The sequence below is a fragment of the Solanum verrucosum genome, unplaced genomic scaffold, assembly GCF_900185275.1.
Source record: "Solanum verrucosum unplaced genomic scaffold, falcon-dt-bn FXZP01000040.1, whole genome shotgun sequence".
Lineage (NCBI taxonomy): Eukaryota > Viridiplantae > Streptophyta > Magnoliopsida > Solanales > Solanaceae > Solanum > Solanum verrucosum.
In genome coordinates, this window is record NW_026020323.1 from 217,518 (window position 1) to 278,158 (window position 60,641).

Genomic DNA, 60,641 nt, shown 5'->3' on the forward strand with positions numbered 1-60,641 from the left:
GAGGTTTATTAGTTTGGTTTGATTCATAAATTTAAAAATTCGACACAATGGTTTGGTTTGGTATTTGAAAAATCCGAACCAATCTGAGGTTGAAAAATCCGAAAAAATCCGAATTTTATTAGTTTGGTTTGGTTTATAAATTTAAAAATTTTACACAAATAGTTTCATCCAATCATTTTCACTTTTCCAGATGTGGGCATATTTTGATAAATTTCGCGTTGTTTGGCATTCTTATTGTAAAACTCTGTTGTATTGGCAGGACGCTTTCTTGTTTCTTGAGGATTCATTGATACTGTAATCACTTTACTAATCTATAATGCAGCACCAACATCGTCAAGAATCACAACAATGGTAAATTGAATATATACAAACATTCTATTTTAGAGAGAATTTAACAAAATAATTGGGATCGTAAAGAATCACAACGCCGATAAATTGAATATATACAATAATTCAAAGATTCTAAATTAGAAAGAATTTAACAAATAATTTAGAGCATAATTTTTTTTAAAGCATGACTATGATTTAAGGTAGGAATGTTAATTTGGAGGCAGACGAAGGGAAAACAGGAATTCGTTATTTCTATTTTATTGAAGTGATAATTGTAACGTTAGAGTGAGTGGAAATGCCCAATTTTTCAATGTAGCAAACTGATTAGTAACAATGTTCTTAATTCCCATTCCATTTTTCCATTCGGTCGTTTCATTTTGCATTTCCATCAGACACCAAAATGAAAATTCAGGGAAAAAAATTGCGTGGGTGGGCATAGAAAAGATTGGAAATGCTAAAGAGGGATCAAATGTTTACATATCGGCTGCAGCCGGAGGAGTTGGAATCATAGCTGGACAACTAGCCAAAGTTAAAGGTTGTCGAGTTGTCGGAAGTGTAGGCTCTGATCATAAGGTATAACTCTGTCGATCTCTTCACTTTTACTTGTTCACTGTACTAAAAATAAATATTCAAATTATCGTATATTGATATTTTGATCTTTTTGTAGGTGAAGTTGTTGAAAGAAGAATATGGGTACGATGAAGCTTTTAATTACCGTATAGAGACAGATTATGATGCTGCATTAACCAAGTAAACTATTTTGATTTTTGTAGCCTTTTTTCCCCCTTATTTTGGATTAATAATACTTTCTATAACTTAAAATTTACCTTATTTTCTTATAGATATTTTCCGGATGGAATTGATGTATATTTTGACAATGTTGGTGGTAAAATGCTTGAGGCTGTCCTTAATCACGTCAACCATGGAGCTCGTATTGCACTTTGTGGAATGATATCCGAGTATAATAAGGTATTTTTTGTTCTAGTATTCAGAACTTACTGACTCGACATATCTATAAAAAAAAATCCGTGGACTTTGTAGGTTTGGACAGAAAGAGAAGGAGTACGTTAGGAATTTATTGAACATGGTGGGTAAAGAAGTTATGATGAAAGGGTTTATGGTGCCTTCCTATTTTAATCACTTTGAGGAATTTATAAAGGAGATGGAAGTTCACTTGAAAGAAGGCAAAATAAAGTCCAAGCACAAAATCTATAATGGTATTGAGAGCTTTTTGGAGAGTTTAACATCTCTATTTACTAGCTCCAATGTTGGAAAAGTAATTCTTCAAGTTACTCCTTAAAAGTAATTCTCAGAATGATTAAACAAGCAAAAATAGATTATATATTATGCTTGTTAACCATGCTAATTTTTTATATAAAAATGTTGCATTAATTATTACTTGTATAAGAGGATATATATATATATATTTGTGATGGATTAAAAGAAAAAATTGGTGTTTGTGATATATGTTGAGTATCTAATCTCTCCTTAGAATATCTGTTTGGATATGATTTCAAATAATAATTGCATTCAAGTCATATGTATACTTACTTATCAAATAAACATGTGTTAGGCAAGTCACAAACTCAACAGACAACAAACAATAAATGTATATTTTATGTGTATAATATCAAATATGTGTAAAGCAAGTCACAAACTCGCTTTAACTCGTTTTACTTATCACTCACTCTTGTTTTTTTATTTGCTAACTTGCTTTTTTTCTTTTTTACTTGGCTACAACTCAAATTATCACCTCTATTTTTAGATGGTATTGAAAGAATCTAACTAATGATATTTTATACTCTATTTTAGAATGTTCCTTTAACTATCTAATTTTAAAACTACTCCATTCTAAAATATTTCTAGGTTTTTCTCTCTACGACACTCATTCTAAAGATCTTCCTTTAATTCTCTACAACACTAAAATATTCTAGATTCTTATTCTTGAAATGTCTTAGGTATTAATTAAGTTAGTAATGAATTTTTAACAATATCCATAAAAATGGTAAAGTCAGCATCATGACCAGCTAGCGGAATAATAATGCTCAATTTATTACTACACGCATATGAAGTCTTCACTCATGGTTCTTGGTTCTATGGAGGCATCCAACAAATAATAATAAAAAAATAATAATAATAAATGGAGTCAGTACGATTCTGTTAGAGTTTAAAGCAAATTTTGGTGCGTTACGTTATGCTTTTTGTTTTTTTTGGACTGATCGAACACAAATTATGACCTTCCGTCAACAAATAGCTTATAATAAGTTAGCATCAATCAGTACTATATAGAATTTGATATCATTGGTGTAGTAATAGAGTACCTGGGGATGAGCATTATATGTTGACCACAGTTCATACAGTGAATTTGCATGATGATCGGATAACGAACGTCCTGTCCACAATTGTAACATACTAAAACATAGTATTGTTATGGAATGGAAGAAACTAGAAAGATAAATTAAAGAGAGAATAAATGATAACTCTTTGTATTGATTCTTGCATTGATTCAAATAGAAGAGTACATCCCTATTTATAAATAATTAAGGAGAATCCTTCTTAAAGGAGAGTCCTTCTTAAAGGAGAATCATTCTTAAAGGACAATCCTTCTTAAAGGAGAATCCTTCTAGATACTAGACTAAAATAAAACTAAATATTTTGCAATTAATGTAAACCCTAGACTTGAAAGGAAACTAAATACTATAAAATATTTTTAGACTAAAATAAAATAAAATAAAAAGATTCTACCAAATTCCAACAAGTATTTCTTTTGGTCAGCTGGGAAGGATATCTTTGCTTTGATTGAAAATGTTTGTCCCTGTGTTAGGAAAAGAGTGAATGCAGGTGTTTGTAGTGAGTCTTAAGATTAATTAATGAATCATTTTTTTACTAACATCTTCTTGGAATTTGGTGTTTGCAATTAGGATGACTTCTTTATCTACTGGAATAGAGATGAGAGATCCAGATTTTGATGTGCTCCTGAAAGTAAATGAAGTAAGTGTTGCTTTGTTCTCTGTGATCCTGCAGAGAATTTCCAAGAAGGTTAATTGTTGACAGTGTTTAATTTATATATGTAGAATAACACAGTGAGAATATATGAAGGAGTACAATAATACCATGCTCGTAGTTGCTGGCTTTGTGCATAAGGGGGATCAATTTGAATTGTTGTGTTGAATTTGATCGTCAATGATATCCCTGTGTGAGTTAAATTAGCTAGTAATAAGTCTGAACTCAGATGATTTATAGTATGCCAATCGAGATCATTTAAAGCTAGTATGGTAAGACTAATCAATCATTAGTGAAATGGTAGGTAAACCCAGCATCACAAACAAAGAGGATGTTATTATATATATATATATATTTATCATTATGACAGCGGACAAATAAAACTGAAATGGAAAAACGGTAGATTTCTCCTAGTATACATTCAGTTGCACACACATGTGTAGGTAAGCTCACCTACGTGTGTTACACCAGTTATCCAACACAAATGTAGAATTTTCCTACGAATAGAAGATGTTTTCTACAAATAGAAGACTGATGTAGGTGAAACCAACAATATTAAAGCCTATAATATTGGTAAGTCATTAGGCTAAACATAAGCAAAAAAAAATTTGTAGCTTACCGTTGTATCTTGATCCTCCAATACGACGTGCTAGTATTATAGGATATTCATGGAGCTGCTGCAACAGTTTGCTGCCTTCATTATCCATAATGGTTTGATTCCATATAGTGAAGGTGAAAGTGTGTTTACTGTAGAGTGCAACAAATTTATGTGCATATTTATTGTTTAAAAGTTTACTAAAAGAAACAATCAAATTCCTTTTAGGTTAAGCAAATATACTTACAATATATCCATAACAATAAGTTCCTGCAACCATTTGTTCATACTCATAAGATATTTCGGTGGAAAACAATTGACAACAATTGCTAGTATCTGTTGAGGACGACATTTAAAATGAACATATGTACATTTGAAGTAGTAAGTTCGCAATTCTTATTAAAGGGTAAAACAGACTTACCAAACTCTTTCTTGTTTAGATCAGTCGTTGCCTGGAGGACCTGCAGCTTAATAGCTGTAAAAGATGTAACAGTAAGTTTTGTCGGAAGCGGCAATGCATCCATATCATTTTCCTCAACTTCGACCAGTACGCTTTTCTTATCAAAAACCAATTCAAAAGCATGCAATGGTTTTTCATATTTGGAACTTGACGGTTGCATGCATGTTCCTGCAATGTAGTAGGTGTGGTAGAGCTTGATCCGACCTTGATAACAGGGAATGTCATCAGCGTAAACAATGCCCTTTATTTGATCTTCCTGTGGTTGAACATGAAATTTAGCTATGCGTAGAAGCAGAGTTGACACAAACATAGACAATTTACATGAACATCTGTAAGTATTTATTAAGTTGTCTAATAGTTCAAGTTTTGTGCTATTGTCAATAGCATGATGTATAGAATGGTTGGGAAAAAGGTAATGGGAAATGATGTAGCAGGTCCATTCTCATTAAGCTAAATGAGTTATTGAACTTTTAAAGTATTCAAACTTTTGGCAAATAGCAGTTGGGGTCGTTACAACCTGGGAATTCAGATTAGTTAACAGAATGTTGAAGAATACAAAAATCTAGGAAAGTAAGCAAAAAATGCAGAGCTGAAAAAAGATTTCCAAATCTAAATAATAACACTTCGGATTGAAAGAGAAGTCCTAATCATTATGTTATTCTGGTTTTTAGTTTTAGATACCTTTGAGTTTACTCAAGAGTGACATTGGTCCTTTTAGTCTCAGTTGATGTTTAAGAGCACATTAGTAGTTGTAGCATAAAAATGGAGAGGTGGGAGAGGGAATCATTGTCCTATACTGTATCATTATTTTAGTTATAATAATACCCGAAGGCAAAAATTTACAATCAAAGATAGTATAAAACATACCAACAATGCATGATTAAACCAGCATGAGATAAAGCATTGACAACAGAAGAAGGAGAATGTATTTCTCCCATTGGTCAGACAAATAAGAATTCCTTTTATTTTCACAGTTTGAAGGTCCAGGTATAAGTAATTGTTCTTTTCTAAACAATTGTTTTTACCAAAGTTTCCAGTTTACCAAAATTTACAAGCCAGGACAACAGGAAATCTCATATGGGATTCAGCAACCTGTTGTATGTTCAACATTGAAGACGTAGAGAGAAAAGAGGAAGATGACATTGGAAAAGTTGCCTAGACTGTTAGAAATATATAAATGTTGAGGATTGATTTGCTGATATCTGAGAAAAATATTTGAAACAGCACAACACACATGTTTAATTGAAACATTAAAAACAGTGATGTAAAATGAAAAGTCAGAGGTAGTAAAAAGGAGACAGTGATAAAGAGTAATGTAGTACCTATTTATCTTGAAGGATCATATTTAGATATTTCACCCTTTTTTCCTTGCTTTCTGCTGGGCCACATATATCTACAATTTGTATCTTACAGATCCAGTTTGAGCTTTGTGGAGTTAATTCACATATACGAATATTTTGTTCCATCTTCTGATGAGATGACGAGCACAAACACACTATAAGTTTAATGCTTCGCTAGTCAAAGATAGTATAGTATAAAGATCGTTTCCACAGGGATTGATACAAATAATAATTCAATTAAATCTTGCTAATTATTATTCAGGTGATCAAAATAAAGGAGTTGATTGTGGTTATGAACCACTTTTATAGACTAAATGATAATTTAAAATCAATTGGTAAATATGAAGATTAATATCAATACTAAAAGATAGGGTACAAGACTAACAAGTGCATAATGATAGTTAGGATTTGACTCATTCATTTACCACATCTAAAGTTCTATCAATTCTCTCGAATTCGATAGCTTAGTAAAGTATCCTTTAAGCCTTAGATTTTTCTTCCGAGTAAATCTCAAGTTAAAGAATAAACCAATTATACTCAAGTGATTTTAATATGCAAAAACATGTTAATGATTGTTCTTAAGGAAGTAACGTCCTTCGACTATTTTTCCTTTAGATTTAATCAATAATTATCAAGAAGCTCCTTTGATTACTTTAGAGAAAATATATTGATTCAATCCAACAAAACTATGCAACAATATTCACCAAGATATTCCTCTTTCGATTAAATAAAATAATGAACAAGGTTGCAATTTAATTCCAATTCCCATAACAAGTTCAAGCATAAGAATGAAAATCAAAATCCCAACAAATTCATCAATACAACATGTTTGTCAAATACCCTCTAAGAATCTACTCCATGGATGGAAATAAGTTTACTAAGAACAAAAGAGAAGGAAAACATAGCCATCAAACTTTGAATCCCAACTTCCGTTTTGGATTCGAGTAGTGTACCGCGTCCTCCTCTTCCTCTCGCTAGTCGTCGCCTTTTCTGCTCCTTTTTCTCCCTTCTTCACTTGGGGAAAGCTCCAACATCATATAGCATAGGATTTCTTCTTCCTCAAATTCCAAAAACACCCTTACTTTTATGTTTTCACGCTACAACTCCACGCAGGTGCACTGCGCAGGCACTTGGTTAATATCTTCATATTTATTTACCACCTAATTTGCGTGTATTTCGATTCTTAGTACAATTTTGTTGAATTACTAAAAATATTTTATGTAAAAAGGTATAAGTAGAAGTTCTTGTAATAAATTAAATATAATCATTAAGTTAATGACTTGACAATTTAAGCTCAATCTAATATATTATCGAACCTGAACCTGCAAATGTAAGGAATCAAATAGTTAGTAGTTAACATCAACTCTAATTACGTAACTTTTGATTTATTAAGAATATAACGTATCCGACCCATTACTTCCATCAAATTTGCTAAAACCAAACTCATTATTTGCATTATATATTATTAGTGTCGTTGTCGTTGCTGCTGCTATTTATGGCTTGATTACAAACTTTGCCTAATTTCTCACCACAAAGCTCGGAATTCCCCTTGAACACGAACTCTCATTGAATCATGATAACGAAACAGGGATTTCCCCTTTCAAGTTGTTATTAGAAAGATGGAGTAATTCTAATGTCAGACTTCTTCGAGGCTGGCGGTATTGGACCTGAGAATTCAATGAGATATTGCAGCTCCATTAATGACGACGAAATTTCATCCGAAAATTTGTTGCCATAACTTCTTCAACGACAACATTTTTTCAAAGTAATCTGAAGGAATTTCACCAGAAAATTGATTTTTCGACAAATAAAAACTTTTTAAAGCACCCATTCGATTGAATTCCGGAATTGGTCAAGAAAATAAATTGCTTAGAAAACTAAGTGTCCGCAGACCAGGCATTTGTGATAATGCCTCAAACGTCTATAATTCCACTCTCCAGATAAATTCGTTTCTGCAAGAACAAGTCCAGTAACCATTTTTTTCTGACAAAAAACACCCAACCAACGTATATTTTTGTCACACGGATCCGTTCCGAGTATTGGAATCGGGTTAATGGATCTTTATTTTACTAAATGGGTCGGATAGAATACTAAATAGAAAGTAAAATTTTACTCCAATTATAATAAAAATATGTACACATGGAGCCTCGTAGACTAATAAAAATGGTGAAACAATACTTAACTGTACAAGGTGCATATGTGCCCAAAGTTGGATAGTAAGGACAAATATACCAAAAAAGTATGACGAAGGGGAAATATGACCATTTTCTAAGAATACAAGGGCAAATATGACCCTTTTCCGATGCAGTTTTAATGGTTTTGAGAGTACTTTTGTTTGGAATGTGAGAACTTGCCTCTTTTTTATTTCAAGTGAATTTGTGAGATTATTTTTCTGGTATTTTGAACTCTCATTTATATAGAGGAGTGCTTATCTCCCTCTTGTGAATTATGTCGCTTAATCGAACCATGTTAAATTATTGTGTTTTTTAATAAATATTTCTCATTTATCTTCTTTTTTAGTGTCTTCAAGGTTTGCTTGTTAGCTTCCACAAGATATCTAAATATTTCGACCCTACCATATATTGATTTCGATATATACGTACCCTACCAAATGATCCCTTCTTGTCTTATAGCTTAATTTGGTGGTTGATCCATTGTCATATAATCCACTTATTACGTTCACTCTCTTAAGTGATTGTGCCACTATATAAATATAGAGATTAACTTTTCTCCACTGATGGTGGACAACAAAATTACACTGTTGGTTTATTTTTAGAAATATTTATTTTCTTTAATATGTTCACATATTATAAATATTTACATAAAAATAATTTAAAAAGTATTATATGGTAACTTAAACTCTAAATTAATTATAGGAGTTTGTTTAGGATTCTTATTTGGTTGTCAAAAATAAGAAGGATTCTTTCACCACTTTCTTGTCCTCGTTATTTTCACCTCGTTCTTCATCAACACCATAGAAGCAATTTGAGACAATCATCAAATAACTTTCTACTCCTTTTTTTCTTTTAAAAAAATTTGGACTAATTAATCTTATAAAATAATTATTCATATCTTATTAAGTGTTCTTTTCAACATCAAAAACTTTTTGGATTGATGCTTCTATTGCTTCAGACTATATCTTCTCTTCTTAGTTCATTCAATCAACAATACAAAAATTAATTTAAAACAAACTTTGATTCATATACTATCATATGTACTCCAATTTATTTAAATAATTCTGAAAGTTGATAGTATCAAAAATATTTGAACGTTCTTTCAAAAAAAAACTTGTTTTAAAAAATAAAAAATGTAAAGAAAAAGAGAAGCTGAAATATCATAAATCTTTAAATGTAAAAATATAATAATTAAATTAAAAGAAATTAGTATTTCTAAAAAGGAACGGACAGTGTAATTTTATTGTCCACTGTTAGTGGAGAGAAGTTAATCTCATAAATATATAGCATCTAAGTATTCTATATAGTACTGATTGATGCTAACTTATTATAAGCAATTTGTTGACGGAAGGTCATAATTTGTGTTCGATCAGTCCAAAAAAAACAAAAAACATAACGTAACGCACCAAAATTTGCTTTAAACTCTTACAGAATCATACTGACTCCATTTATTATTTTTATTATTATTATTATTTGTTGGATGCCTCCATAGAACCAAGAACCATGAGTGAAGACTTCATATGCGTGTAGTAATAAATTGAGCATTATTATTCTGCTAGCTGGTCATGATGCTGACATTACCATTTTTATGGATATTGTTAAAAATTCATTACCAACTTAATTAATATCTAAGACATTTCAAGAATAAGAATCTAAAATATTTCAGTGTTGTAGAGAATTGAAGGAAGATCTTTAGAATGAATGTCGTAGAGAGAAAAGCCTAGAAATAGTTTTAGAATTAGATAGTTAAAAGAACATTATTCTAAAATAGAGTAGAAAATATCATTAGTTAGATTCTTTCAATACCATCTATAAATAGAGGTGATTATTTGAGCTGTAGCCAAGTAAAAAAGAAAAAAAAGCAAGTTAGCAAATAAAAAAACAAGAGTGAGTCATAAGTAAAACGAGTTAAAGCGAGTTTGTGACTTGCTTTACACATGTTTGATATTATACACATAAAATATACATTTATTGTTTGTTGTTTGTTGAGTTTGTGACTTGCCTAACACATGTTTGTTTGATAAGTATACATATGACTTGAATGCAATTATTATTTGAAATCATATCCAAACAGATATTCTAAGGAGAGATTAGATACTCAACATATATCACAAACACCAATTTTTTCTTTTAATCCATCACAAATATATATATATATATATATATCCTCTTATACAAGTAATAATTAATGCAACATTTTTATATAAAAAATTAGCATGGTTAACAAGCATAATATATAATCTATTTTTGCTTGTTTAATCATTCTGAGAATTACTTTTAAGGAGTAACTTGAAGAATTACTTTTCCAACATTGGAGCTAGTAAATAGAGATGTTAAACTCTCCAAAAAGCTCTCAATACCATTATAGATTTTGTGCTTGGACTTTATTTTGCCTTCTTTCAAGTGAACTTCCATCTCCTTTATAAATTCCTCAAAGTGATTAAAATAGGAAGGCACCATAAACCCTTTCATCATAACTTCTTTACCCACCATGTTCAATAAATTCCTAACTCCTTCTCTTTCTGTCCAAACCTACAAAGTCCACGGATTTTTTTTTATAAATATGTCGAGTCAGTAAGTTCTGAATACTAGAACAAAAAATACCTTATTATACTCGGATATCATTCCACAAAGTGCAATACGAGCTCCATGGTTGACGTGATTAAGGACAGCCTCAAGCATTTTACCACCAACATTGTCAAAATATACATCAATTCCATCCGGAAAATATCTATAAGAAAATAAGGTAAATTTTAAGTTATAGAAAGTATTATTAATCCAAAATAAGGTGAAAAAAAGGCTACAAAAATCAAAATAGTTTACTTGGTTAATGCAGCATCATAATCTGTCTCTATACGGTAATTAAAAGCTTCATCGTACCCATATTCTTCTTTCAACAACTTCACCTACAAAAAGATCAAAATATCAATATACGATAATTTGAATATTTATTTTCAGTACAATGGACAAGTAAAAGTGAACAGATCGACAGAGTTATACCTTATGATCAGAGCCTACACTTCCGACAACTCGACAACCTTTAACTTTAGCTAGCTGTCCAGCTATGATTCCAACTCCTCCGGCTGCGGCCGATATGTAAACATTTGATCCCTCTTTAGCATTTCCAATCTTTTCTATGCCCACCCATGCTGTCATTCCAGGCATTCCTATGTAATATACATGTATACCGAGGTAAATTTAAAAGATAATCATTGTCGGTGTTTTAAAAAGCTTTGTTGGGACTCGTCACGGGATGGGGCTCTAGCGAAACACTCTGAGACTCAAGTGTGAGACTTAGTTCTGTAAAACTTACATCCTAACCCGATTGTACGTCCTAAGCATGCACAACGTCCAATAGATCTTATACAAATTATGTTTTAAATTCTTTAGTTAACATTATTGACCCTCATAATTCTTGAATAAATGAATGATAATTAATAGTTTTTTTTAATTTATAGAAATAAGAAGATTAAGAGTAACTCAAATAACAAGTTGCAGTATCACATATTTACTATTTCGAAAAACTGTGAAGGTGACATAACATTTCTTTTAAAAGTACATAGCTAAATTTTACTTTTTCACTTATCATTGATCTTCATGTTTTTGTCTTTGTCATATGCAGTGTTTTCAAAAACATTTTTGGAACGAGTTTCAGGGTAGGGCGTACCAAAAACGCTCCAGGGCGCAAATTGAAGACGTAAATCCATAGGACGTAAGTTCTAGAATTTGGGGCGTAAGCTTCGAAGATAAAAACGTAAGCTCTGGTCGTAAAAAGTACGCTATGGGCGTTAATTATATTTTTGTTTTTCGACCTTCTTTTTTCTTTAAATTGTATTTTTATTATTGGTGTAATGATATTTTTCTCAAATAGTAATTATAATACTTTTTGTCTTCATTATTAGTTATTAATACCTTTTTCAAATAAAAATCATAATATCTTTTCTATATATTATAAGTTATTTATTAAAAAACTATTTATAGAATTATTGGAAGTTTTACTTTTTGTTTTCTTAGTAATAAATTATAAATATAAATATGCATGAAATTACGCTCCGTATATCCATGAGACTTACGCCCTGTGTATCGGAGCTTACGCCTCACCCCATACTGCATAAAATGTCTCGCCTCACGCCTCCACCTTTTAAAACATTGGTCATATGCCTTAAAATTTTCATATTTTATTTAGTTATTTAAGTAATTTTATTTTTATTCATGATGTAGTGATGTTTTTATTATTAATTGGGGGTGTAAATTGTATAGTAGATAATAATATAATTTTAGAAATAATGATTCTTTTATTATTAGAAAATTAAGATATTAAATTATTTATACTGGTATAATAACGTTAAAAATTTTATTTTCTATGAGTTTCCTTGAGATCATGTTTGCAATTATTTCAAACTATTGATGTATTTTTTATAATTTTGTGTTATTATATTACTATACTATAGATCGCAAATTAAAAATTTAAAAATTCATAGAGCTTACACCCCATGTCTCGAGGCTTACACTTCACCCTATGCCAAGTAAAACGAAAAGTTCAAAAAGGATGAGATGAGATATATACCTAAGGAACTAAGATAATCCGGCAAGGCAACTCCATCGCCAGGCTTAATTTTCTGAAGCAAATTAGAAGGCAGAACACCAAATTCAGAAACAGGGCAAAAACGGCTCGTTACTATTTCTCCCTCTGAAAATTTGGCGTCCTTAGATCGAACCACCTTCCCTATTCCAAATGCTCTTATCACCTGCAATTTTTCATATATAATAAAAAAGTTTGTATTCGATCAAACTAAGATACATAAATTGAAACAGAGTGAGTACGTAGTACACCTGACCGAGTGGGATTTGAGGAAGAGAGAGGCCATCATCGAGGCCACTCAATTGAGTGCGCATGTATGGATCAATAGAGACATAGAGGATTTGGAATGCTACATGATTATCGGGAATACATTCCGCTCGTAGCGATAGAGTGACAGTGCGTAGCTTAATATGGTCAGAATTGGGAACACCAGTTGATGCATAACTAGCAACATACCACTCTCTGTTCTCCACTTCTGCCGTAGCCATTTTGTTGGGTAACAATAAAATATCACAATAACGATAATAGTACTGAAAATTAGATAAATATTACTACGATAAGTACACAAAGGCCAGAGGGAATGGAAGAGTAAGTGGAGACAAAGAAAGTATTATTTTCCGTTCTTAATTTCACATATGAATGGGAAGCAATTTATAGGAGGAGGACACTCATCAAAGGGAAGACACTTGTCTTCACAAAAACTTTCAAATGTCACCACTTTTCTTTCAATTACTACATCCTTCTCCAATACTTATCTCAATTATACCGTACGTATGAAATTTTGAGAGTTTATTGAATTTTTAATATTTTTAGTTGATTTTTAGTACTATTTCTATTATGTTTTAGTACTATTTACGTAATTTTCAAATAATATATGTTACACTCAATTTTAATTATGCGATACATGTGAAGTTTCGAGAGCTAATTAAATTTTTAATATTTTAAATAGATTTTATTACTGTTTTATAGTAATTAGAGGAAGTTAAAGGAGACAAAATATTGTAATTTTAGTATTATTGTAATTTAAAAAGTAATTTTTTTCGTAACTAAAGTATATAATAACTAAATATGAAAGTAAGACAAATAAATTGAAACAAAACTACTCATTATACAAATAGTGAAAATGATTGGATAGTTTATTATATACAAACATTCCACAAAATAATTACTTTGTGAGGAGCTTGGGAAATGACTAAGCAGCTAGCTTGACCCCAAGCTCCTCACACTCTCATTTATATTATAGAGTAATATACTAGTTAAGAACACTCGTGCTAAGCACCCGCAGTGGCGGAGTTATAGCCATTCCAGGATATCTAATTTGATATCCTTCGTTTGAAAATTACGATATATATATCAAATTTTACATTTAAAGGATATATATTTAAAGTTTGATATATTTGACAAAAATTTCTAATACCCATACTAATATACAATTACATGTAACAAACATCTATTTTCAACCACGCATTACGCATATGTGGTTGAGATATAGGGTGTGTTGGTATGGAGGAAAACATTTTTCAGAAAATATTTTTCAAATCAACTCATTTTCCTCAAATTTAAGGAAAATGACTTTCCTTCCAAAATCAAGGAAAATATTTTTCAAAACTCTACTTCATCCTTTATTTTTTTTCTTACCCTACCCATACCCCGTATCCGACCCTCCCTATTTTTTAAAAAAAATATTAAATCAAATTTTCAAATATATTTTTCTACCCCCAAACCACCCCTCCCCCCCCCCCCCACCCTCAAACAAAACAATAAAAAATTTAAAAATTATTTTTCAAAATTTAAGATTTTTTTACCTCACCCTCTACCACCCCTACACCTACCCCCACCCCCCCCCCCCCCAAAAAAAAATTGCTTTTGAAAAAAAATTCAAACTTATCCTTTTAAATTTTTTTATGCCACTCCCTCCGGCTCCCCCCCTCCCCAAACAAGGCCACCCCCACTCCCCCGCAACCCCATCAAATTTATTTATTTTTTAAAAAATTATTTCTGGGAAGTATTTTATATTTTTTTTTAAATCAATTTTTACGTCATCCCTATGCACCCCCGCCCCCGCCCCCGGCCACCTCGTCAATTTTATTTTTTTAAGAAAAAAATGTTTTTGGTATTTCAAATTTAAATTTTTCCATTTTTACGCCATCTCTATCCAGGCCATTTCCGTAAAAAAAAGTTTTAAGAAAAAACTATTTTTAGGAAATATTTCAAATTTTAAAAAAAATCATTTTACGCCACCCCCCCCCCCCCCCCCGTCATTTTTTTTTAAAATAAAAATATTTCAAATTCAATTTTTTTTCATTTTTACGCCACCTCTACCCCCGCCACCCCTATCCAGAGGCGGAGCTAGGTGGGGGTTCATGGGTTCGGACGAACCCATTAGCTTTTTCGTAGACCCTATATTTGTATTAGAAAATTAAATAAATATATGTATGTTAACTTGTGAGCTTCCAAACAAAATTGATTTATAATCCCCAAACTCCTAACCTTAGCTCCGCCTCAGCCCCTAACCCACCCCTCACCCAGGCCATTTCACTCAAAAAAAAAAAACTAAGAAGAAAAATTACTTTTAAAAAATATTTCAAATTTTTAAAAAAATCATTTTTACGCCATCCCTACCCCCACCCCACCCCAATCGACCCTGTAAAAAAAAATCTTAAAAATATTGTTTTTGAATTTTTTTTCTTGGGTCGGATTTTGGAATGGTCATCGGGGTCTTGTCCTATTTTGGATGTTGGGCTCGGGTCCTTGATCAATTATCGGAGTTGATTTTCGAATCAGAAATTATTTTCCTAAGAGTATTTTTTAGTCTGAAGCCAAAAAAAGAAGAAGATATTTTCTGAAAAATATTTTTCATTCACCAACTAAACAATAAAAAATATTTTCTACTTTTCAACCAAACATGAGAAAATAAGTTAGAAATACACTTATTTTCCTTGAAAACATTTTCCTTCCTACCAAACGCACCCATAATGTAAAATGTGACAATAAATTGTATGAAAGAGTAGAAAAAACTAAATGAAGCAAAAAAGAACAAACTTTTAAAGGGATGGGCACGAAGAAAGGAAAGAATGAGAGCAAACTACAAATACATATAATAAGAAAATTGCAGATACAGATAGCAAAACAAAACTAATCAGAATGAAAACACTCAACAGGAAAAAGATGAGAATTGTAGTCAAAAGATACAGATATGTTAGGGAAAGGCCACATGTGAGTTAGTTGCGGTTAGTTCCAGGGTCGTGTTGATCATAAGGTCACTAAAGCAATCACACATTTTAAAACCCTACAGTAATAAGGAGATTGTTTTTGTCAGTTAATCGACTTATTTTTTTCATTGTTTTGTTACTATCGATTTTTATTTAATCGTAGCAACTAAGTATTCTATATAGTGATTGATGGTAACTTATTATGAAAAATTTAATTTGTTGACGTTAGATCATAAATCGTGTTCAGTCCAAAAAAAAAGAAAAAAAAGAAACATAACTTAACAAATTGGCTTCAAACTCCATTTGTTTGGCAAGTTTTTGGGGACTAAGAGTTGATGTGAAAGGAGCAAGCTATTCTTAATTTGTTCACATAGTGGCCACTTGACAAAGTGATTCTATTGGAAGTTCCCAATGGATAGCTCCTTGCACAAAAATATTTTTCAAAAAAATGACGTCATTCTTTTCTTTTTAGTTTGTTTAAAAAAATTAATCTTTTTTTTTTTGGTAACATTTTACTTTCAGTTCTCCACATGGCATGTTTAAAACCCCAAGATTAAAGGACAATTTTATACATTTGACATAACTTTAATTTAAAACTACAAGATTCAAAAGTTTTCTTTATTTTCTTAAGCTCAGTGTCAAGTCAAACTAGGTCACTCTTTTTGAAACAGAGAGAATAGTATTTAGAAGCCTTAAGCAAACGGCACTTGCATTTTGCAATCAGATAGTCTTCTCTTAAACGGCAATTGCATTTTGCAATCATATAGTTTTATTTATAATATACAGTTACATGTAGCAAGCATCTATTTTCAACTATGCATATGTGGATAAGATCGAATATAAAAATGTAGTAATAAATTGTATGAAAGAGTAGAAAAACTTAAATGAAGCCAAAATGAACAAAGTTTTAAAAGGATGGGCAGGAAGAAAGGAAAGAATGGGAGCAAACTACAAATACAGAACAAGATAGAAGCTAAAAATATTTTTTGGTGTATTCTTTAAATTTCAAGTATTATAACAAATCAATATTATTTTATTTTTCACATTCTTACTTTATAAAGTCTGCACACATCCTATCTTCACGAGACTTCACTTGTAGATTACACTGAATATATTATAGTATTCATTAATTTACATATGACAACTAAAAAGAATAAGACCTCTCTGTAAAGTTTGGTTTTAGACCCCAAAACTTGTTGAGACGATCCTAGTTCGTTCTTATGTTTAACCCACGTGGAAACCTAATGAGCAACCAAGTGACTGTTAATGGGTTACCTCAAAAGGAAAATTACAATAGTACCCTTAGTCGTCCAAGGGAACTCCCTCTTAATAATTTGGTTATATCATTTTCAACTCGATCATATAAACAAGGTCAAATACATACACAACCCCTTATAATTCATTTTGACACTTTATAGCTATACATATTGGGATGGCAAGCGGTATGGTCCCAACCTAATATTTAACTTTTCCTATTTTGTTAGGATCCGTTTTGCTATGCTATAAACGCAACCTAATAGTTAAATAACTTGGTTATTTATGTATTAATTTTTATATATTATTTGATTTGTAAATAAAATAAGAGTTATTCATATATTAACTTTATAATACGAAGTCTAGTTGATTTGTTTTAAATGTTATAAATGAAAATTATTTATGTATTAATTTACACTGTGTTTGGTTGTGTTTTAGTAATTCTACATAATACTCAAATAACTTATGAGGAAATTTATATATAATTTGATATGGGATAGAAGGTGAAATAAATTATGTAAATATTAGCTATACATGATTAAAATAATAAAAATAAATATTTACTCCACGAGAAAGAAAGAGAGAAAATGGGAAATATTAGAGTCTAAAATCAAGGAACTACAATTGCTTAAGTGACTGAATTTTGAAAAAGCTTGTTAAGTTGGGTAATTAGGTGTAAATGTTGCCATTGTTTTGATATTGCATGTGTGGTTTAGTGATAAAATTGTTTAATGTCATATGAAATACTTGTGTTCAATTTCAAGTTACTATAATTATTTTATATATATTTATGAAAAAACAATTATTAAAACCTACGTCGTTCATCATTTTTTATAAAAAAAAATTATATCAATTTTTTTAATTTTAAAACACAAACAGACATCCCTCAGTTTTAACCGAAATCAACCTTAAACCGACTCACTGACAAAATCGAGTCCGTCGATTTTGGGTTGGTTGTAGGCAAAACAACCAGAGGCCGTCCGTCGGTTTTGACCCTTAATTTTTAATGTTTTTTTTAGCAGTGAGGTACAATATTTGTACAATATTTTTAATGGTTCATTTGAATTATAGCTAAGTAAGAAAACAAAAAAAAAAAGTAAGCAAGTAAGAAAATAAGAGCGAGTGATCAAGTAAAGAGTGTTACTAAAGCAAGCAACAAGTGAGTGATCAAGATTGTAAGATTGAAACAGATTTTATTTTGCAATAATTAAAATTCAAATTATGAGCAACCGATCGTGAATCTCTCAAAATAAATCCCGTCAATCTCACAATATATATCTTTTATTAGAAAAGAAACCTAGGATTTTGGGATTTTTGTAACTTAAGTTTGAAACGTGATTTCTTCAACGTTGTTGCAAAAATTTCAAATGATTTTGTTGATTTGAGACATAATTTTCACGAGATCTAGTCCTTGTTTTTGAATGAGGGTGCAGTTGCGTTTGTGGCTTGCTTAACACGTGTTTGATATTATATACATAAAATATACATTTTGTTGAGTTTATGGGTTACCTATAATACATGTTTGATATGTCATATGCATATACATAACATATACACTTATTGTTTGTTCGAAAGAAAAGACATAAAGTGACACTTGAAATTGTCCCAAATTTTCAAAAAGATACCTTAACTATGCGGGCGTTCTATTACTCCACAAAAGTACAGGGGCAGCTCAATGTAATCGGAGGCCTAAAGCGAAATCTTAATTAGAGACCTAAAATCTAAATAAACTTTACATGCATTTATTTAAAATTTATTTTCTTACATTTTTAAATGCAAAGTATTACTTAATATCTTTTTTATATATAAATAATTTATTCGATTTCTTTTTCAATTATTAGTTTTAAATAAGATTTTATTATTCAATGTTGAAAAATATTATTTTACTCGGGCAATCATTATATGAATTGTTAACATAGTTCTACAAGTAATAAGTTGACAAATTTCAAATAAATATAAGAGTTAGAACCATAGCTTTGATGAAGTTGATAATTTGGTTACCCCACATTTTACTATGGTTGTTGTAATGCTTGAAAATCTAAGAAGAAATGGAAAAAGAATTTACAATTTAGTTTGTTTAACACTTTTCGACTATTAATTGATATTTTTGACAGAATATTACTCTTAACTTATCAACAATTTAAAGAAGAAGAGTGTAAGAAAATAAAATAATATTTTCTTGATTTCTTCTATTTGAATGGGGTTGAAGAGAATAAAATAATAGTTTTAAATATATACTTTTTATCATAAATAATCAATATTTTTCTATAAAAAATTAACACATAATTTATTTTTGATAAAAAATTGAGGCCCCCAATGCCAATGCCTTATTAAAGTATACATAGAGCCGGCCCTGCAAAAGTATTAAATATCATTGTAAAGAGACCATTTTCTCCCTGTGTTTGCATTCACACAGATGATACGTGTGGATGTGAAATTTTTTTTCAAAAACGAATTAAAAGGCGCCACATGTCATTTCCTTCTCTATTATTTAATTACTTCTTTTTTTAAATACTCCATCTTCCCCAATTCTTTCAAAAAGAACTCATGGTTGAAGGTTTAAACTCAAAAAAAAATCTTCTTCTTTCTTGAATGAAATCAACCCAAAAAGATAAGAACTTTCTAACTTCTTGTTAATTTCCAGTCGTCAAGGTTTAATTTCTTTAAAATTTGAGAAATCAAGTTATCTTTTGTGATTAGATTTGTCACACCCCTATTTTTCCCCAAACGAGGATGTTTGAAAAATAGAATTTCTCCAATTAAAGTGACATTTTGAAAAGGGATTATTTTATTTCAGAGTCGCCACTTGGAATTGAGTTTTGGTGTTCCAAGTCACCTAATTTTTACCCCTAATCAAAAGGAAGTTGACTCTAATTTCAAATGGTCTGCGAACTAGAAATCTGAATAAGAAATTCTATTGACCGAGGGGAAGGTGTAAGGCACCCCTCGAGTCCCGTGTTTCTAGCACAGTTGCTTCATTGACTTATATCTTGGCTTGACTTAGTTTTTGGATATAGTATACTTATTAGCTATACATTTACTTATATCCCACCTTCTTTGATTTATTGTAACTATCTTGTCTAGATTCTTTAGAGTCCGGAGAATTTTAGTATTGTCGTTTTAGTGGGAGTCGATATTTGAATTATAATAGGAGGTAAACTTCTACGGGATTTAGGATTAATTTTAGAAAAAGAAAATGTTAAAGAGGTTAAGACCAATTTCTTGGAATTTTTTTCTTCTTATTTTCTTCTATTTTTTTTTTGCACGTTATTTTGTAGTTTTTACTTTCATTTTTTTTTTTTTTAACATTCTGTTTCTTCTTCTTCTTACCTTTATTTTTGTCCGACAAAATTGTTTCTCTTCTTTATTTCATTTAAATAATTTTTGGTTAAGTTTTGTTTTCCCTTTTTTTTATTTTACCTATTCTTTATTTTTTACTATTATTACTTTTTATTCACTTTCATCTTTTGTTTCTTCTGTTTTTGCCTTTTTTATAATAAATGTTTATTTATTTTATTTTTATTTTTATTTTTACTCTTTTTTTTAATGATCAATTCCTCTTCTTCTTTTTTTTTTTTTATCTTCATTTTTCTCTATTCTACACCATTTTTCCTTTTATTATTATATTTTTTCTCTGCTCACGTTTTTTTTTTTAATTCTATATATTATTTTTTAGTTAATTTTTTCCCTTTAAACTAATTGAGAGAAAATTGATATACGTAGTGATATAATAATATTCCTTCACCAAATGATGATAGTGTGAAATTACTAATAAAAGAACTATCTCACGTTGATGAATTAATGACTCACTAAAATGAACTAATGTTCATCTCCTCCATTTTTAATATTTCGGATACAATCAAATTATTCTAATAATTAATTGTCTCCATAAGTATGGCAATATTATTTATTTATTAAAATCCAAAAACTCCAAATGATAACTAATACAGAATCTCTAACCAATTTACATGTAATTAAATTAAAGTTATAAACGAAGTTGTCAATTTGTACCATCAAATAAATGTACATAAACATGTTGGAATAAAACTAAGAGTAAACAACAACCATCTTTGGGTCAAATTAGTTGATTAAATTAAAGTCAGGTGTAAAAATAATTCGATGAGCAAATTTAAACAGTAGCAATTCATACAATCAACAATATGATATGCGTCATAAAATAGTGGCATATAACAATATATACATGTAATTTTAAGGACTCCATAACATCATAATCGAATTCATGACAATTATTTCATTGAACTATATAAGAAATTAGAATTACCTTTTCGTAAAACTTAATTCCAACAAAAGAAACCGCTATAATCTACTGATTTCCAAAGTTAATTATAATTAACTTTAAGGAGCCACGAACTTGAATCCACGAAAAAATCTTTCTGACTTAAAGTGTATTGCTTTTTTTTTTTTTTTTTTTTTGTGTGCACTGTTATTCCGTATAACTGATGATGCTTTATGATGGTGATGTATTGTGATAGATATAGGAGTCCTCCCCTCTTTTCAGATACGTGGGGGTGTGGGTCTCTTTTTGGGTTTTTTTTTTATTTAATTTTAGTCGTGTATGTATAGGGGTCTGTTAGTTGCTGATAGTTTTTGTGGGGATATAGTAGTATAGGGGTGAGTATATGGGGGTGGTGGGGTATGGGAGGTTAGATTATTTAGGTTATTTTTACTTTACTTTTAGTTTTATTTTACTTTTAAGAGAATAATAATTAACTATATAAAAAGCTAATTAGAAAAAGTCAAATAGCTAAAATAATAATAATAATAATAATTAAATAAATATTAGCTTATTTATAAAATCTTAATTTTAAAATAATATAGATTTTTTTTTTTTGTAATCTTGCATTCTTTTTTTTAAAAAACAATTGAAAATACAACTTACCTTAAAAAAAGTGATTCTATTTCTGTTGTTTTCAAATCTTTTAAAAATAAACTTAATAAAATAAGATAAAAGTCAAAATATTTAGTTTATATTTATAAAAATATTTCAGCTCTAAAAATGGTATAAAATTTTAGGTTCGGTCAAAAATTACGTGTCTACAGTTTGCCCCTCTTTGACTGGAAACACGAAGAGTTTTCAGACAAAGAAGTAGACAATGTGACAAGTTTTGACCGGACTCTTATTTGAAAAGAAAAATATGCGACAGAGTCCTAGTTTTGGACAGCCTACATATCCCGGGTTATAAGGGAATCATGTCATATGTGGTTCAAGTAGATGAGACAATGAGTTAGAAGTTGAGTGAGGTTCTATCGAGGCTTCAGTTCGCGGCTCCTATTATTACACCAACATGAGAAATAAAGAATTAAAAGAAAATGCAAGTATCATATTCTAGCTCTGCAGCTTCTCTTGAATCTTGACTTAGGTCTTTATGTTTCTCAAGTTGTGAGATACTGATTTTCCTTTTGAGTGAGTTCGAAAGTAATGCCTCTCTCCAGGTAGGCTCCTCCTACTTGGACTTGGATATCGACCTTGTTCTTAAGATGAGCTCTAGCCACTTCAATTGAACATGAGCTTGAGAGTTGACTCCCTTCTAGATAAGATCCTGAACTTTGAAATATGGATTGCCCTTATTCTACAAGTGGATTCCTGAAATTAAAACAAACAAAAGTAATAACACAAAATTTTGCCCCAATTTATAATAAGGAAAATTTTGTGAGGAAAATAAAAGACGGTGCTTAGCTTTGCTTCGATACTCTGAATAACTCGTGCTTCGTTGTGAAGTACTCTTCAGAGGGCTTATGCATGTAAAAACTAACTTCATTCTTCATGATGAACCAGTTAAATTAAATTATGTTAGTCTAGTCCCTTTATCCAGGAGGATCTTACTAGTCCCATTATCCAGGAGGGTCCTGCTACGTCCCATTATTCAGGAGGGTCCTTGTTATACTACGTCTCATTATTCATGAGAGTCCTTGCTATACTACGTCCCATTATTCGGGAGGGTCCTTGCTATACTACGTCCCATTATTCGGGAGGGTCCTTGCTATACTATGTCCCATTATTCCGGAGGGTCCTTGTTATACTACGTCTCATTATTCGGGAGGGTCATTGCTATACTACGTCCCATTATTCAGGAGGGTCCTTACTATACTACGTCCCATTATTCATGAGGGTCCTAGCTATACTACGTCCCATTATTCATGAGGGTCCTTTCTATACTACGTCTCATTATTCAAGAGGGTCCTTGCTATACTACGTCCCATTATTCAGGAGGGTCCTTGCTATACTACGTCCCATTATTCAGGAGGGTCCTTGCTATACTACGTCCCATTATTCATGAGGGTTCTAGCTATACTACGTCCCATTATTCAGGAGGGTCTTTGCTATACTATGTCCTATTATTCAAGAGGGTCCTTGCTATACTACGTCCCATTATTCAGGAGGGTCTTTGCTATACTACGTCCCATTATTCAGGAGGGTCCTTGCTATACGACGTCCCATTATTCATGAGGGTCCTTGCTACACTACGTCCCATTGTTCATGAGGGTCCTTGCTACACTATGTTCCATAAACTAATAAGACAAACAAACACTTACCCAATATGGACTATAATTCTTGTGCAATGTTGCCATTTAGCTATTCGTAGACTAAATTGAACATCTAGGTTTTGGACCTTTGATCTCAAAATAACTTGTACCCCTGCTTCAACAAAGAAAATTTGTGAGTTTAAAACATGTTGGTTGGTTTGTGGTTCTGCCTTTTGACGAGGATTGCTCAAGTACTTATCGTGTTTTACTTTTTTCCAAACTCTCAGTGCTCGTTATTGATTGATTGTATTTTCACCCAAATTTGCTCATTTTGAGGGACTTAAATCCAATATCTGCCTTTATGTCATGACACTCATTATTTACCCTTCATCAAATCATGGACTTCTTCTGAATCCAAAACTTGCCAACAGATGATAACTCATTGGCCTGATGCTTTGCCTTGTACAAATTTAGAGTTAGTAACAAGTCTTGAAATCCTTTCTTACTTTCTGGACATAAACTCGACTCAAGGACATATAAAACAAAGCGATGAAAAGTGGAAGAAAAATATATACTACACGAGAATAGCAGAAAATGATTCGATGAAGACTCTCTTTTAGAAAGAGGAAGAAAGAAAAACTTATCTGAGTATAGTAGCCGACTCTATTGATCATGACATGCAATTTGAATTGATTACCCGATTTGTCCATCCAATCTATTCATCAACCATTATTGATCATCTAATCTTGATGTGGAGTTCCAACTATTTGACGAAGTCATAACTAACTTCAAACTCTTATTTGCCTTATGATGTCCACGAGGGTTTTTGCCACTAAAACTCTTTCACTTTGAATCCTTTAACTCACATTCGCCTCATGGTGCCCGTTAGGGTTTTCACCAATAAAACTCTTTCATTTTTATTTTTCTCTACTCGCATTCGTCTTATGATGCCCAGTTAGGGTTTTCACCAATAAAACTCTCTCATTTATTATTTTTTTCTTTCACAGCTCACTTTCGCCTTATGATGCCAAGTTAGGGTTTTCTCCAATAAGACTCTCTCATTTTTGTTTCTCTCAACTCACATTCGCCTTATGATGCCCAGTTAGGGTTTTCACCAATAAGACTCTCTCATTTTTGTTTCTCCCAACTCACATTCGCCTTATGATGCCCGGTTAGGGTTTTTACCAATACGACTCTCTCATTTTTGTTTCTCTCAACTCGCATTCGCCTTATGATGCCCGGTTAGGGTTTTTACCAATAAAACTCTCTCATTTTTGTTTCTCTCAACTCACATTCGCCTTATGATGCCCAGTTAGGGTTTTCACCAATATGACTCTCTCATTTTTGTTTCTCTCAACTCACATTCGTCTTATGATGCCCAGTTAGGGTTTTCACCGATAAGACTCTCTCATGGTTTCATCATTTGTACCCTTAACATACTTACTCTTGACACTTCAAAGGTTAATCCAAAGGTCTTTCTCCAACTTTTAAACAAGGTTAGAAAGAAATGACAAGATGAAGTCTCAAATACGACTTTAAATGATGGGATCGACTTTAGCTTTGGGATAGAAAGAATAAAAAGAAAAAAAAATGACATTTGCCCCAATTTTTTGCAAATATGGAATTTTGGATTTTTTGTTTGGTTAGACCGAACCCAACGACAAGGTTGCCTACGTATCTTACCGAAACAAGAATCAAGTCAAACGTAGTTCATGTTGATGGATTTTTTTATTTTTATTTTTTACTTTTTTTTATGGAAGAGCCAAGGAAGCAGAAGAACCAATGAAGTAAATTAACTCTCAACAAAGGTGACAACATATGAATTAAACATTAGACACAGAACCAAGAATTTCCATTACATCAACCTTTAAAATGTCCAGTCCAAACATAAAGGTTTCTAATATCGAAAAATCACATCATATATAATATCTCTTCACAACATCAGCATTGATGACCATTTCTGTCATTTTGCCTTTTATATCTGCTAAGTAAAGAGCACCATTGGATAATACCTTATTTATAATGAATGGTCCTTTCCAATATGGAGAAAATTTGCCTTTGACTTCAGCATGGTGTGGCAGAATACGTCTCAGCACTATTTGACCCTCTTCGAAACGTCTGGGATGCACCTTTTTGTTGTATGCTCGTGCCATTCTTTTCTGGTACAATTGTCTATGGCATTCTGATGTCAATCGCTTCTCATCAATCAAACTTAATTGCTCCAAGCGTGTTTTGATCCACTCATCATCATCAATTTCAGCCTCTACAATAATCCGCAGGGACGGAATCTCAACTTCTGCAGGTATAACTGCCTCAGTCCCATATACTAGCGAATAGGGGGTGGCACCCACTGACGTACGAACTGTAGTGCGATAACCCAACAAAGCAAAAGACAACTTTTCATGCCATTGTCGAGAACTTTGCACCATTTTACGAAATATCTTTTTTATATTTTTGTTGGCAGCTTCTACAGCCCCATTTGCTTTTGGGCGATAAGGAGTCGAATTTCGATGTTCAATCTTAAATTGACGGCATACTTCGTGCATTAAACGACTGTTGAGATTTGCTGCATTATCGATAACAATTGCCTTTGGAATACCAAATCGACAGATGATGTTGAAATGAATGAAATCCACCACGACCTTCTTGGTCACTGACTTGAAAATTACTGCTTCCACCCACTTTGTAAAGTAATCAATGGCCACCAGGATGAACCTATGACCATTCGATGCTTTTGGTTCTATTGGTCCAATCACATCTATTCCCCATGCCACGAAAGGCCATGAAATAGACATCGCATGCAACTCGGAGGGAGGAGAATGTATCAAATCACCATGTATTTGACATTCATGACACTTACGAACAAACCGTATAGAATCTCGCTCCATGGTGAGCCAATAATAACCTGCTTGAAGTATCTTCTTTGCCAGAACATATCCATTCATATGAGGTCCACAAACTCCTGAGTGTACTTCAATCATGATTGTTGAAGCCTCTTTAGCATTTACACATCTTAGAAGACCCAAATCAGGTGTTTTCTTGTACAATATGCCTCCGCTTAAGAAAAAACCACTAGTTAGTCGCTGAATAGTTCTTTTTTAATTACTAATGGCATTAGTAGGACATTCTCCGGACTGAAGATATGTTTTAATATCATGGAACCAAGGTTTATCGTCAAATTCTTCTTCCACCAAGTTGCAATAAGCATGTTGATCACGAATCTGTATGTACAAAGGGTTGATATGAGCTTCGTCAGGATGTTGAAGCATCGAAGATAAAGTTGTCAATGCATCAACAATCTCATTATGAACTCTAGGAATGTGGCTAAACTTTATTGACACAAACTGTCGATAAAGATCTTGTAAACAATGTTGATATGGTATGAGCTTTGGGTCACGAGTCTCTCATTCTCCTTGGATTTGATGGACCAGTAAGTCTGAGTCTCCTAGCACTAGCAACTCTTGGATGCCCATGTCAGCAGCTAACCTCAAATCCAAGATGCAAGCCTCATACTCTGACATATTATTGGTACAATAGAATCTAAGTTGGGTTGTTATAGGGAAATATTCCCCTGATTCAGACATAAGAACTGCTCATATCCCAACTCTCTTCTTGTTAGCGGCACCGTCAAAGAACAACTTCCATCCTTGATCCTTATTATGAATAACTTCATCGATACATGATACCTCTTCGTCTGGAAAGTAGGTCTTAAGTGGTTCATATTCATCATCAATAGGGTTTTTTGCCAAATGATCTGCCAAGGCTTGACCCTTCATTGCGGTCCGCGTCACATTGATAATGTCAAACTCTGTGAGTAATATTTACCATTTCGCAAGCCTGCTCGTGGGCATGGGCTTTTGAAAAATGTATTTTAACGGATCCATACGAGAAATGAGATAAGTATTATAAGATGAAAGATAGTGCTTCAACTTCTGTGCTACCTTAGTTAGGGCACAACACGTTCTTTCGAGAAGGGTGTACTTCGATTCATAAACGGTAAATTTCTTGCTGAGGTAATAAATGGCCTGCTTTTTCTTCCCAGTGCCATCATGCTGACCCAATACACATCCAAAATAATTATCCAGTACTGACATATATAATATCAATGGTCTGCCCGGCTCGGGAGGAACCAACACAGGAGGATTCGATAAGTAATTCTTAATCCTTTCAAAAGTCTCTCGACATTCTTCGGTCCACTCGACTGTGGCATTCTTTTTTAACAACTTAAAAATGGGCTCGCAAGTTGTTGTGAGTTGAGCAATGAATCTACTGATATAGTTTAACCTTCCTAGAAGGCTCATAACCTCAGTTTTATTCTTTGGATATGGCAGTTCCTGAATGACTTTTATTTTTGAAGGATCTAACTCGATACCTCGTCGACTGACTATAAACCCCAAAAGCTTTCCTGACGGTACTCCAAATACACATTTTGCAGGATTAAGCTTGAGATTATACCTGCGAAGCCTTTCGAAGAATCTTCTTAAGTCTTGTACATGATTTGACTGTTTTTTTTATTTAATGATCACATCATCCACATAAACTTCGACTTCTTTATGCATCATATCATAAAACATGGTTGTCATTGCCCTCATATAAGTTGCTCCCGCATTTTAAACCCAAATGGTATGACTCGATAACAATATGTACCCCATGGTGTGATAAAAGACGTTTTTTCTGCGTCTTCATCATCCATAATAATCTGATGATAACTCGCATAGCAATCCACAAAAGATGCAATCTCATGTTTAGCACAATTGTCCAACAAAATATGGATGTTGGGCAAAGGAAAGTCATCTTTTGGACTTGCTTTGTTCAAATCACGATAATCAACATACATTCAAACTTTGTCGTCTTTCTTAGGGACATGTACGATGTTAGTTAACCAAGAAGGATATTGAGAGACTCGAATGACTTTGGCCTCAAGTTGCTTTGTGATTTTCTCTTTAATTATTACACTCATGTCAGTTTTAAGCTTTCTCAACTTTTGCTTTATTGGAGGGAACCTAGGATCAATCGGCAACTTGTGAACCACCATGTCAGTGCTTAATCCAGACATGTCATCATAAGATGACGCAAAAACATCCTTGTAATCAAGCAGAGCCTGGATTATATCCTCCTTTTGATGTCGAGCATGTACGCTTATCTTAGTCTCTTTAATATTTTCATGATCCCCTAAATTTATCGTCTCAGTTTCACTCATATTTGGGTTTGATTTATTCTCAAAAGATTTGAAATCCCTGCTTACTTATTCAAATACTTCGTCTTCATCATATTCAATTTTTTGACTTATTATTTCAGGATTAGGTCGAAGATTAGATTGGATTTTAAGATCCGGTGAATAATTCTGTATGCATGTCATATTACTAGAATCGGCATAGAAAGAACTATATAGAAGAAAATAAAATAAATATATTAGACTGAAATAAAAACACAATTACATCCTATTGAAAAGGAAAATAGAGAGTTTGAAATAAAACGACGAGACAAAATCCGAATTACAACCCTTGAATAAATCGGATGACAAAAAGAAAACCAAGATAGACTACCAAGACTCATTCTTAATGGGGAGAGGAGTGGCCTCCCAATTGTTCAGCTGGACATCAGGACCAATGAATTGCACATCTCTGTCGCTAGTGCCCTCTTCGAGTTCAATCATATCAGCCTCGACAAATAAATCTTGAAAATAGTTGATCAATTCTTCGTGAACCTCCAACACTAGCTCTGGGCATGGTGACTCAGAAGATTCTGTTGTGCGGGCTTTGAGGAAAAATTTGTATATGGGTGGTATAGGCTTGGTAAGTGACCATACATCTCTCTTCTGCTTTTTGGCCTTCATTTTGTCCTCGACTCTAGGCTTGTATCCTAAGCCAAAAGTACCAAGACTCTTTCGTGGACTCACCGGATAAGCTCTCCCTTGCAAGAAGATCCCCAAGCCTTTACCTGGTTCAAAACCATGCTTCAACATTTCATTTACCATCATCACGGATGCCATGGGCAGTTGTGGTTTTGAAATGAGATTCCCCTCGAGGATATGCTCAACAACCACTACCTCAAAAGCTTGATAAACTAATGTCTCATTATCATTATTCGCCTTGATAAAAGGGAGGGAAGAGTCTTTGTAGACTGACAGATCCCCCTCACCATGAACAATCACTTCTTGTCGGTCGTATTCAAACTTAATCATTTGATGCAACGTAGAGGGGACTGCCCCAGCTCTATGCACCTATGGTCTTCCCAACAATAGATTGTAGGATGCATTGATATTTAGCACTTGAAAATTCATGGTGAAATCGACAGGCCTTATTTTTAGTATGAGCTCTATCTCCTCAATGACATCTGTTTTGGACCCATCAAAAGCCCTAACACATACGTTGTTGGGTCGTACCCTTTCAACATTAACATTTAATTTTTGTAGAGTTGACAAGGGACAAATATTTGCCCCAGACCCTCCATCAATTAGAACTCGAGTGACATATGAAAGCTCACACTTTACAGTGATATGGAGGCCTTGGTTATGTCCCGTACCTTCCACTGGTAGTTCATCATCTGAAAAGGTGATGCGGTTTACCTCAAAGATTCTCCCAGCAATCTTCTCTAACTGACTCACTGTAACTTCATTAGGAACATGTGCTTCATTCAGAATCTTCATTATAGCTTTACGATGTTCATCTGAATGTATTAACAATGATAACAAAGAGATTTGAGCTGGAGTTTTCCTTAACTGTTCCACAATGGAGTAGTCTGACAATTTCATCTTTCTTAAGAACTCCTCTGCCTCCCCTTCAGTGACTAGACTTTTAACTTGCATTTGGTCATTTTTATTTTCCTTAATTCAGCCGGGGCATAGCATTTTCCCGAACGAGTCATTTCTCCTATTTCATCTACTTCTTCATTGATTTATTTCCCCTTGTATGTCACGATGGTAGGCTCATAATTCCAAGGGACAGCCTTGGGATTAGTCATTGGAAGTTGGGACACTGGCCTAATGATCACAGGTGGAATATAGGCTCCTTGCACGATCAAGATAGACTTGTCTGGCCCTCTTGGAACAACTAATCTTGCCTCTCTCTGACTTGCCCAAACATCTTCAAGTGCTTCCTTCACAATTAGGATGGGTGTGTTTGATGGGCTTAACTTTTTTGACGTTCTTTCTGCCCCTGAAGGCACCGTTTTTGTCAAGTCAACAACATTCGCCGAATTCTCCATGCCAGTTCCAACTTTAAGGATTGGCTTGTATGGGACTGCAACTTCTTCGCAACCTTTCATCATTTCTAACATGTTTGTTTTAGTATGTCTGGGTAGTGGATTTTGATTGATGTTTGGTCCATTTGGGTTTTCAACGATAACTCGATGAGTATCGATCAAATCTTGAATTGCCTTTTTCAAGTACCAACACCTCTCTATGTTGTGTCCTGGGGCATCAGAACAATAGGCGCAGTGTTGAGAATAATCTAGATTTCTTGGGAGAGGATTTGACATCTTTCTTTCAATAGGACTCAAAACATTCAACGTCCTTAATTTTTTAAACAAGCTAGCATATGATTCTCCAATAGGGGTGAATTCATCCTTAGCTCCATTTACCTTCTTGTATTCTTTCCTAGGACGAAAAGGAAATCTAACAGTATTTTGGTGAATTTGTGGGGGTGGTGGATGATTTTGAGGAATTGGGGCACGCCATTGCGGATAAGAAGGGGGGGACAATTGGTTGTGCGTTGAAAACGGGATATGGAGAGTAAGGGATGGGATATTGTGGAGCTTGGGGAGGAAAATAGTGTTGCGGGGGATTATCTTGGACATAGGTCTGAGGTGCTGATACAACCGTAGCTACATCTTCCCTTCTCTTCTTCCCTTCAATATTTCCAGAACCATTTTGAAGCACTTGTGTTGTGGCTTTTAAAGCAGCTTGGCTTACAATCTTTTCAGACTTGATGCCATTTTCCACCATTTCCCCAACCTTAATAACTTCAGCGAATGTCTTCCCGACGGCAGAAAGCAAGTAGTGAAAGTAATCAGGTTCTTGCGCTTGGAGAAAAACGTCAATCATCTCTGACTTCTTCATTGATGGTTTAACCCTAGCAACTTGCTCCCTCCATCTAACGGCATATTTGCGAAAATTTTCTGTGGTCTTTTTCCTCGTGTTGGCTAATGAGGAGCGGTTTGGCACAATGTCAATATTGTATTGGAATTGTAGTACAAAACATCGAGCCAAATCATTCCATGTATGCCAGTTGGCAATATCCTGATCTATGAACCATTCGAATGCAATTCCCACTAGGCTTTCCCCAAAATAGGCCATAAACAACTCTTTTTTGCCCTCTGCACCCCTCAGTTGATTGCAATATCTCTTCAAATGAGCTATGGGGTCTCCGTGACCATCGTATTTCTCAAACTTTGGAGTTTTAAAACCAACAGGCAAATGGACGTGGGGAAACATGCACAAATCGCTGAATGAGATGCTTTTGTGGCTTCCTGGTCCCTACATATCTCTTATGCTATGTTCCAAACTCTTCATTTTCTTTGCCAACTCTTCATGTTCTTCATTCTTAACCGTCTTTTCAACTTCGATAGGGTAACTATATTGATGGATGTGGGGATACGAGCTTGGAATTTTAATTGCCTCTTCAAGGATATAATTATGATCATGAGGAACTTTGGACGAATGATCATTGTTGGGCATCATTGTTGGCTGTTGAATGATATTTGTCGACGCAGTTGGCATAAAAAGTGGATTACTCATCATAGGGGTACTCAAAGGGAGACCCGTAGAAGTTCCAGTGACGTTGGATGTGTTAGCATAGGGGCCGAATCCAGGTGGATAAATGGGATCATTTGTCGACACTTGGATAGAGGGTGGTATGTTTGTATTTAGATAGTCGCGTATTGAAGAAGGCGGAGCTTGTCCACTCGTCCAAGCTTCGTACATATCTGCCATTTGTTGTCTTAATGCCCTTACCTCTTCTATTGATGCTGTTTATTGGGAAGTCATCTGGTTTCGGACCTCATTATGGTCAGACTCGTTCCCGTCTTTGTGGGCCATTTTCTTCTTCCCTTTCGACCTTGTATTATAGGGATGTGATGCCAGTTTAACCACAAACCAATCACCTTTAAGCTAATATGTATTTCTCTCTCTCTCTCTCTCTTCCTCTTTGAATAAAGTAGCAAGCATATTAGTGTTAAGGAATCGTGCATATTACATCCACACATATACTTCTAATATGGAAGACCTTATGTTTCATCCCGGCTTATCTAGGTGTTTTCTCTTATTTAGTTATTCTTGTTAAAAACGTTTGATCGAACCCATTGGGTTGCCTACGTATCATGTTAGTGCATGAATCAGATCTTTGCGTAGTTCGAGAAAGATAATAATATATTATTATTTTTTACTTTTTTTAGAATAATAAATGTACATGAGTTGACCAAAAGTAAATCATTTTCATTCATTTTCAAATATTCTTAACACAATGATTTGAATAAAACATGAAAATAGAAGTAGCTAAGACTAAGATAGACTCAAAATGATTAACGAAAATATAAATAAATAAAAGCAACAACTAATAACTAAGAAAAGAAAACAGACTTGGAAAGAAACTAAATCCTCAGATCTCAATCATCCCCAAGACCCTTATAAATCCTAGCCAAGGCCTTTGGTAGATGTGGAGTAAGAACACGTGCCTGGAGGCCCAGCCTCTCATCATTCTGGTGGAGATAACCAGCATAAACATCATTGAGTGCATCCCTGAGTTGAAGTACTCGATCTTTGGCTTCATTCATATTGTCATAATAATTCTGTAACCAATGTCGAGTAGTATTGACTTCATGCGTCAAATTCTCCATCTGTTTTTGGAGCTCTTCAATTTGAAGGTGGAGTGCATCTCGCTCGGCTATCCTTTAACCTCTCTCAACCTCACATTCTGCCTGATATACACTAAAACGCCTTGCTATTTCCCTTTCCCGTTCCATAGAAGCCTTAACTTGATTCTGGAGTCTAGACTGTGTGCAGATAAGCTGGACCTTTTATTTTTTATACTCCTCCTCTTATTGCTCCATAGCGCCTATGACAATGCCCAAGTCTTCTTGTAAGGTCAGAATGGTAGAACGATGTTTTCTAACTCTCACTTCAAATATCGCATCACGTTGGGCCAACTCCTCTTTAGCATTCTTCAGGTCATTACTCAGGACATCCAGAGTAGATTTATAGCTTCTTTCAACTTCGAGGCGAGCTTGCTTAATCCTAACCTCAATTTCTGCTTCTCGATCTACAGGTCCTTTAACCGATCCTTCTGGCAATACCTTAGGAGGGGGTTGATCATGAACCCATTCTAAGTATGTTTGGTCCACCTCACCCTTGGTGCGATCCTCCACCCTATCGTGGGGACTTGAGAGCATGCATCCCCCCCAAATCTTGAATATCTCTGATTTCCTTAAAGGAATCTCGGGATGAAATTCATACATGAATTCCCGCATATCTTCATTAGGTGGTAAAAACTGGCGTCGACCAAGTTGTCGCATAACTCTAAGTGGCATGTAAGGTTGGACACCTCGAAGACCCATTAGGACGATGAACGATCGAAAGGTAGACATGTATATCACCTCGGCTGATGGAAACCAATGATAATTCCACACAATCTTGTCAGCAATCAGATTATTGAGGTATTTCTTCCAAGCCTCAATACCCTTCGGAAAACTATGATCTTTGATTCTTTCCTCGTGGCCCCCAATGTAATCATTCCATTCTACTTTGAAGTCCACTACATAAGGGTGATGACGAATGTGCTCAATCATCCATAGTTGTAGTAACATATTGCATCCCTCAAAGTAATCTCCTCCATTCTTGCAAATTGTCAAAACGTGGTAGATGTCTGCTAGAATCATGGGTACGAAGGTGATATTAGGATTTTTCTCAAAAGTTGTAATGATTGCAGCCAAATTTATATTGATCTTTCCTCCCTTTTTTGGAAACACCATGATCCCCAAAAAAGCTACTGTGAAGGCATCATAATTGTGTGCTTCCCAGGTCAAACGACATCCGTTATTACGAAGTTTCTTTCCATATAACTCGAACTCATCCTTTCGCCCATATCTTTTGTACAAAAATTCTAACGGAACCCATCCGTTATCAAGGCAACCACCTCTTTCATTCTCATTTATGTGCAATAACTCTAAAAACCTCCTACCATTGATATGTTTTGGTATCATAGGCTCTCCTTCGTGAAGATTTTTACCCCTTCCTATGAATGCGCGCGCCTATCTCCTCTAGTGTGGGGGTGAGTTCAAAGTCAGAAAAGTGGAATACATTTTTTATTGGATCCCAGAAATGAACTAGTGCTTCTATCAAGTCCCGTCGTGGCTCAACATACAAAAGGCTTCGCAGAAATCCCAAGCGTTTGAACACCACTCCTTTCCCATAATTCGTCATATTTTCATACCATGCCTTCAAAAGTGTCGGAACCTTATCTAATATCATGACGCGAGGTGATTGATCCTCCCTTGACCTCTTATCTCCCTTTCCATATGGATTCATATTTTCCTATATTATGATAATGACAAATTAGGACTTAATAAAACACATTTTTATTTTTTATAAAATTAAAAATAAAGTAAAAATTATTGTATATAATAGTAAAAGCATGATTGGACACTAAGGAAAACAAACCATCACATTTTTTATTTTATTTTTTATTTTTTTAAAGAAAAAAAAATCTCCTATTAAATAATTTGAGTAGAGTTGAAAGGAGAAAACAAAATTAGTATAATTTTATTTTTTTTTATAAATAATAATTATTATAAGAAGAGTGATTGAAAAAATAAAAAAAACACATAAGAAAAATAAGCAGTCAAATCTTTTTGTTGTAGTCTAAACCCCTCTTATTAGATAATCCTGCTAGACTTTTAAAAAAAAAAGTATAGTTAGTTATTTTATTTTTTCTTAATTTATCTTTACCCCTTTTTAAAAAAAAAATTAAAAATGATAGTAATAATAACTAAAAAAAATAAATCTTATATTTATAAAAGAAGTACAAATTTTGACAAAGTAAAAATGTTTAATAAAAGAAGGACACTAAGACCTTTGTATTTTTAGAATTTTCCTTCTCTTTTTTTAATTAATTCATTCAAAACCGGTCGACATTTTGTATAGCCTTCCTAATAGTGCAACAAGTAGAACAAAAAATGTACATGATGGTCTTAAGTGAGGGTACCTGTCCTAGAAGGACTCGACCCTTGTGTCGAGCCCCATTAGTTTAAAAATATGCATGATGCAGATAAATCGGATTATATTAGGGATAATCATCGCTGAGACTTATTTTACTAAGTTAGCAACCTAATGGAATGAGTGTCTAGACTGGTCGTAAAACGAGTAGACTACTCGAGTCGGTAAGGGATAGCTTATCGGTAGGAGGGCTTTCCGGCCTTACTATTAGTCCTTCCCATCTTAAGACATGTGTTACTATAGAATCCTTCCCAGGAGCGTTGCCGCATCTCTGGTATCTCATGGCTCGGGAGCGTAATCGCATCTCCGAATAAAGTATCTCAGAAGACTCAGATGGGTGCGCGAGGAGAGACAGATATATAACAATTCACATAATATCAAAGCGATAAAACAAGTAGCAAATAACACATTATACTAACAACACAATATCCAAAAAGAATAATAATAAAAATAAAGATCAAAGTCATATGCAAGTCAATATTTTGAAGCTCGAATTCTTGTTATCTCCAGCGGGAGTCGCCATCTGTCACACCCCTATTTTTCCCCAAACGAGGATGTTTGAAAAATAGAATTTCTCCAATTAAAGTGACATTTTGAAAAGGGATTATTTTATTTCAGAGTCGCCACTTGGAATTGAGTTTTGGTGTTCCAAGTCACCTAATTTTTACCCCTAATCAAAAGGAAGTTGACTCTAATTTCAAATGGTCTGCGAACTAGAAATCTGGATAAGAAATTCTATTGACCGAGGGGAAGGTGTAAGGCACCCCTCGAGTCCCGTGTTTCTAGCACAGTTGCTTCATTGACTTATATCTTGGCTTGACTTAGTTTTTGGATATAGTATACTTATTAGCTATACATTTACTTATATCCCACCTTCTTTGATTTATTGTAACTGTCTTGTCTAGATTCTTTAGAGTCCGGAGAATTTTAGTATTGTCGTTTTAGTGGGAGTCGATATTTGAATTATAATAGGAGGTAAACTTCTACGGGATTTAGGATTAATTTTAGAAAAAGAAAATGTTAAAGAGGTTAAGACCAATTTCTTGGAATTTTTTTCTTCTTATTTTCTTCTATTTTTTTTTTACACGTTATTTTGTAGTTTTTACTTTCATTTTTTTTTTTTTTAACATTCTGTTTCTTCTTCTTCTTACCTTTATTTTTGTCCGACAAAATTGTTTCTCTTCTTTATTTCATTTAAATAATTTTTGGTTAAGTTTTGTTTTCCCTTTTTTTTATTTTACCTATTCTTTATTTTTTACTATTATTACTTTTTATTCACTTTCATCTTTTGTTTCTTCTGTTTCTACCTTTTTTATAATAAATGTTTATTTATTTTATTTTTATTTTTATTTTTACTCTTTTTTTTAATGATCCATTCCTCTTCTTTTTTTTTTTATTATCTTCATTTTTCTCTATTCTACACCATTTTTCCTTTTATTATTATATTTTTTCTCTGCTCACGTTTTTTTTTTTAATTCTATATAGTATTTTTTAGTTAATTTTTTCCCTTTAAACTAATTGAGAGAAAATTGATATACGTAGTGATATAATAATATTCCTTCACCAAATGATGATAGTATGAAATTACTAATAAAAGAACTATCTCACGTTGATGAATTAATGACTCACTAAAATGAACTAATGTTCATCTCCTCCATTTTTAATATTTCGGATACAATCAAATTATTCTAATAATTAATTGTCTCCATAAGTATGGCAATATTATTTATTTATTAAAATCCAAAAACTCCAAATGATAACTAATACAGAATCTCTAACCAATTTACATGTAATTAAATTAAAGTTATAAACGAAGTTGTCAATTTGTACCATCAAATAAATGTACATAAACATGTTGGAATAAAACTAAGAGTAAACAACAACCATCTTTGGGTCAAATTAGTTGATTAAATTAAAGTCAGGTGTAAAAATAATTCGATGAGCAAATTTAAACAGTAGCAATTCATACAATCAACAATATGATATGAGTCATAAAATAGTGGCATATAACAATACATGTAATTTTAAGGACTCCATAACATCATAATCGAATTCATGACAATTATTTCATTGAACTATATAAGAAATTAGAATTACCTTTTCGTAAAACTTAATTCCAACAAAAGAAACCGCTATAATCTACTGATTTCCAAAGTTAATTATAATTAACTTTAAGGAGCCACGAACTTGAATCCACGAAAAAATCTTTCTGACTTAAAGTGTATTGCTTTTTTTTTTTTTTTTTTTTTTGTGTGCACTGTTATTCCGTATAACTGATGATGCTTTATGATGGTGATGTATTGTGATATATATAGGAGTCCTCCCCTCTTTTCAGATACGTGAGGGTGTGGGTCTCTTTTTGGGGTTTTTTTTTAATTTAATTTTAGTCGTGTATGTATAGGGGTCTGTTAGTTGCTGATAGTTTTTGTGGGGATATAGTAGTATAGGGGTGAGTATATGGGGGTGGTGGGGTATGGGAGGTTAGATTATTTAGGTTATTTTTACTTTACTTTTAGTTTTATTTTACTTTTAAGAGAATAATAATTAACTATATAAAAAGCTAATTAGAAAAAGTCAAATAGCTAAAAAAAAATAATAATAATTAAATAAATACTAGCTTATTTATAAAAACTTAATTTTAAAATAATATAGATTTTTTTTTTTTTTTGTAATCTTGCATTCTTTTTTTTTTTTAAACAATTGAAAATACAACTTACCTTAAAAAAAGTGATTCTATTTCTGTTGTTTTCAAATCTTTTAAAAATAAACTTAATAAAATAAGATAAAAGTCAAAATATTTAGTTTATATTTATAAAAATATTTCAGCTCTAAAAATGGTATAAAATTTTAGGTTCGGTCAAAAATTACGTGTCTACAAGATTTTGAGGAAAAACATTCACATAATGTCAAATACAAATCTTGAATCATATTTGTAATGATGAGAATGATTCGATGTTGTGGGTGATACGATGCAAACATGAAGACTTACTTTCAGTGCAAATTTAGTGATCAAAGCAAAAAAAATTTTTATGTCTTTTCTCATTTCTAAAAGCTTCTAGTGTTTATTAAAATTTCATTCCATGAGATGAGTTCGTCTGGAGCATTATTTCATTATGAAAAATGCCACAAATTAAATCCTAGCAAAATCCCAACCCCCAAAACTTAAAGAAGCTCACTCTTCATAACAATAGCTGCAAAAATGGACGATTCCAAAAAGCAAAAGCTTACTTTAGCATCCGAAGGCAAATTAGCTCCCAAGAAATTGAAATTATCAATTGAAAAAGTTCTGAAGAAACCCATAAATTGAAAGCAGCGAGAGCGTCATTTACAAGCAAAGCTGTGCCAATATTTTAGTTTTGGGTCTGCACTTTATTATTATTTAAATTTATTCATTAAAAGGGGGTGTGCATCACTCTCCTATTAGAATTCTTGAATTGGTGAGAAAATGGGTCAAAATGGTCTCTTTGCAACAATATTTATTACTTTTGTGGGGTAATAGAACACCTGCATAATTATTGTGTTTTTGAAAATTTGAGATAATTTCAGTGGTGACTTTATGTTTTTTTTCTTACATTCTAAAGAGAGATTAGATACTCAACAAATATCACTAACGTTGATCTTTTCTTTTAATTTGTCACAAATATAATCAAACATTATTATATAATATATATCCTCTTATAGAAGTCATATAACATTTTCATATAAAAAAAATTAGCAATAGTAAACAAGCATAAATAGATACATATATGGTCATTTTTTGCTTGTTAAATCATTATGAGAATTACTTTTAAGGAGTAACTTGAAGAATTACTTTTCCAACATTGGAGCTAGTAAATAGAGATGTTAAACTCTCCAAAAAGCTCTCAATACCATTATAGATTTTGTACTTGGACTTTATTTTGCCTTCTTTCAAGTGAACTTCCATCTCCTTAATAAATTCCTCAAAGTGATTATAATAGGAACCAACCATAAACCCTTTCATCATAACTTCTTTACCCACCATGTTCAATAAATTCCTAACTCCTTCTCTTTCTGTCCAAACCTACAAAGTCCAAAAAAATAATTTATATGATGATCAATATAGTTCGTTTCATTAACTTTTTAAAGAATTAAAAAAACGAAAGAAATGTCGAGTCAGTAAGTTCCGAATACTAGAACAAAAAATACCTTGTTATACTCGGATATCATTCCACAAAGTGCAATACGAGCTCCATGGTTGACGTGATTAAGGACAGCCTCAAGCATTTTACCACCAACATTGTCAAAATATACATCAATTCCATCCGGAAAATATCTATAAGAAAATAAGGTAAATTTTAAGTTATAGTAAGTATTATTATTCCAAAATAAGGGGAAAAAAATGGCAACAAAAATCAAAATAGTTTACTTGGTTAATGCAGCATCATAATCTGTCTCTATACGGTAATTAAAAGCTTCATCATACCCACACTCTTCTTTCAACAACTTCACCTACAAAAAGAAAATAACAATATAATATAATTTGAATATTTATTTTCAGTACAATGGACAAGTAAAAGTGAACAGATCGACAGATTTATACCTTATGATCAGAGCCTACACTTCCGACAACTCGACAGCCTTTAACTTTGGCTAGCTGTCCAGCTATGATTCCAACTCCTCCTGCTGCAGCCGATATGTAAACATTTGATCACTCTTTAGCATTTCCAATCTTTTCTATGCCCACCCAAGCTGTTATTCCTGGCATTCCTATGTAACGTATATAGGATCGGAGTCAAAATTTGAAGTTCGTGAGTTGAGAAATCTAAAACTTTAAAAATTAGTATACCTAAGCAACTAAGATAATCCGGCAAGGCAACTCCATCGGCAGGATTAATTTTCTGAAGCAAATTAGAAGGCAGAACACCAAATTCAGCAACAGGGCAAATACGGCTCATTACTATTTCTCCCTCTGAAAAATTTGTATCCTTAGATCGAATCACCTTCCCGATTCCAAATGCTCTCATCACCTGCAATATATATTTTTAGCATATTTCAGAAAGACTATAAATTCAACATACATGGCATAATTTTAGACTACAAGATATAACTAGCAATTTTAAAAAAAATCTCGTGCTAAATCAAACTAGATACATGGATCGAAATGGAGACCTGACCGAGTGGAATTTGAGGAAGAGAGAGGCCATCGTCGAGGCCACTCAGTTGAGTGCGGACGTATGGATCAATGGAGACATAAAGGATTTGAAATGCTACATTTCCATCTGGGATGGAATCTGCTTTTAGCGATAAAGTCACAGTGCGTAGCTTAATATGGTCTGAATTGGGAACACCAATTGGTGCATAACTAGCAACGTACCACTCTCTGTTCTCCACTTCCGCCGTAGCCATTGTTGGTGTGTTTGCGTAATTGAGGGTTAGTCGCTGAGGCAGACGAAAATATTAGTGCTGGTATTTTTGCGGTCCCCAAACTAGATGTTAGTGGGGTGGTGGTCCTTGTACTGGATTTTCCTAGTCCAAACTAAAAGAGGGTGATATTATGTGGTGGAGGAAAAAACTAGTACTTTCTCCGTTTAAAAAAGAATGTGCTAGTTTGACTTGGAACGAAATTTAAGAAAAGAAAGAAGACTTTTAAATCTTATGATTTTAGATTAAAATTATGTTAAATGTATCAAAATGTCTTTTAATCTTTTGGTCTTAAACATGTCACGTGGAAAGTTGAAGTTAAAGTGTTGCCCAAAAAGAAAATGGATCATTCTTTTTTAAACAAACTAAAAAAAAATGAGGTCATTCATTTTGAAACGGAGGAAGTATCATATTATTTGTCCAATATTAAATAATTACATTAAGCAGTACTCAAATTTAGAGTTAAAAGGAGGGAGTAAATGATTTTTGGTCCATAAATGCATGTGCACGTTTCTTTTCATGAGTAAATGACTAAAATGGTCCCTAATAATGCTTGGATCGTTAATGTATTTCAGTTGATTGAAATGATCCTTAATGTATAATAAATTTATTAATTTTGGTCCTTAATATATTTCACTTAATTGAAATGATTTTTTATGTGTTCATTTTGACCCTTTATACTAAAATTAATAGATTTAGCCAAAAAAAAATGTTAAGTTTAATTATAGACCCCACGTGGCTAACAAAATTCAATGCTAATGTCATCTTTGTTAGTTTCAAAGAAAAATCTCATGAAATCTAACTCCATTTTCTTTACTTTCTCTAACAAAATCTATTATTTCTCTTGCTTAAAACAAAAATGAGTATTATATTAGTAGAATAATATTTTAGAAAAAGAAAATAGTAAATTTTGTTGGAGAAACTAGAGAAAATGATGTTAGATTTTATGAAGTTCTTTCTTTGAAGCTAAGAAAAAAAGACAACAACAATAAATTTTGTTAGTCACGTTACTAAAATTTAACACTTTTAAAATAAATAAATATGTTAGGATGAAGATAAATGACCAAAATGAACATCTTCTATCATACATTAATAACTATTTTAATCAAGTGAAATATATTAAAGACCAAAATAAACATCTTTGTTATACATTAAGGACTATTCTCATACAGTAAAATATATTAAGGACCAAAATAAAACATTAACCATTCGTTAAGGCCTATTTGGTCATTTTCTTTTCGTTCTCAAAAATAAAATACGTGCTCCCCAGGAGGGGTGTACATATGTCGGTTTGGTTTGGTTTTTTATTAAAAAAAATCTAAATCAATTATGTCGATTTATTAAATCTAAAAATCAAATCAAACCACGCAAAATCATTTTTTTCGATTTCGATTTTAGTCGGTTCTTTCGGTTTTTACAACTATATGGTGTTTGAAAAAGAGATCAAATATATTTTCACTTACCTGTGTGATAAGCTAAACTTAAGAAATGTTAAATGAATAGAAATTTTCGTAAAAATGGTAAAATTCACATGAGTACATTTTTTTTTTTTGAAATATCAACGTTCATTATGTTAAATTAATAAGATTAAATGATACAGTCAAACTGGATACAAAACGAAATATTTACAAAGTAAATTATTAACTTCGAATTTGAAAACCTATAACAATATAATTGTAACTTCAGATCTTAATACAAAATAAAATATTTACAAATTTTACAAGCCCAAATTTGAAATAAAATATATAAACATTGAAAACTCTAAACTAACTAAAAATATATCAACAAAGTAGATTATAAATAATATTTTTTATCTATAAATAAAATAAAATTATATATATAATATTTACAAAATTTTACAAGCCTTAATTTGAAATAAAATATATAAACTAACTAAAAATATATTATTAACAAAGTAGATTATAAATAATAATTTTTATATATTATTAACAAAGTAGATTATAAATAATATTTTTTATCTATAAAAAAAATAAAATAATAAAAAATAATAATAATAAAAAAAATATATAAATTATTATGTCGGTTCGATTTGACTTTTTTCTTTTAATACCAAACCAAATCAAGAGTGGTCAGTTTTTTTTTTCAATAGCCAAACCAACCAAACCAAACCACAAATCAAATTTTTTTTAGGTTTGATTTGATTCGTCGATTCAGTTTGACTTTACGGTTTGACTTGTACACACCTACTCCCCAGTTTGTGCTTGAACATGACCCGGTTCCTTTTTTTCTTTCCTTGGGTAATTGATGACCCGAGAATACTGGTTTCGGGTTCGTATATAAACATCGCAATGCTTTGGAAAACACTTTCCCCCTCCTCCGCCTGTAAATTGAATGAATGCAGAAAGGGAGGGACTTCATCAAAGCCATTCGTAGAAGCTTCTTCACTCTCCACAGCAACACTTCCATTTCTCAGGTAACAAAACTCTCTCTCTCTCTCTCTCTGCCCTAATCACACAGTTTAAACAGCATATGCTGACATTGTGTACAGATGGATCAATCAACGCGTTACCGTTACAGTCCAACTTTGAAATGGAACCCTATGGTTGAAGAATACTTCATCAAAACTTACGGAGCTGATCATTTCTCTCGGATTTCTACTGCTCTCACGTATGCTGTTTGCCTCATCTACCTTATACGTATTACTACCATTTTGCAATCTGTCATTTCCACCAGTGGCGGAGGCAGCATGTAATGAGGGGGGTCGGATGACCCCCCTCGGCGAAAAATATTACTATTTATACATGGTTAAAATTATTTTTTAGATATGTATAATAGATGTCGAACCCCCTTCCACTAGTTCGTGTGTTTACTTTTCAGATTTTGAACCCCCTTGTTAAATTTTCTGGCTCCGCCACTGATTTCCACTTTACACTTTTTCTATTGTTATATATCTGTTCGGTAACTTGTACTGTAACTTTAGTAGTTGAGTTCTGTGTTGAACTGATAAGAAGTTCTTAGATTTGATGAAATAGAGTTGAGCTCAGTCTCTTTGTTTGTAGGTCCTGGTATTCAGTATTACAAATCTAATGCTAAGCAATTTTGGCAGAAATGAGGTTGAGATAAATAAGAGATAGCTAAAGGACTATTAGTAATTAAATTCGTTATTCATGTGGCTTCCGAGTATTTCCTTCGTTTGTTAAGTAGAAGATGCTTTTAAGGAAAGCTGGAGAGTATAGCTGTTGTTAAATTCAAATTTGTGAACAACATTCATTGTATTAGCACAAAGGGAGTTTTCTACTGCATTGTTTGATGTTATAGACTTGTTACAATCTTTAACTATGTGATCTATACAAGTTTAGACTATTTTACTTTTGTCAGTATCATCTTGGTACGGAAAGTTGAACAGAGAATTTCTATTACCGTTTACAAAATAAGTACTCCTCCTTTTGTTATGATTTCTTCTTGTTTCCAACTGTATGTATAAACACGTTTCTTTGCTTTGTTTGTAATATTTGAACACCTTAACTGTAGACACGAAAAGCATTACTGATATTTCCTTTATGTGTAGATGTTCCCTTCATGTGGGATTTCAGTGGTATATTGTTATTGTAGATGTTTCCTTCTAAAATTCAAATGTTAATGCTTTTCTTAGGCGCCCATCATGTTACTCTTGTATCCGTGTGAATACGCTCAAATCAACAAGTGATGCTGTTATTGAGAAGCTTTTGGAAATTTTTAAGGAAAGAGGAATGCACGATGTTGCAGTTCAAGAATCTTCTACTACATGGGAGCCAGACAACTGTTGTAAGGCAACCTCAAAATGCACTGGAAGTGCAGAATCTCTTAAGGCCATCAAAAGTATCTCAAAGTGTCAATTTCCTGGCTTGGATTATGTGGTTTTTGTTGAAGGTTCAGGACCGCATGCAATTCATTATGGGGACGACGAAGGCAAACCTCTTAAGGAGGTAATTGTGAGCCGAAAGTGTGCAGAGGCAGTTCTTCGTGGTGCCCAAGTGAGTAATTATTCAGACTTATATAAACCCGGTCAGCTATAGGAATCCACTTTGAGTTGAATTGGAGAAGTTCATTGTCTTTCTCCCGAGTAATGTGGATAGTAGGTATATTTCAACCTGTAGATAGAAGGAGGAAAAAATGCCAAATCATGATGATATTTCTAACTTTTACCACGTGATGTGTTGTGTATTTAAGTTATCTGTATTGCTGCTTAAGTACATGCATGCAAATTCATGATGCTGTTGTTGATATATGAGAGTGTCCAAGTGTTGTACATCCTTACCTATTATCTTCTCTATTATGTTGAAACACTTGACTGTTTTCCAGACAACATACATACCTTTGTTTTCAGCAACATTATAGCCCAAAACCTGTGCTAATAAGACAAAGAAATTGAGAGTCTAAAGTCTATGGCTTGAATGAATCAGTAACAACAGATTAGTGGAATGGGGTATTAAGAGACGGATAGGGAGGGAGTGATCCATCAATCATTAGTTGACCTTCCCGTTGAATCAGTGACGGTGCTTTCAGCGGAGCTGTCTAAGTTTTTGAATTCCATCTCTAGTTCTATTTGTAAGTATTTTCAGAAAGTGCACTGGAAAAGAACTTCCAAAGAAGAAGGAAAAAAAAGAAAAAAAATCATAATAGAAGAAGGAACTGTACTGTTGCATAAATTGGAAGACTTCTAAGAATTAAGGTCATGTAATCATGTGAGTATCATATTCGACATTTTATTCTTTTCTTCTTTCTTTTGTTAATTTATCCTGTCTTATTCAGGGGTGTAAATTTTGACTGGTACTTAAAGTAGTACTTACCCTTCTTCTCCATCTATGTACATTTTATCTGGAGCTATGTAATAGGCTCATACCTTTGTCAGGATTAGTGACATCTTGACCTTCAATATCACTTGATGTTATGCATTAGTTTTTTATAGTCTATAGGGGCACAAATATACCAACAGGAGATGCATGTTCCTGCAAGTTGGCAATTTACCAAAACAATGGCATTGGAACACCGAAAGATCTTTCTTCTTTGATTTGCTAGAATTTTTTTTTGTAAAGCGTGCATGTGCTTTTGTTAAATTACAAATTAGTACCTGACACAATCTTACCATCTACTTGTCATATTTCCCAGGTTTATGTGCCTGGTGTATTGGCATGCAGTGCTCATGTTGAAAGAGGTGATGCAGTTGCAGTTTCAGTTGCTGTGGAACAGTATGGTCCAGATGGTGGATGGGGTGTTGCAATGACACGCGGGACTGTTCTACAAGGATCACAAGAAGGTAAGCTAACTTCTTGTTTAGCACCTTTTCATATCTAATTAAGGATTCTTTCTGAATTCTTACACTGATTTGACCCCAAAGGTATTAATGTGTTTCTGTGTGGAAAAGTTTGCTGAGGAACTTACTATTTCTTTGACATAAACTTGACATGTGCGTGTAACTGCAGTATACATTTTGGTCTTGCTTTTGGTGTTTACTCATTTTCACTTTTAGTCCAGACATGCGTCCATTGCCAATCCTCCAGAATTCCACCCTGTGAACACATTAGATCGTAACTTTCCTTGATAGTGTATTCCCCCTTTTTAGATGTACCCCAAATGATTTTGTCTACTTGGTAAGCCAGTTGGTTTACAACTAGTAGTTAGAACTGGGGGTAAGCCAGTTGGTTTCAATGCAGAAAAGGTTTCATTTGCTGGGGTGACGGTATGTGCTTAATGCACAAAATTCAGATATTTATTGATAGTCATTGACTCCTTATTTTGGTGAACTTCTTGCAAAACGAAAAGCGAGTTTTGCGGTAAGTTATTTGAACCATTAGCTTCATCTCACACCAATGTAATCTGAAAGGATTTAATATTTTCAGAAATATCATCCTTCTCAGATGATTATAATGGGATATACTGCATTTTTATGGTTAAATACCAAGATAATTTTTCATCTAGCCTGATTTTGTGGATACAAATTTGCTATGTTCTTTTTTATTTATTACTTGCAAAAAAGGTATGCTATGATCTTTCTGAAATATACTCTAGATCTGCTTGATTTGTTGAAATGTTGTCTTCTCTCTTACACCATCAAATTTTGCAGTATATAAAATCTATGGCATCTTATTATTTTAAAGTTGTATGACATCCATCCAGCCAATTGAGTGACCAATCTCAGTTTTGATTAGATCCTTATTATTTTGAAAGAGATGGCTTCTACATTGGCCAAGCAACAGCAATGATGTCAAGAGCTGGGATGTTTCGTGTTACTGAAGGGGTTGCGGTGGATATGAAGGAAAGAGTATACAGACTACCCTCCTTTTATGGTATAACTTTCTCGCCTTTTCCAGTATTTTTGAAATCATTTACAGGATATTATGTGCATATATCTTTATGGCATACTCTGGTTTGTCACATTTGATGATGAGAATCTGCTTCAACTTAATAAATGTTGTTACCATCTAGTTTTAAAGAATATCTACAGTTCAGCATTTTTCAAATTGCTACTTAATTCTGGTCTGACAGTGGTATCGCTGCCTTTCTATATATGGGATTTTCCCCCATTATGAATGAAATTAGTTCTTACTTGATATAAAAGTGTTTGCCTTTTTTCGTTGGGTAACTGTTTCAATTTCGATTCTGTTTCTCATCCCTGTCGAGAATTACTGTGGCACATTTACACTTTTAGCTGATAGTTTTAGTCTAAGTCATGGTTCTGAACTGGAAATGAGGAACTTTAACATACTCAAGTTCACGACGACGGAAGTGATGTAAGATGTCTGAGAATCAGAAAGAACAGAAGTATAGTATGCTAATATGGTGTTTTTTTGTTCGTTTGGTGCATAGATTTTACTTTTTAGAGTATAGTAACAGTTGATGCACCACCTTTGTGATGACTGATTAGAATTCATCCATTTATCATGAAGAGTAGAAAAGAGAGTTTATTTCCGTGTGATTTTACTAATTTCGTATTAGAAGCTTTAGTTTTTTTGCCTTTCTAAATTGCAGTGATTAGGATGTGGAGAAATTTTCTCGCCATTTTGGAAGGCAAATTAAAACCAAATTTCTGGTTAGACCCGGGATTGATTCTACATGAATGATATTTTGCCGTTAGAGACCCTTCCAAGCTCTCTCTAAATATGTTAATCATGATAGTCAGTTGCTTATTTATTTTCCTGAGAATGGAGAAGGGGTGAATTGGTCCCATTAGTTGTCAGAAAGCAGTGTACATGATGATTTCTGGTCACAGTCACTAAACAATATAAGTTTCTATTTCTAGACAGAGACATTAAAGGCTTTGGTCACTTTAAGAAGGTAAGGCTCTTTGGAGGGATGCCATATTTGCAAATTTTCAACTCAATTGGTTAGAGTCCGACAATATTGCAAATCACTATCTTCCTGCAGGTAGCGCTTGGGTAGATGCTATTGCCACTTCCCTTGTATAAAGAAAATGGAATGTTTTAGTAGTCTAGAGCTATTAGGGATGCAGAAGGAATGAGCCATGGGAAAGTCCATTAAGTTAAACCTTTGTTGTTATCAGTGTACTTAACAGGTCTTCTCTGATTGTTTAAAGTATCTTTATTTATGACAAAGGAAACACTTCGTACACTTGTCATCTCCATGAGTGAATTTCTCAGTGTTGCCTATTGTCTTTTTGCACAGTGGTTTTCTGAATATGAAAGAAAGAAAAGGAAACATTATACACAAGAATATACTCCAAGTGATTTTGGATTTTCTGTAAATAGCAACTTCTTTTTGCAGTTGTGAGATTGATTATAATATCTTGCTTTCAGATTTGCTTGAGGGCGAGATTTTTCTTCAGAACCTTCCAAGCATAATAACTGCACATGCCTTAGGTATGCCCATAATTTCTCAGACTTTTTTTTTGTGTAACAGTGAGTCTATATCATTTTATATGCACACTATATATTCTTATGGTAACTCATGCATTTTGAACTTTGTTTCTTGGTTACTGACTATATGCTGCAAGTTTGAAGTATTCGTATTGTAAGAGCAATGAGTTCACATTAGTTTTAAGTGCCAGTTCAAATTTGAAGAGGATTATTACGCGTTTAGATCAAATGATGTAATTGGTAAATTGATTAAATGGATTATGCTGTTTCCAGTTTCCTCTGAAAGATGAACTCTGGGATTAATTTCTCTGAGAATAAGATTTAATCCTCTGAAAGTATAGGAAAATGAAGAAGTCTTCGTACAATTTATATCTCTCAACTCTGATCCATGGTGGTGCCGCATCAGTTTATCTCCTTGACTTGATACTTGCTTTCTTTGAGTCTGATACAGTATAATCCCCTAACAAACTTCACCATCCCTTGTATTAACCTGTTTTTTACTCTTGTCAATTCTACTATACATGGCTATCATTGATCTTGAGCGATGCTGTCCAACTTAAACATCAGCTTTAACAAGACCACTCTGAGAGTAACTACTGAGTGTCGATAAAGTATTGCATGTGCAGGCACTTGCTAGCAAATGCACCTTATGTTCTGACTATGGTGATTAAGCTATTGTTTTTGCTGAATATCTCAGTCTATAGCCTAATACATTTATAGAGTGGAAAGTGGAATTTTGGTTTTGTAATAAGGTACCTTGCTCTACATCCTGCATTTGTGATAACTTGAAGATGTATTCCCCTTTCTTTCTATGCATGAAGTTTCTTCTTCTTTTGTCTATCCTCAACACTCTAATACAACCTATCATGTAACTTCTGCAAAAAGTAGCTTGGTTAAGTGAGTATTTTTCTCATTTCCAATGACATGTTTCTTCTTCCTACAACAAATTGTTTTAGATCCTCAAGCAGGAGAGAGAATATTGGACATGTGTGCAGCTCCAGGGGGGAAAACCACAGCAATAGCAAGCCTTATGAAGGACAAAGGGGAGGTTGTTGCTGTTGACAGATCTCATAATAAGGTGCACCTTCTGAACTTGGCAGGTGATAATAAGTGTATTATTGTCTACAATACTTGGATATCTTTAACTTCACAGTATTTTGGATTCCGTCGTGCTAACCAAAATGATTTTTCATGGATGGTTGTCACCTGGGTTAAAGGTGTCCTTAAATTGCTGAGACTTGCACCATGGAAGTCTGATCTGTTCATTGATAGTATTTTCTTAAGAATGGTGTATCATTTTACGTTGAGTAATAGAAACAATGACATGTAAGCTGACATATCCCTTACTTGAAGCAAATTTATTCAATGGCATACACCTTTATAGATGACACTTGTTCAGGTGCTGCTTTGGCGACTTAGAGAAATCCAGGTATCACTAGCCTATGATTGGTAGTGGAAGAATTAGCTTTTATGGAGTGATTTAGGTGCATATTTTATAAATCTGTGGAGACGTCAGTTTACTTCCCCCATAATGAAGGAACTTATATTCCCCTTCAGATAAAGAAAGCCCCTGGTTACCTGCAGTGGCAGTTTGAGCAACATGAACATTTTTGGATGGTCGACAATGTAAAGTATATTATTCAAAGATGTGTCCAATCCTCTTACAATTGCTACACTTGGGGTTGAGATATTAAAAACGACTTCTCTTCGATTCTACATAAAGTGAGATGTATGATTTTTTATTGTCTGAGATACGAGAACAGAGGAGTCTATGGTTGGTGATGAGATCACCGTGTGACAAGATAGCGACAAGGCGAAGTAATTGAGTGAATTCATCCACGGTAGGAACAATATAAGGTAAAAAAGAAGGGGCAATGGGCATAAAGAACCTCAAAGTACAGAATCAGAGTCTCCTATTGAAGTGGCTATGGAGGTTTGTCTCAGGGGAACAAGGTTTGTGGAAAGATGCTATAGCTTCCAGATACACAACGGAAGACTTATGGATCACTAAGGAAGTTAGAAACCTTTATGGGGTAGGTCTATGGAGAACAATCAGGAATCAGTTGCCTAAAATGTGGGGAAATTCAATAATTGTAATAGGAAATGGAAGGAGGACATCATTCTGAAACGATGTGTGGGTTGGTCAATACCCCTTAAAACAGTTGTACCCTGTGATCTATAATCTGAACCAACAGGAGGCAACAGTAGCAAATGTCAGGGACAACCAAAGATGGAACCTCTCTTTCAGGAGAATGTTGAATGGCTGGGGGATAGACAACCTAACTAATTTCTACAGTTCTCTAGAGCAGGCCAATAACCTTCACAATAATGAAGATAATCTACACTGGTTGAGGGCCAATAATTGGAAATTCACAGTAAAATCAGCTTACAGACACCTTGATAGGCCAGCTGCAATGCTCTTACCATGGCCTTGGAAGATAATATGGAAAGTTAGAGTACCTCACAAGGTTGCTTGTTTCACCTGGTTGGTAGCCAGACAAGCAATACTAACTCAGGACAATCTAATGAAAAGGGGAAACAATTATGTTCCAAGTGTTCTTTTTGTGAAAGAGAAATAGAGATTGTTTCTCTTCATCCATTGTAGAGTGACAGAGAAACTGTGGTAGGTGTTTTTTAACTTGAGGGGTATCAGTTAGTCCATGCCAAGGCATACCTCAGAAGCTCTAGCATGCTGGAATAGAGAAGGAAATATGTCAGGCCACAAGGATAGATGGAAGATTGTCCTTGTTTGCATCTGCTGGACAATATGGAAGGAAAGAAACCAAAATGTTTTGAAAACAAGTGCATTCCTTTTAGAGTTTGAAGTTGAATTGTCTTATAAACTTTTATTTTTGGTGTAACTTCTGTGTCCTCCCAAAAAGGTGGAGGATATTACTCACTTTATAGATAGTTTAGGAGGGATATAGATGATAGCAATCTTTGGTTTTGCTTACTGTAAACTCCTGATGTAATTACTACTAAATACACCATTGGTGTATTTTGTCTATAAAATGTTAACTTTCTCAAAAAAAAAAAGGAAGTCCTATAAGTGTAAGAACTAGAAACATTTTCCTTTGTTATTCATGTTGTTTTTCAACACTAGTAGTGACTGATATCAACTTCTCAAATTTCTCAATGGCTGTCTGTACCAATCCCAAATAAGAAGACATCTAATTTCTGCTTTTTCCTTCTCAAAAAAATAATAATTTCTGCTTCCTTATGTTAGTCATCTGAATTACATCATAGAAACGAGATATGCTATTTAGCACCGAACAATTTCTCGACTTTGTTAGCTCTCTAATGCTAGTTTGAAGATTGTAAAGGAGCTAACAACTTTTGCTTATTTTCTTCGTGAGCCCTTTTGTCTATTCTGTAATTCTGCATCTGCTTGATGCTTTTTAATGAAATGCCTTGCTTCATCAAAAAAGAAAAAGAAATGAGATATGCAATTAATGTATAAAGTACGAGCCTTTTCCCAAACTAAAGGTATCAACTTGCAATCAATAGTTTGCCATAAATGACTGCACAACTGAGCATCAACCTTCCCCTTTGATCTCGGGCCTTCTCATCACACTGGCTTCCCTTTTTTGTTTAGTGATCTTGGACACATGACCTTGCACTACACCTCAACAAGGAAGCCCAAATTAAATAGATAGAACTTCCCATTGAGGGTTCCAAAGTAATCATAAGACTTGGATTTCCAATCCCGTGTATTTGGAACTAAAACGTGAAACCTGAAAGACATGGTTGGATTGAAGAGAGTTCTGGGGAAACAAAATAGTAAACAATCAATATTCAGGAAGGGAACAGTATCAGTTCTGTCTAAAAACCCATCGAAGAGTTGCTTAAACTGCTAGTGCCCTGCAATAAAATCTGAAGAGTAAAGATTGTTCATTCAGGCAACAGTAAAAGGAGAAACTAGAGAAGCAGATGGAACTGGAGAACAAATTGTTCGGAAAGTGAAAATATGACCAGATCTGTAAATCTGGTTATTGGAACTGTTGGAAATGGGTGGGCTCAGTTCAGAATCACCTGTTGTCTCTACCTCAGATCAGAGGTGGAGGTCGCCGGAAAAGAATGCTTGGTGACTGTCCCTGATGTCGCTGATTATCGCACAACGAAGGTTTCTCCCCAAAGATCTGATACCATGTGAGAAATAAAGGCATGAGAGAAAATATTATTGAGGTTTTTAAAAGTGATTTTCTCTCATCATTGTTTGAATGATGAATTTGTTTTTGTGAATATACAGTTACCTTTATCTCAAAAAAAAAAAGTATAGGCACGAGAAAAAAATATCATTAAGATGTGTGTTGACAATTGCTTACAGCGAACCTTTTACATTCCATACTTACACATTACATAAGACATGGTTTCCAATGTGGGCACCAAGTATGATATATATATGTATATATACAAACTACCTAACAGAACTCTTATTGCCAAAGTCTTCCAGCCTTGATAGGAAAGCCAACCTAATGCTTATATTTGAGGTTAAAAGTGCATTCATTTGAGGTAAAGGCCTTCTGCTCCAAATACTCATACCTCATCATTTCATAATTAGTAAATAAAGAACTTTTGAAGTACATAAAAGAAATTCCTGTGTCTAAGAAGAAACTGTAAATTTTTGCACTTCTCCAGTTCAGAATTCAAACCTTTTTCCAATTTTTGAACTGTACAGAAGAGGGCCAAATTTCGCTGGTCCACTTCTTTGAAGAGATCTAATTGTGTTACAATTATACAGGTGCTTGGAATTCAGAAATTAGCGGCTGAGATGGGTTTAAGCTGTATAACTACATATAAGCTTGATGCACTGAAGTCTGTTTGCAATGGAGCTGAATCTGATAGTTTGCCTAACACAAGCAGTGCTGAGGATGCGCGAACACCAGATTTATTATCCACTGGTATAGATGGATTTGATGCAAAGTTGCTATTCGAAAAGAATTGTGAGTAGTTCAAAAACTTTCAATTTGATCATGATATTTTCCAGTTCGGTGATGTGTTATTAATGTTGTATTCTGTTTGTTGTATATCTATTTAAAAAGAACAATCTTTTGGTGTTTCTTTTAGCTTGTCAAGAGGTTTTGGCATCTACTTGTTTATTTTTTGGGATCTCATAAAACAAGGAGCGTCCCTACTAGTGATTCCACTTGATTGATGTGCGTTGACCATGCCTAACCCATTATCTTGTGGGTGGGTTATAATATTTTGGTGGTCATTATTGCCACCTCTACATCTACATGTGTGTATAATAAACAACGAATATTTATTTGGTTAAATTTTGTAATATAAGTTGCTTGATCAGACTGGTTTGATAGCCTTTTGAAGAATTCTAGCTCAGGATGCTCTTAATTCAAGGACATTTTTACAAGATCATATTCTGTAAATTCAGTTTAAAAATGTTTACTGAAAGTTCCAGTTAACTAGAGTAACTAAACAAATCTCTCAGTCAATGATTTGCAGCTGAAGGATGGTCAGTACCCTAGTAAAGCTGAACTACGAAAACGTATTAGGCAACTAAAAAATGGGCCAGGAAGGAATCACACTGCTGGTGGGAGGGTTGAAAAGTCTAAAGGGTTTTCTCCCAATAGCTTTGATCGTGTGCTGCTTGATGCTCCTTGCTCTGCATTAGGTTTAAGACCTCGTCTCTTTGCTGGAGAGGTAAGATAGTTTCTGAATTGTCTCATTTCCAAGTATTCTTGCTCCTCTTTTCTTCTCTGAAACTAGTATTCTTGCTCTTTTTGCTATGCTAAAAGTTTCTCCACCATTTTTTTTGATTGGATATGGATGAAATAGCATGTTCTGCTTATGTAGGAATGGTTACAAGGTGCATGGAGATAGTCAATATAAAAGTAGACAGAAAAAAGAAGATAAAAGTTGATGTGTATCATTCCTCTCCGTCCTTTTTTGGACTAATGTATGATATATAGAGCAAAAAATGGCTTACACTATTCTCTTCTAATAGACAAGCACTTTTGCTTGTGTTTAGTAATTGAGAATGGGTGTTATTGTAGAAGACGATTATGAAAGGAAGTGGGAGATGATTAGAAACCACAAGATGAGATGAGGAAAGAAACAAGATTTATTATTGATATTTTGTATGGGAAAGTTTTCAAAAAGATACAACCCAACATAAAATGTTACACCACCCTTTGGGGTGGCCCAGTGGTTTGAGCTTGGGACTTCCATGTTGGAGGTCTCAAGTTCGAAACCCCTTGCTTGCGAAAGCAAGGGGTTTGCCTTCTGGGTCGAGCTCGTCGCACCAGACTTGCCTAGTGCGGGTTATCTCTCCTGTGTGGTTTGCGAGCTATTGCATAGGAGCGGGGGTTTTACCCTGTGCACACCCAAAGGGTAGCGGCTGCGGGTTTCCCTTGTCATCAAAAAATAAAATAAAAAAATGTTACACCATGTAGCCCAATATATAATATTATACAACATTATACCTAGGAAACATTATACATAATATATCAACCTTTTCTAGAAGTGTTTAATAGTGTATGAAAGGTGTTTATACACAAATATGGGCTAAACTGAGTAAGAAACTAAAAATATGGGCTACGTGGCGTAAATATTTTCTCCTATTAGACATACAACAACATACCCAGTTTAGTCCCATAAAGTGTAAGGTTCAATGCTAGGAAAATAGCTTTTGCTTCGCGGGTCTATCACCCCAATTGATTTTGTTAGGAAATTTTTTATATGAGTATGCCCCGGGGTCTGGGGAGGGTAGAGTCTACGTAGACCTTACCCCTACCTCAGAGGTAGGGAGGCTATTTTCTCGGTTCAAGGAAAAATAGTCCAAAGCACTCCAAAAAAGAAAGCAACAGAATTACAAGAATCAACAAATAATAACAAAGCAACAACTAGTAGCTGAACAAAAACTACAACAAAACAATAATCGAAGTAGAAGGATTCAACAGATAGTAATAGAAATCGAAGGACAAGAAACTACATTGTATTGGTATGACTACTAATATGAACGGACAACAAGACAACACACTCTACCTACTAACCTAATTCAAGTCCTCCACACCCTTCTATCTAAGGTCATGTCCTCGGTAAGCTACAATCGCGCATGTCCACTCCAATCACCTAACCCCAATACTTCTTAGGTTTACCTCTACCTCTCTTGAAACCATCCATAGCCAACCTCTCCGTATTAGGGCATCCATGCATTTCCTCTTCAAATGCCCAAAGTGCCCGAACCATCTCATTCTAGCTTTCCACTTCTTGTCCTCCACTGAAACCACTCCCACCTTGTCCCAATTATCTTCATTTCTAATCCTATCTTTCCTAATATGCCCACCCATCCATCGCAACATCCTCATTTCCGCAACTTCCATCACAACATCTTCTTCTCCTAGTAGGCATAGAGTGTAATTTTACTTCTGGTATATGCCTAACATATCAAATTTTGTTTGTGTATGCCTTGTTTTATTTTAAGTTTACATTTTCTTTGATAAGAAAAAGGTCGAATTTTATCAAAGAAAATAAAAGCATACCCAGTAAAAAGATGACTAGGTTAAAGTACCCAATTCAAACGATGCATTCCATAATTGTTTTTTTATTTATTTTGAAATTAGTAATGTTGAAAATGCATTCCATAAATTTTATGAAGGGTGGATTAGTACCTTTTAATTCCCCTCTTTCCTTTCATATTCCATGTCTATCTGAATAATTAGTAGCAAAAGATGAGCAACTCTCAAGTAATAGCTGATCAAACCTTTTATCTTCTTGGGATGTTATATCGTGTCAAGCAATTTTGTCATGAAAGTGGATCAGTGATACCTTCTTGAGGTAAAAAATTCATTAATCCAATGCCATGCAGATATTCTTTGACATCCTATTTTCTGTTTGACAATGAAATTGAAAGTTTTTTTGCTTGTCCAGAGGTTTCTGATGGGTTGGGGGGGGGGGGGGGGCGATGTTTTGATCATCTACACCAATTTTGATCAAAATAAGTGTATTCCTATTTCATGCTTTATATTTCAACACAACTACTCTAAAGTGTATATTCTTACATTGTAAATTTGAGAAGAGAATTTCATTGTTATATGCAGGACAACTAATTCATAAGATGTTTCTCTTTGTTATATCCAGGACACAATTGATTCCTTGAGGAGTAATGCCAAATATCAGAGACGAATGTTTGACCAAGCTGTTCAGCTTGTTCGCCCAGGTGGAGTCATTGTCTATTCCACGTAAGTACTTACATGCATCTGGACTTTCTTTAATAAAACTTGAGACTAATTTCCTTATTGAGATTATTATAGCACATTTCATCACTGGTTTTGTTGATTCAGAATTATCATTCCATCTGTCCTTTTTCTTACTGACTGACCTATATACCAGCTGTACATCTCTTTATCTTAATCTTAACTTCTCTCCTTTTAGATCGTTCAAATGTCTAACTCCCTGTTTTGCAGTCTTCTCAACATTGTTCCTTTGTTCCCATGAATGACTTAGCACCAGATCCTAATTCTTTTCATGTTGGAGATTGTGGCTGTGTAAAGTATTGATGTGGCCTGAGATCCAAATGCATATGCATAACAAGATTCTTAGTTTTCCTTTACTTTAGATATGGTTGTTTATACAAAATCCATGTGGGAGTTGTTGCACAAAATACCTTCCAATATGTGGACTCATGTCCTAATGTTCAAATGCAGAGCACATACCATATTTCAACGAGACATCAAGGTGGACTTATGTCCTAGTGTTAAATACATGAACACAGACTAGATTTCAATGAGACATTGAAGTGTAGAATTCATCGTACAAATTAATAATTAGGACAGAAGAAGTTATAATATAAGGAGTCAAATTCACAGATATTCTGAATGTGATGCATGAATCTAATACAAAATTTTCGCTCTTCTTTCTGAATCCTGCATGGAAGAGATTGAAAGAATGTCTAGTTGTGTGATAGTCATCCCATGGATTATTAACCAGAAGCTAAATTCTCTGTGAACGGAACATGCAGATCGTATTGCTACTTCTTTTTCCTCTCCGGAGAAAATTCAGTGGGTTCGTGTGCACTTGCTATACCTCCATCCCCAAAAGAGAGGACTCCTTTTATCTAGAGAAATCGTGAGTGTGGTAGTGCATGTATTAGTGAATGATGTTCTTAATTTCTGACAGTAGTACCTCCCTATTCCTCCTATTTTTTTGCAAATTATTCAAGTAGTGTTGTCAAAGGCTCATTTTAGGCGCGCTTAAGCCCTGAAGCTTAGGCTAGGTGCTTTGCTTCACTTCACTTAGGCTGCGGTTCAGTGTAAGGCACTAAGGCGTGCTCCTCATTGTGCATAAGTTCTATCATGAATAGAGTGATACTAAACAATAAATATGATTAGCAGAAAGATATATTAATTGTTAAGGAAACACTACATATATATTTTTTCCTTGTTGCACCTTTTCTTTACTAAAGCCCACATTTCCATTGCACTTAAAGATCAATGGACCTGGAATACTTTTTAATGTTTTCGCCTTTGACAACACTGTATTCAAGACAACCATTTAATGTCACGCGTTTTAATTATGTTAAACTTTATGGGGTGTGTTGAGACATAATATAATTAAGTAAATAGAAGCGTATTTTTTCCTACAACTTGGACTTTTTAATGAGATGATCACATACTTCAGCAAATTGGTCGACTGACTCTTCCAATACTTAGTCATATGTTTAATAGCTTGGACAACTGATGTTACTTGTTCCAACTTCAATACTTTGTCATGTTTAATAGCATGAACAACTGATGGTACTTGTTCCAACTTCAGATGTACGATAAACCCTGGTGAGAATGAAGCATTGGTTCGATATGCATTGGACAAATATGAGTTTCTCTCGTTGGCATCTCAGGTTAGCTTAAAAGCTTGCATATTCATGTAAAATAATAAATTTTTGTAGCTTACCATTGATCTTACATACTTTTCTAACTCTTGTATGTCTTTCAGCATCCAAAAATTGGAGGACCCGGCCTTACTGGTAGTTGTCAATTGTCTGATGGATTTGTTGAGTAAGCATCTTGCGATTTCATAGTATTTACTTTGCAAGACTTTTTGTCAATTGTGTGTTGAAAAGCTGAATAAATAGTTTATACCTGTGACAGGTGCTTTAGCTATGTTAAGCTTATTTTTTTCGTTCTGCAGTTGATTTCATATGTTCTTATAAGATGGATGTGTTAGTGTCTATTGAGTAATTTCTAAAATAAATATGGTGAAGCTTGAAGGTCAGTCTCTTTTGAACTTGTCCTGTCAATGGAGAAATACGTGTCTTGGTTCTATGAGCGAGGCACTCTTTCCTTTGCTTGATGGTATAGGATGAGTTACAATTCAAATTTTTGGATAGTAATAGGAGAGTGTCTAATTGTTTCTTGCTTTCGTATAGTTTCTATTTGTCAATATTTGTCTTCATTCTTCCCATCTGACCTACCTTTGGCAGACATAGTTACTTGGTACCTGTTGTTGGTGGGAGGTGGCAGGTATCCCGTGGAATTAGTCAATGTGGTCCCAGACACCACAGTTATCAAAAAAATAAAGTGTGTGCATGCCCATAAAAAGCTAACAACAAAAAGATCAAGAGAGAACCTTTGAGTTATCTCTATTTTTCTAAATTTTAACTGCAAAGACTAATGGTAGAATGAGATCAAATCTAGAAACAGAATTTCGCAAAGTATGTACATTTATTTAAAAGGTAGTATATTTTCATCATCATTCTAAGAACTACTTCCTATAAACATCAATGTCAGATGCTGTTTCCTGTACTAGTGTTGCATTAATCACTAGTGGTGGTATTGATCTCTCTCGCTTCTAAATTCTCCAGGGAATGGTTAAGGCCCGGTGAAGAAAATCTTGTTCAGAGATTTGATCCATCATCCGACCTTGATACAATAGGATTTTTCATAGCCAAGTTCAGTGTTGGACCCAAAAACATCTGAGTTGAATGTGACGCGAACTCTGGGGACAGGTGATTCGGCAATGAAATTACATGAACTTCGATGATGCAAGTTCAGGCCTACCAGTTCGTTATGTTACTGTAGCAGCTTATCAGATTTGGGTACCCCTCCTTGTTGGCAATCACATACTGTAATATGGGTTGCCGAATCAGTTAATGTAACTGTGAATGCAAGATATTTCAACCCTGCATAATGGTCATGATTTTATTTTATTTTACCATTTATCCCTGTACTAATTTTATTTTTAACCTCTCTTTAATTATTTGTTTATTTAACCGGAGTATCAATTTACATAACCTAGATTCTAGAAGGCCATGTATGTGATGTTCCATTGGTCTTTTTTAGTTTGAGGGGGGTGTTGTAGTGGTTGTTGAGGGTATATGTGAATCACTTTTGTATCGTGGAGTATATCAACTTTAAATAACAAAATTTTGGGGTATATAAAGCTCTTTTCCTTTTTGATTTTTGGCTATTAATGTGTTTGAACCCTCCTGATAATCACTCAACTTATAATAATTAATCCCAAAGTCATTAATGTTGATCTTTATCTTCAAAAAGTCATCTAACTTTACATGACTAGTATGAGTAGTATCCATGGCCATTTTACACTTCTGATGCTTATTTATTGGCATGGCAACTGTAAGTTTTATAAAATAATAATTAAAACATAAAATCAGTACTTGAATTTATTCAAGACAACATATCCTACGACTCATTTCCTAACCTTAGAGTTCACGCAAGTCATGTACTGATACTACTGTTTGAATTTATCTTTAAATCTAAAGCATAAATGATTTCCACATGACACCTCAATGATTGCAAAAAATGTTTTACCAATTTTGATCAATGATT

General features: G+C 33.6%; 3 protein-coding genes and 2 pseudogenes across 4 annotated transcripts; 2 read left to right on the forward strand and 3 right to left on the reverse strand.

Moving 5' to 3' along the window:
• The first annotated feature begins 663 nt into the window (after nucleotides 1–663).
• Nucleotides 664–1,803, forward strand: LOC125835417 ((+)-pulegone reductase-like). The gene is made up of 4 exons (XM_049514544.1): nucleotides 664–903; nucleotides 998–1,080; nucleotides 1,173–1,299; nucleotides 1,372–1,803. Exons 1-4 carry the CDS (start codon nucleotides 664–666, stop codon nucleotides 1,399–1,401), a joined length of 480 nt encoding a protein of 159 aa, XP_049370501.1. The 3' UTR covers nucleotides 1,402–1,803.
• Nucleotides 1,804–10,146: 8,343 nt separating this feature from the next.
• Nucleotides 10,147–12,972, reverse strand: LOC125835605 (2-alkenal reductase (NADP(+)-dependent)-like). The gene is made up of 6 exons (XM_049514719.1): nucleotides 12,736–12,972; nucleotides 12,470–12,650; nucleotides 10,903–11,069; nucleotides 10,726–10,808; nucleotides 10,507–10,633; nucleotides 10,147–10,434 (listed from the first exon to the last, which is right to left on the reverse strand). Exons 1-6 carry the CDS (start codon nucleotides 12,970–12,972, stop codon nucleotides 10,180–10,182), a joined length of 1,050 nt encoding a protein of 349 aa, XP_049370676.1. The 3' UTR covers nucleotides 10,147–10,179.
• A 12,380-nt stretch (nucleotides 12,973–25,352) lies between these two features.
• On the reverse strand, nucleotides 25,353–30,702 carry LOC125835603 (uncharacterized; annotated as a pseudogene).
• An 8,694-nt stretch (nucleotides 30,703–39,396) lies between these two features.
• Nucleotides 39,397–41,011, reverse strand: LOC125835604 (2-alkenal reductase (NADP(+)-dependent)-like; annotated as a pseudogene).
• A 2,339-nt stretch (nucleotides 41,012–43,350) lies between these two features.
• Nucleotides 43,351–59,783, forward strand: LOC125835572 (rRNA (cytosine-C(5))-methyltransferase NOP2C). Of its 2 annotated transcripts, XM_049514686.1 has the most exons (14): nucleotides 43,351–43,460; nucleotides 43,536–43,654; nucleotides 44,640–44,791; nucleotides 44,897–45,000; nucleotides 46,136–46,283; nucleotides 47,176–47,313; nucleotides 48,781–48,843; nucleotides 49,797–49,918; nucleotides 53,582–53,783; nucleotides 54,287–54,498; nucleotides 56,938–57,038; nucleotides 58,612–58,693; nucleotides 58,789–58,850; nucleotides 59,657–59,783. In XM_049514686.1, the coding sequence occupies exons 1-14, from the start codon at nucleotides 43,383–43,385 to the stop codon at nucleotides 59,769–59,771; spliced, it is 1,698 nt and encodes a 565-aa protein (XP_049370643.1). In that variant the 5' UTR covers nucleotides 43,351–43,382; the 3' UTR covers nucleotides 59,772–59,783. The 2 variants fall into 2 exon arrangements, with proteins under 2 accessions (XP_049370643.1, XP_049370642.1); XM_049514685.1 differs by having other exon boundaries at nucleotides 44,640–45,000.
• Nucleotides 59,784–60,641: the final 858 nt, after the last annotated feature.

Excerpts from the sequence above, each read along its gene's own strand:
- LOC125835417 (XM_049514544.1), top strand. The coding sequence starts at position 664 with ATGTTCTTAATTCCCATTCCATTTTTCCATTCGGTCGTTTCATTTTGC. Across the intron at positions 904-997 it reads GTGTAGGCTCTGATCATAAG|GTGAAGTTGTTGAAAGAAGA; the intron begins GTATAACTCTGT and ends ATCTTTTTGTAG. Across the intron at positions 1,081-1,172 it reads TATGATGCTGCATTAACCAA|ATATTTTCCGGATGGAATTG; the intron begins GTAAACTATTTT and ends ATTTTCTTATAG.
- LOC125835572 (XM_049514685.1), top strand. The coding sequence starts at position 43,383 with ATGCAGAAAGGGAGGGACTTCATCAAAGCCATTCGTAGAAGCTTCTTC. Across the intron at positions 43,655-44,639 it reads CGGATTTCTACTGCTCTCAC|GCGCCCATCATGTTACTCTT; the intron begins GTATGCTGTTTG and ends TGCTTTTCTTAG. Across the intron at positions 48,844-49,796 it reads AATAACTGCACATGCCTTAG|ATCCTCAAGCAGGAGAGAGA; the intron begins GTATGCCCATAA and ends AAATTGTTTTAG.
- LOC125835605 (XM_049514719.1), bottom strand. The coding sequence starts at position 12,972 with ATGGCTACGGCAGAAGTGGAGAACAGAGAGTGGTATGTTGCTAGTTAT. Across the intron at positions 10,809-10,902 it reads GTGTAGGCTCTGATCATAAG|GTGAAGTTGTTGAAAGAAGA; the intron begins GTATAACTCTGT and ends ATCTTTTTGTAG. Across the intron at positions 10,634-10,725 it reads TATGATGCTGCATTAACCAA|ATATTTTCCGGATGGAATTG; the intron begins GTAAACTATTTT and ends ATTTTCTTATAG.